This window comes from Glycine soja, chromosome 14 (genome assembly GCF_004193775.1).
Source record: "Glycine soja cultivar W05 chromosome 14, ASM419377v2, whole genome shotgun sequence".
Taxonomy (NCBI): Eukaryota; Viridiplantae; Streptophyta; class Magnoliopsida; order Fabales; family Fabaceae; genus Glycine; species Glycine soja.
In genome coordinates this window covers 2,092,433-2,153,380 of record NC_041015.1, presented here as the reverse complement: position 1 = coordinate 2,153,380, position 60,948 = coordinate 2,092,433, and the positions used below count along the sequence as shown (strand labels likewise).

The following is a 60,948-nucleotide window of genomic DNA, read 5'->3' as shown; positions in this document are numbered from 1 at the left end:
GTATAACTCAAATTATTCCTTAATATTGTTATTTACAGACTAAAAATTTAGATTTTTTTATGAATATTAAATTATATGTTATTTTTTTATTAGTAAATGTTAATTATTATTTTTGTTAGCAAAAAGATTTAAATTCATGATCTTTCTCTTCCTTTAACTTTTTTCTTCATCATCAGATCAATCTTAGAATCCCCTCCTTATAAATTTTATATGATGTGAGAAAATGAAAATATTGTATAATAATGACACATTGGTATAACACTGTCATTTGAAAACTGCAATATGGAATTATTTGTCTGTAAAATTGATGCAGTGATTTATCAGCATTTGCTCAAGTTTCTGGATCTGGAATTTCAGCAAGTTCAAGCCATTTTCCATGTCAAAGTCATTCTGAACACCCAATTACTGGCAATTCACAAACATCAAACATGATAGCAATTTTTGATTTTCATACAGAAATGGTTGATGACCTACTTTCATCTCTTCAAGAGCATGAAGAGCACTCAACAACACCATATGCCCAAGACCTAATTGTGCAGTCCCCAAAGCACTACTACTTTCAACAATTTATAAGACTACCCCAAGGTCTTCAAATAGCAATCAAGAATCTGCAGCAAGCATTATCAGGTAGGACTGTATATGGAATACACCAATCTTGGACTCAATTTCCTCTCATGCATAGATTGCCTCCAATAGAGTATCATGCATTTGGTTCTCAAAGTTTTTCCTCTCCCATCCATAACGTTGTAAGTTTTCTGTCCAATAATCCATGCATGTATTTCTTCAAGTGACTTCAATAAGATTTTATCATAAGCTCTACTTTAATGGTTTAAGCGTTGTATTATTTCATGATTCTGCTCTACTAATACTTACTAGATCTTTATTGTCATTAATATCAGCAAGGTATGTTTCCTTTATTGGGTCATGGAGCTGGACCAAGATCTTTGTCTTTATCATCACATTCTCATCAGCTTTTGGCTCCCTTACCGTATACACTTGTACAGTCTCACATTCTGGCACCTTCTCCACCAACAAATGTTGTGCATTCTCATATTCTGACTTCAGAAAGTCCTACACATAATCTGGTTCTGACTACTACACATTATACAAGTCTTGTACCTTTACCTTCTCAGACCCTATACATCCAAGAAGAACTTGTGCAGCAAGGAGATTTTCAAGATTTGTCATCCGACGGAATACATCGAAATTGGCCAACAAACCACCACTGACAGCAGCTTACTTTCTACGTATTGTCTTTTTTCTACATTTCTTTCGTTTTTATTAGTTGAAGAGCCTAACGATTGAAAATATGTTTAAATACATTTAGTTTGAAAATGTATAATTTAGTTTTTAAGAACTTATTAATTATAAGAATAGTGTCTTTGGTCAATCACAATGCTAGTCCTTTTATAATATTTATGGTTTTCTATTTCTAGACATGATTTTGATTTTTTTTTTTTTAACTTCAATGTGTAAGTTGTGTCTCCTTGGATTCATCTACATGAAAATTAAGAATTAAGTAAGATTGGACAAAAAAGAATCTAAATAAGATGAAAATTCTATGAAAAATGAGTATTATGTGTAATAAAAACCTGAAAAATCTAATATTTATATATATTCTTTTGTCATTACTAATAAGGCTCATTTTTTATACAGTTTTCATTGGTTTTAGTCGTTAATTTTTTTTTAATTGGTTTTAGGCGTCGATTATTTACAGGTTTTGACCCATAATAAGTCCAAATCTATTGACACTAAAAAGGAATTCATGCTTGATGCAATGCGAGAGGATCCAAAACTAATCAGATGTCTCAGACGTTGTATATGAGAAGATCTCAAAATTAGATGCTAGGATAGCGTCTCAAATGTTGAATATGCAGTAAAAATCGTGTGGCTTACCATATATAGCATTCAACTTGAATTCCTTTCTAACGTCTCTAACACAGACCTTCTAGTGAAAATCAACCAATGTTGATTCTTTGAAATAGTTTTACTTAATTTAATTAATTAGTTTTAATTTTAAAATTTGACTTGCATTTTAAAACTACAATCTAGATACAATATATCAAATTGATGAGATTTACTTTTTCTAAGATTATTGTCACCTTATTAAAATTTAATTTTTATATATCATATTAAATATACACAAAGATAATATATCTTGTTTTAAATAATTTATTTTCATAATTCCTTCCTCAATTTTAGTAATCTTATATCTTTAATTTATTTACTATATATTAATAAAATAAAGTGCCTATTTTAATACTAAAGGCGTTTTTAATATTTTTTTTCTTCATACGTGTTAATTTATCATATTTAATAACATGATATTTTCCTTACATGTTTTAATTTTAAAAAAAAAATACTTATGCTTTGGAAATATTTGTGCCATGCACCAATAACTTATTTAGTCTGCTTAGACCACATTTGTAGCTAGCAGGGCAGATGAACAAAACAAGATGGGAACCGCATATGAGCATTTTGGAATGAGCTCAGTTGCTGGAAAACAGTTCACAAACAGTAACATGGTAAGACTGTGGAATACAAGACCAGACTTGGATCATGTCAAGATTCCAAAAGCACGAGAGTCTTCTACAGTTATGCATAACAAAAAAAGTCGCAGAGACTGTGAAACAAAGGCTCCAAGTCATGTTGGGAATGCCAACAAAGGTTATTACAGTTGATAAGGACTGAGTTCATGTTCCATAAGGATATATAAGTTCATTCTATTGTCGATGTGAAAATTTTGGTGAGAGATAATCTGTTAGTATCTTTGTAAGCGTTTTTTTTAGCCTCGAGACCTCCTTAGGTCTTGGTGAAAGCCGGTAGTTTGCATGATTCACCACCTCTTCACCTCCCTCCGTTTTCTCAACCTGTCCTTCAATGCATTATTCGGCAAAGTTCTTTAAATCTCAGAACTCGGCAGACACAGAACAAGACCTCGAGCAGCAAGGAGAATTTCAAGATTTGTCATCTAACAGAGGCCAGTCAGAACTTGATTGCCTTGGAAGGCATTCTTCTTGGTCACGCTTCCTCTTTGTCCCCTCATGAACTCAAAAGCACAAATAATCCAAAGTTCCCAAGTGGAAGAATGGTACAGTGCAAGAACTTGAGCATCAAACTGGTCAAGAAATCACTAGCAGCTTAGTATTTTCTACATATCACTCTTCTCTGTCATTTTTTATAATTAGTTGACAATTGCTTATGCAGCAAAAACTGTTTGCAGTGTTAGTTGCAGGGCTAACAGAATAATTGCAGTGTTACTGGGCCGAACAGAATTACACACTCAGTGTTTTCTTCAAATTCCCCTCTCTTTCCCCCTCCCTTGCTCTTCTTTCTCTACACTAACTTGACTTCTTTTTTGTCACGAGGGAGTGAAATAGAGTATTTTTGTCATTCATATGCGCGTGAGCGTTCAATTGTATATGCATCAGACAGAACTGAACACGCATATCATGTTTGGAACAAAGGGGCATGCAATTCTATATTATTATAATGTGAGAAAGGAGGTGTAGGTGGCTAATATTGCGAAGTAAAGCGTAATAATTATATGCCATTAGATATCTGTTGGAGAAGGCAATTGACATGAGCCAAGTTAGGCAGAGTTAGGCTGAGTAATGCAAAAAACAATAATTTGTGGTTGGTTGGTATTACTTAACTCCATCCTACAAAATAATCATTCTTTTGGGGTCCTATTAAAATTTATTGTCACAATTGAACTACTTAAGCAATTCTATGAAGCAGAAAAGAGCGATTTGCTCTTTGTTACTGCACATTTTCCTCAAAGTGTCTTATGTTTGGTGAAATGGATAGAAAGCAAGAACAAGACAAGGGAAACTCAAACATGTCTGGCATTGATGTAGCTCTAATATCTCCCAAAGTCCCAAAAGCAGTTTCACCAGTTTCTTCTGCAGCAGCAGAAGGGGACACCTTAAGGCGACCACGTGGCCGGCCAGCTGGCTCCAAAAACAAACCTAAGCCACCAATAATTGTCACCAGAGATAGTGCTAATGCACTGAAGGCTCATGCCATGGAAGTAAGCTCAGGCTGTGATGTGAATGAAAGTTTGTTGAACTTTGCAAGGAGAAAGCAACGTGGCCTTTACATACTCAATGGAACAGGCTGTGTAACAAATGTAACATTGCGCCAACCAGGCTCAGCTGGTGCCATTGTGACCCTTCACGGTCGATTCGAGATTCTTTCACTTCTGGGGTCAATCCTTCCCCCACCAGCCCCTCCAGGGATCACAGGCCTCACAATTTACTTGGCAGGTGCTCAAGGGCAAGTTGTGGGAGGTGCTGTGGTTGGTGCTTTGATTGCTTCAGGCCCTCTTGTAATCATGGCTGCATCATTCATGCATGCTACTTTCGATCGCCTTCCATTGGAAGATGATGAACTTGCTGCTGCAATGCAGAATCAGCATTACCAAAATGGACGCACCCACCATCTTGATATTCTGACTTGTATGCAATCCCACAGAACCTGCTCATGAATGGTACAATGCCCCCAGAGATATACTCTTGGGCACCAGGGAGGAACTTCTCAAAAACCTGAAACTTAGCATACTATTGTTAGTTGTCGTCTCACATTCACAAAATGCACTGTCCTGTAGCTGTCAGGGGTCTTCCAAGGTTGACATTGCAAAACAAGATGATATGCTTATTCTGATGTATTAAGAATTATTTAGCAAATTAGTGGTATAATGATTTTCAATACAATAAGATCTACTTTTCAGAGTTAATATTGCATATTGCAGCATTTTGTGTTAGAACTTCAAAGCAAAACATGCATGAAGCACAGAAGTTGAGATTGGTAAGTCTAGCAAGGTTTGAACTACATTCACTAGCAAAAAAGCAAACTTTAGTTATCACTACACTAAACCAGCTAATAGTAAAGGTTGTATAAATATTAATTCTAAAATAGCTTTTTTCTGGAGGCCTAAAGCAAGAGTTTGAGTCACCTTATGCATGGTTTTAGCCTGCAGACAGACCTAGATTCAAATTTATACACGCTTTAATAGACACCACGTTCTCTAATTAAGTTACCAATATGACTGGAATAATTTGGGAAGACATAATATAACAATAATGAAATGGATTTTTGCATATTTGAATTTCATGTCATGGCCCTGTGCCCCAATCTTACTCTTTCTACTTTAGGACTTTTTTCCCCTTATCAAACTAAAAATCCAGTGTATTGACAAACAAATTGGATATTTGGTTCGATTGTGAGATCCTCATATATTGTAATTCTTCTCTGTATTAAAGCTACTTCCTTGTGTACAGATTGATTTTTAAATTCACGAGTTCATCCCTTCGGAGATAATCAATCTTGAAGTGCAAACTGGAGTCATTCAGTAAATAGTAAATCTCTCGAGCTTTAGGATGTAGCCTCCCCCCAGCCAAGAACTCATGAACCTCACCATATAGTTCTATTGAACTGCATCCTGCTCCTTCTCTGCCAATCTTTCTCTCATCAAAATTCTTTGCTCCATTGCCTCTTCAAATTGGTTGGATGCAGCCTGAACATTAGACATAAGTAAATAACCACTGGCATCACTTGGATTTAACTCACAGACTCTTTGTGCAGCTCGTTTCGCAATTTCTACATTCCCATGCTTCCTACAAGATGAAAGCAAAGACCCCCATATAATAAAATCAGCCTTTAGAGGCATACCCTTTATTAGTTGTTCTGCTTCTTCTAGTAGCGCAGCTTGACCTAGCACTTCAACCATGCAAGTGTAGTGTTTTATGGATGGCTCAATCTCATACTTATTCATCATCAGAGAAAAATAGTCCCTTGCTTTTCCTACTGCTCCTATATATTTACAAGCAGTTAAAACACCAATGAAACTTACATGGTCTGGCTTTAAATCTGAGGCTTCAAGCTTAGAGAAGTACTCAATTGCTTTTCTCTCATAACCATTCAGGGCAAGTCCTATTATAATGGAGTTCCAACATGATAATCCTCTTGTGGGTGATGCCTCAAACACTTCAATAGCCTTTACAATAACTCCACACTTGCAGTACATGTCAATAATTGCTGTGAGAACAATGACATTCAACTCAAAATGACCCCTTTTTACATAATCATGAACCCACTCCCCATGTTTAAGTGCTCCTAAATGGGCACAAGCACTTAACAAGCTCACCATTGTAAATTCACTAGGCTCAACCCTTTCTCCCTGCATCTTGCGGAAAAGCTCCAATGCCTCCATCAGCCTCTTATTCCTAACATAACCACTAATCATAGAATTCCAAGTAACTCTGGTTCTTGTAGGCATGTTATCAAACAACCTCCTAGACTTATCAACCTCCCCACACTTAGCAAGCCCCATAATCATAGAATTGCAAGCCACCACATCAAGATCCACAAGTTCATCAAACACTCTCCTAGCCTCACTCAATAACCCACTATTAGCATACATGTAAATGATAGTATTTTGAATAAACTGGTCCTTCTCAAGACCCAACTTAACAACCCTCCCATGAAGCTGAGCTCCATCATAGCCAGCACCCAGTTGAGGCATAAGCTTGAAACAGAAGGGTAAGTCAAGCGTTGGGGCAGAACTGAAGAACACAACATATCAACAAAAAGAGATATTGCAAGATGAGGGGTTGAGCTCCGAGAGAAGCCAAATAGCAATCAAGAATCTGCAGCAAGCATTATCAGTAGGACTGTATATGGAATACACCAATCTGGACTCATTTCCTCTCATGCATAGATTGCCTCCAATAGAGTATCATGCATTTGGTTCTCAAAGTTTTTCCTCTCCCATCCATAACGTTGTAAGTTTTCTGTCCAATAATCCATGCATGTATTTCTTCAAGTGACTTCAATAAGATTTTATCATAAGCTCTACTTTAATGGTTTAAGCGTTGTATTATTTCATGATTCTGCTCTACTAATACTTACTAGATCTTTATTGTCATTAATATCAGCAAGGTATGTTTCCTTTATTGGGTCATGGAGCTGGACCAAGATCTTTGTCTTTATCATCACATTTCTCATCAGCTTTTGGCTCCTTACCGTATACACTTGTACAGTCTCACATTCTGGCACCTTCTCCACCAACAAATGTTGTGCATTCTCATATTCTGACTTCAGAAAGTCCTACACATAATCTGGTTCTGACTACTACACATTATACAAGTCTTGTACCTTTACCTTCTCAGACCCTATACATCCAAGAAGAACTTGTGCAGCAAGGAGATTTTCAAGATTTGTCATCGCGACGGAATACATCGAAATTGGCCAACAAACCACCACTGACAGCAGCTTACTTTCTACGTATTGTCTTTTTTCTACATTTCTTTCGTTTTATTAGTTGAAGAGCCTAACGATTGAAAATATGTTTAAATACATTTTAGTTTGAAAATGTATAATTTAGTTTTTAAGAACTTATTAATTATAAGAATAGTGTCTTTGGTCAATCACAATGCTAGTCCTTTTTATAATATTTATGGTTTTCTATTTCTAGACATGATTTTGATTTTTTTTTTTTAACTTCAATGTGTAGTTGTGTCTCCTTGGATTCATCTACATGAAAATTAAGAATTAAGTAAGATTGGACAAAAAAGAATCTAAATAAGATGAAATTCTATGAAAATGAGTATTATGTGTAATAAAAACCTGAAAAATCTAATATTTATATATATTTCTTTTGTCATTACTAATAAGGCTCATTTTTATACAGTTTCATTGGTTTTAGTCGTTAATTTTTTTTAATTGGTTTTAGGCGTCGATTATTTACAGGTTTTGACCCATAATAAGTCCAAATCTATTGACACTAAAAAGGAATTCATGCTTGATGCAATGCGAGAGGATCCAAAACTAATCAGATGTCTCAGACGTTGTATATGAGAAGATCTCAAAATTAGATGCTAGGATAGGCGTCTCAAATGTGAATATGCAGTAAAAATCGTGTGGCTTACCATATATAGCATTCAACTTGAATTCCTTTCTAACGTCTCTAACACAGACCTTCTAGTGAAAATCAACCAATGTTGATTCTTTGAAATAGTTTTACTTAATTTAATTAATTAGTTTTAATTTTAAATTTGACTTGCATTTTAAAACTACAATCTAGATACAATATATCAAATTGATGGATTTACTTTTTCTAAGATTATTGTCACCTTATTAAAATTAATTTTTATATATCATATTAAATATACACAAAGATAATATATCTTGTTTAAATAATTTATTTTCATAATTCCTTCCTCAATTTAGTAATCTTTACTTTAATTTATTTACTATAATATTAATAAAATAAAGTGCCTATTTTAATACTAAAGGGCGTTTAAATATTTTTTTCTTCATACGTGTTAATTTATCATATTAATAACATGATATTTTCCTTACATGTTTTTAATTTTAAAAAAAAAAACTTATGCTTTGGAAATATTTGTGCCATGCACCAAATAACTTATTTAGTCTGCTTAGACCACATTGTAGCTAGCAGGGCAGATGAACAAAACAAGATGGGAACCGCATATGAGCATTTTGGAATAGCTCAGTTGCTGGAAAACAGTTCACAAACAGTAACATGGTAAGACTGTGGAATACAAGACCAGACTTGGATCATGTCAGATTCCAAAAGCACGAGAGTCTTCTACAGTTATGCATAACAAAAAAAGTCGCAGAGACTGTGAAACAAAGGCTCCAAGTCATGTTGGAATGCAACAAAGGTTATTACAGTTGATAAGGACTGAGTTCATGTTCCATAAGGATATATAAGTTCATTCTATTGTCGATGTGAAAATTTGGTGAGAGATAATCTGTTAGTATCTTTGTAAGCGTTTTTTTTAGCCTCGAGACCTCCTTAGGTCTTGGTGAAAGCCGGTAGTTTGCATGATTCACCACCTCTTCACCTCCCTCCGTTTTCTCAACCTGTCCTTCAATGCATTATTCGGCAAAGTTCTTTAAATCTCAGAACTCGGCAGACACAGAACAAGACCTCGAGCAGCAAGGAGAATTTCAAGATTTGTCATCTAACAGAGGCCAGTCAGAACTTGATTGCCTGGAAGGCATTCTTCTTGGTCACGCTTCTCTTTGTCCCCTCATGAACTCAAAAGCACAAATAATCCAAAGTTCCCAAGTGAAGAATGGTACAGTGCAAGAACTTGAGCATCAAACTGGTCAAGAAATCACTACAGCTTAGTATTTTCTACATATCACTCTTCTCTGTCATTTTTTATAATTAGTTGACAATTGCTTATGCAGCAAAAACTGGTTTGCAGTGTTAGTTGCAGGCTAACAGAATAATTGCAGTGTTACTGGGCCGAACAGAATTACACACTCAGTGTTTTCTTCAAATTCCCTCTCTTTCCCCTCCCTTGCTCTTCTTTCTCTACACTAACTTGACTTCTTTTTTGTCACGAGGGAGTGAAATAGAGTATTTTTGTCATTCATATGCGCGTGAGCGTTCAATTGTATATGCATCAGACAGAACTGAACACGCATATCATGTTGGAACAAAGGGGCATGCAATTCTATATTTATTATAATGTGAGAAAGGAGGTGTAGGTGGCTAATATTGCGAAGTAAAGCGTAATAATTATATGCCATTAGATATCTGTTGGAGAAGGCAATTGACATGAGCCAAGTTAGCAGAGTTAGGCTGAGTAATGCAAAAACAATAATTTGTGGTTGGTTGTATTACTTAACTCCATCCTACAAAATAATCATTCTTTTGGGGTCCTATTAAAATTTATTTGTCACATTGAACTACTTAAGCAATTCTATGAAGCAGAAAAGAGCGATTTGCTCTTTGTTACTGCACATTTTCCTCAAAGTGTCTTATGTTTGGTGAAATGGAAAAGCAAGAACAAGACAAGGGAACTCAAACATGTCTGGCATTGATGTTAGCTCTAATATCTCCCAAAGTCCCAAAGCAGTTTCACCAGTTTCTTCTGCAGCAGCAGAAGGGGACACCTTAAGGCGACCACGTGGCCGGCCAGCTGGCTCCAAAAACAAACCTAAGCCACCAATAATTGTCACCAGAGATAGTGCTAATGCACTGAAGGCTCATGCCATGGAAGTAAGCTCAGGCTGTGATGTGAATGAAAGTTTGTTGAACTTTGCAAGGAGAAAGCAACGTGGCCTTTACACATACTCAATGGAACAGGCTGTGTACAAATGGTAAATAATAATTATAATTTTTTAAAAACTTATATAACTTGTTTATAATTTGAAGAATATTGATTGCATAAATAAAATATAATTTTCTATAATTTAGTTATATTATGGTTTGTCATTCGACACATACTAAATATTTGATAGGATTAAAATTTAGACTTAAATGTAATTATGATTCCTCTATTTTATTTCATCCATAATTTTAATTTTTCTATTTTAAAATTGAAGCATTTGGTTCTTTATTTATAAAAAAAAACTTGATTTTGGTCATTTCATTTTAAAAGAAAGACATTTAATGCTCCTATTTTAGAAAATTTGTAATTCTAGTTAACTTTTCAATTTTTTCTACATTTTATTTCTTTTGTTTTGGTCTAATTTAATCATAAAATTAACATATTCATTTAAGATATCCTCAAGAAATGATTTAATTAATTATAAAATAAAAAATAAAAGAAATAAAATGTAAGAAAAATTAAATTTTAAACCAAAACTATGAATTTTTTAAAATATGGGATCAAAATTTTGAATTTTCTAAAATATAGGGATTAAGTGTTTATATTTTAAAATAGGAGAACTAAAATTATAAATTTTTAAACTAGAAAAATCAAATGTCTCAATTTTAAAATAGAAAAATCAAAATTATGAATTGTGTAAAATAGAAAGATCAAAATTACATTTAAGCCTATAATGACTTAAATGCAATTATGATCCCCTATTTTGTTTATGTAATCAATATTTGAATTATAGAAAATCAATAATATAAGCCTAAAACTTACATAACTTGTTTATCATATTTTTATCATATTTTATCCTTACTCTGTTTTCATGTTTTATCATATCCTAACAATCAAATGAATGATTAACTTAATAAGCTGAAAGTAAATTCAATAATTTATTAGTGGAGATTGTCAAGATTTACAACCGTGATTGTGATGGATTTTATTTATTTATTTTGCTAAAAGTGATTTCGATGGATAGAGATAATAATTTTACTTTTACTTTTTTTAATGCGACGGATAGAGACAACAAAAAAAAGTACTCTAATTTTTCAAAAAAAGGTTGGAATGTGAAATAAATAATGTAAATATAATAACTCAAATAATTAAATAATTAATTTAATATAGTAACTCAAAAGGTAAATTTTTAAAAGGTACACCAATCCAATTTAGTGATTTTAAAAGCAAACTACAACAATTTGGTGAAAAATCCTTTTTATGATTCGCTGTGAATAATGATTTAGGTTTAACTTCAAGTGGTAAGGAATACGATCTTTGGTCAAGTAGAGAAGGCAAGACTGAGAGTGAACAAGCTGGTGTGCTGTGCAGAAAGGATCACCTTACGTGACTAATTCTAATGGTAATCTTATTTTATTGCTTAATATCATCCCTTTCTAGTTAATGTTTCATGTATGTATATTGACGTGGGTTTCATTGTTGCTTTGTCTTTCAATATTGTCATAAATATTTGTAGTTTATGTCAGAACCTGGTGTAGCCACTGACCAGGAAGAGATTGAGTTAGTTTGTCCTTCAGTTACATTAATTTTCCATAGCATCTGGTATGGGGGAACATACGAATAGGTGAATTTTTCAAGCAATCTGGTGGTTCACGTGAATTCAAAGGAATTATGTTTTTTTTATTATTTAATTTTGATCATACAAGTGATCCTTCTTGAACAATTTAATTTAATCTCAAGTAAACCCTTAAAATAGTTTAAAACCGTATAATAATTTAGTCATTAATTACAATTTTAAAAATAATCCATCAAATCGTTCTCAACTTTATAATTAAAAAGTCACTTTCATACATGCATTAGTTGTATAATAATATATAGACTATATCCCTAAAATTTTTATGTGATATGAAAATGAAACTCCAGAGGGATTATGCAAAACATCTTCAACATGCATTATTAATTTGTATAACTCAAATTATTCCTTAATATTGTTATTTACAGACTAAAAATTTAGATTTTTTTATGAATATTAAATTATATGTTATTTTTTTATTAGTAAATGTTAATTATTATTTTTGTTAGCAAAAAGATTTAAATTCATGATCTTTCTCTTCCTTTAACTTTTTTCTTCATCATCAGATCAATCTTAGAATCCCCTCCTTATAAATTTTATATGATGTGAGAAAATGAAAATATTGTATAATAATGACACATTGGTATAACACTGTCATTTGAAAACTGCAATATGGAATTATTTGTCTGTAAAATTGATGCAGTGATTTATCAGCATTTGCTCAAGTTTCTGGATCTGGAATTTCAGCAAGTTCAAGCCATTTTCCATGTCAAAGTCATTCTGAACACCCAATTACTGGCAATTCACAAACATCAAACATGATAGCAATTTTTGATTTTCATACAGAAATGGTTGATGACCTACTTTCATCTCTTCAAGAGCATGAAGAGCACTCAACAACACCATATGCCCAAGACCTAATTGTGCAGTCCCCAAAGCACTACTACTTTCAACAATTTATAAGACTACCCCAAGGTCTTCAAATAGCAATCAAGAATCTGCAGCAAGCATTATCAGGTAGGACTGTATATGGAATACACCAATCTTGGACTCAATTTCCTCTCATGCATAGATTGCCTCCAATAGAGTATCATGCATTTGGTTCTCAAAGTTTTTCCTCTCCCATCCATAACGTTGTAAGTTTTCTGTCCAATAATCCATGCATGTATTTCTTCAAGTGACTTCAATAAGATTTTATCATAAGCTCTACTTTAATGGTTTAAGCGTTGTATTATTTCATGATTCTGCTCTACTAATACTTACTAGATCTTTATTGTCATTAATATCAGCAAGGTATGTTTCCTTTATTGGGTCATGGAGCTGGACCAAGATCTTTGTCTTTATCATCACATTCTCATCAGCTTTTGGCTCCCTTACCGTATACACTTGTACAGTCTCACATTCTGGCACCTTCTCCACCAACAAATGTTGTGCATTCTCATATTCTGACTTCAGAAAGTCCTACACATAATCTGGTTCTGACTACTACACATTATACAAGTCTTGTACCTTTACCTTCTCAGACCCTATACATCCAAGAAGAACTTGTGCAGCAAGGAGATTTTCAAGATTTGTCATCCGACGGAATACATCGAAATTGGCCAACAAACCACCACTGACAGCAGCTTACTTTCTACGTATTGTCTTTTTTCTACATTTCTTTCGTTTTTATTAGTTGAAGAGCCTAACGATTGAAAATATGTTTAAATACATTTAGTTTGAAAATGTATAATTTAGTTTTAAGAACTTATTAATTATAAGAATAGTGTCTTTGGTCAATCACAATGCTAGTCCTTTTATAATATTTATGGTTTTCTATTTCTAGACATGATTTTGATTTTTTTTTTTTTAACTTCAATGTGTAAGTTGTGTCTCCTTGGATTCATCTACATGAAAATTAAGAATTAAGTAAGATTGGACAAAAAAGAATCTAAATAAGATGAAAATTCTATGAAAAATGAGTATTATGTGTAATAAAAACCTGAAAAATCTAATATTTATATATATTCTTTTGTCATTACTAATAAGGCTCATTTTTTATACAGTTTTCATTGGTTTTAGTCGTTAATTTTTTTTTAATTGGTTTTAGGCGTCGATTATTTACAGGTTTTGACCCATAATAAGTCCAAATCTATTGACACTAAAAAGGAATTCATGCTTGATGCAATGCGAGAGGATCCAAAACTAATCAGATGTCTCAGACGTTGTATATGAGAAGATCTCAAAATTAGATGCTAGGATAGCGTCTCAAATGTTGAATATGCAGTAAAAATCGTGTGGCTTACCATATATAGCATTCAACTTGAATTCCTTTCTAACGTCTCTAACACAGACCTTCTAGTGAAAATCAACCAATGTTGATTCTTTGAAATAGTTTTACTTAATTTAATTAATTAGTTTTAATTTTAAAATTTGACTTGCATTTTAAAACTACAATCTAGATACAATATATCAAATTGATGAGATTTACTTTTTCTAAGATTATTGTCACCTTATTAAAATTTAATTTTTATATATCATATTAAATATACACAAAGATAATATATCTTGTTTTAAATAATTTATTTTCATAATTCCTTCCTCAATTTTAGTAATCTTATATCTTTAATTTATTTACTATATATTAATAAAATAAAGTGCCTATTTTAATACTAAAGGCGTTTTTAATATTTTTTTTCTTCATACGTGTTAATTTATCATATTTAATAACATGATATTTTCCTTACATGTTTTAATTTTAAAAAAAAATACTTATGCTTTGGAAATATTTGTGCCATGCACCAATAACTTATTTAGTCTGCTTAGACCACATTTGTAGCTAGCAGGGCAGATGAACAAAACAAGATGGGAACCGCATATGAGCATTTTGGAATGAGCTCAGTTGCTGGAAAACAGTTCACAAACAGTAACATGGTAAGACTGTGGAATACAAGACCAGACTTGGATCATGTCAAGATTCCAAAAGCACGAGAGTCTTCTACAGTTATGCATAACAAAAAAAGTCGCAGAGACTGTGAAACAAAGGCTCCAAGTCATGTTGGGAATGCCAACAAAGGTTATTACAGTTGATAAGGACTGAGTTCATGTTCCATAAGGATATATAAGTTCATTCTATTGTCGATGTGAAAATTTTGGTGAGAGATAATCTGTTAGTATCTTTGTAAGCGTTTTTTTTAGCCTCGAGACCTCCTTAGGTCTTGGTGAAAGCCGGTAGTTTGCATGATTCACCACCTCTTCACCTCCCTCCGTTTTCTCAACCTGTCCTTCAATGCATTATTCGGCAAAGTTCTTTAAATCTCAGAACTCGGCAGACACAGAACAAGACCTCGAGCAGCAAGGAGAATTTCAAGATTTGTCATCTAACAGAGGCCAGTCAGAACTTGATTGCCTTGGAAGGCATTCTTCTTGGTCACGCTTCCTCTTTGTCCCCTCATGAACTCAAAAGCACAAATAATCCAAAGTTCCCAAGTGGAAGAATGGTACAGTGCAAGAACTTGAGCATCAAAACTGGTCAAGAAATCACTAGCAGCTTAGTATTTTCTACATATCACTCTTCTCTGTCATTTTTTATAATTAGTTGACAATTGCTTATGCAGCAAAAACTGTTTGCAGTGTTAGTTGCAGGGCTAACAGAATAATTGCAGTGTTACTGGGCCGAACAGAATTACACACTCAGTGTTTTCTTCAAATTCCCCTCTCTTTCCCCCTCCCTTGCTCTTCTTTCTCTACACTAACTTGACTTCTTTTTTGTCACGAGGGAGTGAAATAGAGTATTTTTGTCATTCATATGCGCGTGAGCGTTCAATTGTATATGCATCAGACAGAACTGAACACGCATATCATGTTTGGAACAAAGGGGCATGCAATTCTATATTATTATAATGTGAGAAAGGAGGTGTAGGTGGCTAATATTGCGAAGTAAAGCGTAATAATTATATGCCATTAGATATCTGTTGGAGAAGGCAATTGACATGAGCCAAGTTAGGCAGAGTTAGGCTGAGTAATGCAAAAAACAATAATTTGTGGTTGGTTGGTATTACTTAACTCCATCCTACAAAATAATCATTCTTTTGGGGTCCTATTAAAATTTATTGTCACAATTGAACTACTTAAGCAATTCTATGAAGCAGAAAAGAGCGATTTGCTCTTTGTTACTGCACATTTTCCTCAAAGTGTCTTATGTTTGGTGAAATGGATAGAAAGCAAGAACAAGACAAGGGAAACTCAAACATGTCTGGCATTGATGTAGCTCTAATATCTCCCAAAGTCCCAAAAGCAGTTTCACCAGTTTCTTCTGCAGCAGCAGAAGGGGACACCTTAAGGCGACCACGTGGCCGGCCAGCTGGCTCCAAAAACAAACCTAAGCCACCAATAATTGTCACCAGAGATAGTGCTAATGCACTGAAGGCTCATGCCATGGAAGTAAGCTCAGGCTGTGATGTGAATGAAAGTTTGTTGAACTTTGCAAGGAGAAAGCAACGTGGCCTTTACATACTCAATGGAACAGGCTGTGTAACAAATGTAACATTGCGCCAACCAGGCTCAGCTGGTGCCATTGTGACCCTTCACGGTCGATTCGAGATTCTTTCACTTCTGGGGTCAATCCTTCCCCCACCAGCCCCTCCAGGGATCACAGGCCTCACAATTTACTTGGCAGGTGCTCAAGGGCAAGTTGTGGGAGGTGCTGTGGTTGGTGCTTTGATTGCTTCAGGCCCTCTTGTAATCATGGCTGCATCATTCATGCATGCTACTTTCGATCGCCTTCCATTGGAAGATGATGAACTTGCTGCTGCAATGCAGAATCAGCATTACCAAAATGGACGCACCCACCATCTTGATATTTCTGACTTGTATGCAATCCCACAGAACCTGCTCATGAATGGTACAATGCCCCCAGAGATATACTCTTGGGCACCAGGGAGGAACTTCTCAAAAACCTGAAACTTAGCATACTATTTGTTAGTTGTCGTCTCACATTCACAAAATGCACTGTCCTGTAGCTGTCAGGGGTCTTCCAAGGTTGACATTGCAAAACAAGATGATATGCTTATTCTGATGTATTAAGAATTATTTTAGCAAATTAGTGGGTATAATGATTTTCAATACAATAAGATCTACTTTTCAGAGTTAATATTGCATATTGCAGCATTTTGTGTTAGAACTTCAAAGCAAAACATGCATGAAGCACAGAAGTTGAGATTGGTAAGTCTAGCAAGGTTTGAACTACATTCACTAGCAAAAAAGCAAACTTTAGTTATCACTACACTAAACCAGCTAATAGTAAAGGTTGTATAAATATTAATTCTAAATAGCTTTTTTCTGGAGGCCTAAAGCAAGAGTTTGAGTCACCTTATGCATGGTTTTAGCCCTGCAGACAGACCTAGATTCAAATTTATACACGCTTTAATAGACACCACGTTCTCTAATTAAGTTACCAATATGACTGGAATAATTTGGGAAGACATAATATAACAATAATGAAATGGATTTTTGCATATTTGAATTTCATGTCATGGCCCTGTGCCCCAATCTTACTCTTTCTACTTTAGGAACTTTTTTCCCCTTATCAAACTAAAAATCCCAGTGTATTGACAAACAAATTGGATATTTGGTTCGATTGTGAGATCCTCATATATTGTAATTCTTCTCTGTATTAAAGCTACTTCCTTGTGTACAGATTGATTTTTAAATTTCACGAGTTCATCCCTTCGGAGATAATCAATCTTGAAGTGCAAAACTGGAGTCATTCAGTAAATAGTAAATCTCTCGAGCTTTAGGATGTAGCCTCCCCCCAGCCAAGAACTCATGAACCTCACCATATAGTTCTATTGAACTGCATCCTGGCTCCTTCTCTGCCAATCTTTCTCTCATCAAAATTCTTTGCTCCATTGCCTCTTCAAATTGGTTGGATGCAGCCTGAACATTAGACATAAGTAAATAACCACTGGCATCACTTGGATTTAACTCACAGACTCTTTGTGCAGCTCGTTTCGCAATTTCTACATTCCCATGCTTCCTACAAGATGAAAGCAAAGACCCCCATATAATAAAATCAGCCTTTAGAGGCATACCCTTTATTAGTTGTTCTGCTTCTTCTAGTAGCGCAGCTTGACCTAGCACTTCAACCATGCAAGTGTAGTGTTTTATGGATGGCTCAATCTCATACTTATTCATCATCAGAGAAAAATAGTCCCTTGCTTTTCCTACTGCTCCTATATATTTACAAGCAGTTAAAACACCAATGAAACTTACATGGTCTGGCTTTAAATCTGAGGCTTCAAGCTTAGAGAAGTACTCAATTGCTTTTCTCTCATAACCATTCAGGGCAAGTCCTATTATAATGGAGTTCCAACATGATAATCCTCTTGTGGGTGATGCCTCAAACACTTCAATAGCCTTTACAATAACTCCACACTTGCAGTACATGTCAATAATTGCTGTGAGAACAATGACATTCAACTCAAAATGACCCCTTTTTACATAATCATGAACCCACTCCCCATGTTTAAGTGCTCCTAAATGGGCACAAGCACTTAACAAGCTCACCATTGTAAATTCACTAGGCTCAACCCTTTCTCCCTGCATCTTGCGGAAAAGCTCCAATGCCTCCATCAGCCTCTTATTCCTAACATAACCACTAATCATAGAATTCCAAGTAACTCTGGTTCTTGTAGGCATGTTATCAAACAACCTCCTAGACTTATCAACCTCCCCACACTTAGCAAGCCCCATAATCATAGAATTGCAAGCCACCACATCAAGATCCACAAGTTCATCAAACACTCTCCTAGCCTCACTCAATAACCCACTATTAGCATACATGTAAATGATAGTATTTTGAATAAACTGGTCCTTCTCAAGACCCAACTTAACAACCCTCCCATGAAGCTGAGCTCCATCATAGCCAGCACCCAGTTGAGCATAAGCCTTGAAAACAGAAGGGTAAGTCAAGCGTTGGGGCAGAACTGAAGAACACAACATATCAACAAAAAGAGATATTGCAAGATGAGGGGTTGAGCTCCGAGAGAAGCCTCTGATGATTGTGTTCCAGCAATAAAGGTTTGGGCTTGGAATGGTGGTGAAGAGCAAGTAGGCATAGTTGATGTCACCAGATGAAGAGGCGCAGAAAGTGAGGACGCGGCTAGCAGCAACGGTGTGGTGAGCAAGGCCGGTTTTGATGATGTGGGCATGGATCTTTTGGAGGTCTTTCATGTTGGTGCATTGGGTTTGGAGCATGGTGAGGCATGGTTGGTCGGAGATGAACTTTGCTATGGAGGGTGATGATGATGATGATGGAGGAAGTGCAGAACAAAGAGTTGACATTGTTATTGTGTGTGGTCGGGACCGAGGAAAGATAGATGATGAGTGGACACTGCACTTCCCTTTTGAGCTGGAAATTCATAACTAACTAGATATAAATCAGCAAACTGTGGGACTACTAAATATCTAAGAAAAAAATGATCCCCTCTTTATCAAATTAGAAAAAAAAATTATAAAATGTTTTTTATTTTATTGGATTCTTTTAAATAATTAAGTAATCAATACATGATTATAAAAATATGAATGTTTTAATATTCAATAGTTTAAAGCAAACAAAAAGGAAAAATATTTAAAATTTGTTTGTGCAAAAAGTCAAATAATTCAAAAGATATTTCAAAATTATTAGATTAGTTGTGTTTTACTTTAAAAGAGGGCCTTCATCTATTTTTTTCTTTAGTTTTATTTTCTAATATTTTTCACCACATTCGCTTTAGTAGTATTTTCATACTCAATGAGTATAGTTTAGTTTGTAGCAAGTTGAGTTTGTGAGAAAAGATTTTGATCCGTTAGAATATATCATTGAAAAAATAGTTTTAAGTGTAATTAAGTTTGAATCAAAGATTAGTTATATAACTGATTTAAAGGATCATGTAAAAGTATTAAGGGGTTTCACCAAAAAGAAAAGGTCCTACTTATGATAATTAACAAAAAAAAAATTGTATTTTTCTAATGTCTGAATTCTATTATCATGCATCTTTTCTTGGAGGTTCTTTTGTAGGTTATTTAGCCTTTTTCAAGTTGTTTTTACCATTAAGCTCCAAATGAATTACATCTGAAAGCATTTAATCTAGTTAGTTAAATTGTGATATTTGTTATGAATGCGGGTTAACACAGTGGTTAACTATCTAGAATGAACTTTTATATTTTTTGAGGGTCCCCCTGACGTCACTTTCACCCCGTTGATGGACATCCTTTCTTAGAGAGATTCCTTAGCATCTTGTAAGTAGTTGAGTAGTTGCAATTGGATGGAACTTTTTGTGGCTCTAACCTGTGTAATAATCCTTTATATAATAACCCTCTATTGACTGTCACAGGCTCCCAATATGTCATTGATATTCTGTTGGGTAGTATTTGAACTGTCTTTCCATTCTATCATTTTCAACACCAAAAAGAAAATTGTGATATTTGTATAAGAAAAATTAACTAAAAAATAATAACCTGAGACTCAATTGCATTTGATCCTCTAATATGTCACCTACTATCTTTCATTTAGCACTTTCTAACATACCAAGTATTTTTAAAATAAAAATGAATTATAAATAAATTTATGTAACCTTTAATCAAAACCTGAAAATACTGTAATAATAATAGGCTATGATTTTCATGATATAACATATAATGAGGATTGGATGGTTATCAATTGTAAATAAATTCTACACTTGATCATTAATATTTTAAATTAAATGACCGTTCAAATCTAAGATTGGTGTCAATCAAATAAAAAAATCAATTATGATTGTTTGTATTTTAAATAATTGAATCATTAATTATTGACAGTAAATTATTTTCCGAAATAACTTTAGTTTTGGGGATAATTTTTTTTTTGCTAATGTATATTATTTTAAGTAATAAAAGATTTTAGATTTCAACTTTATTGTCTATCATTATATTTAAAAAAAAAAACTTTTGTGATCATGCCAATCAAGAAGCACAGTCTACTCAACAGATAACAAATCACATTATTTTACTTTAAAAACAATAGAAAATTGGGAATAATATTATCTCGTATGACATGATCTAAGTAATTTATAGTGGGAATTCAATGACTTTGATACAATTAGTTAGTTCACTTCAATATTTATCAAAAATAAGTTAGTTTAACTCACTTCAACAAAGTTTGACCTTTATGCTGATGAACAAACATGGGACATGGGTTGGGCTGCAATATCATGGCCACCGTTCTTCACAACAAAAACATGGAATCAGTTAAAGTTAAAATTATGAAAAAGCTGATAGGACAATCAAATGGCAGCAATAGGTAATGACACTTTTGCTCCTGCACGTACAAGTCACAGTCAAATAACAATTAACAACCCAACCGTGTCACACCTTGATTGAAAACAAAAATATCATAACTAAAAATAATACTTTTAATTTTCCCTTGATTTAGGAACATAATAACTGCATGTGTAAAAACAGGGCATAAAAAAACGGAGAGAAAATCAGAAACACAATTTTCATATAGAGGATCTTAGGAAGAAGATTGAATATAGGGAGCGTTTCACATGGATGAATTTTTTCATTCGTGAGAATCGATTTTTTTTTAATAAAATAAAATAAAATGTATTTGGTTCATCATTATGAATTTTAGATATTTTTTAGGAGTTAAAGAATTATCATTTTTATCAATTATTTTAATTATTTATTATATTATATAATTGAATAAAAAATGACATGATGATTTTATTATAGTAAAAGAAAAATTAAACTAAAAACAAATAAGTTGACGTATGATGATTTGAACGTTTTTTTATTTTCATTTAAAAAATAGAAAATAAGAGTGAATATATATTTTTTAAAAATTCATAAAATATTTTCTTTGAAAAAATGAAAATATTTTCAAAAATAGGTTCTAAAATAAAAATAATATATCAATATTTTCAATCTTTTCTGAAGAAGTAAGAAATTTAAAGTATTTTGTTGTTGATGCATATTTTTTAAATCTTGAAAATTTGAAAATAAAAATTATTTTCAAAAAATTAAAACATAAAATAAACATTCAAACCAAGTACCACTTCCACCTTCCCATGAAAAAGTTTTTGTAAAAAATTGGTTAAAAAATCATTCTTAAGAAATATCTCCTAGGAATTTTATTTTTTAAAATGCATACCAAATATGAAAAACTAAGAAAACATTTTATAGGAGAATTTTTTTTCATGTTGGACAATCATGTTTACGGAAAACAAGTAAAATCTTTTTTGGTTGATCATAAAAAACATTTACATAAATTTCTTAGAAATCAAAAAGTTATGTCATATTTTTTATTAATTATTTTAATTATTTATCACATTAATAATAGTAACGTAATGTTTTTATTATAGTAAAAAAAATTAATCTTAGAAAAGTATTGTCACATTTCCCATATGAGAAAGTTTTCATGGAAAACATATTAAAATACATTTGGAAAACATTATTTTCCAGGCATCATATTTTTTAAAAAACGAATAGCAAGCATAAAAAATAAGATTACTAACCCAAGATTACTAGAAACACAAAATTTATCCCCTACCAATGTGTCTTAAGTTTCTTTAACCTATGATATCTGAAAAACCAAAATCTTTTATCCTACAAAATGCTACCCACAATGTCTCTTTTTCTCCAATTGCAAAATGTAAATAAGCCACTAGCAACTTGAATTTTACATAATCTTAGACTTCCACAACAAAGTACTAACATAATGCAAGACATTTTGTTTAGATTTAAATCCTGCTAAGAATAAAGGAGAAAAAACAAGAGAAGAAGAAGTCACAGACAACAGTAAGTAAAAGGAGAAGAATAGAAAAGAGAAAGGCAAACTGTACACATCAGCACCATCATTACAATCATCACTTACAAGCCCAAACCGAGTCTATATTCCAAACAATTCTTCCTTTACTTCGTTTTCAACCTTCTTCGTCACCTTTTCCCCTCCTTTTTGCTCCTTCTCTTGCTTGCACCCTCCAACACTCTCCCTCACCACACCCCATTTTTGCTTTCTTAAACCCTCTCCTTTGTCTCTCACAACCTCACATAGTCTTCCACTACCACTATATATACTTTTAGTTGCATGATTAACCCACAAAACAACCATCTTCCCTTTTTTCCTCTCTAGTTCATCATATCTTCCTTTCTCTTTCATTTAATCAAAGGAAGAACTACTATTACTGGGGAACCTCATTGAAAAAGAAGTGAGAGAGGACAAGTAAGTGCCAAAGAAGAAGAAGCTGAATAGTTAGATTAAAGATGGAAAGGAGTGTATTTTACTATGTGATATTTCTCTTAATGTGTCATTTCCTCTGTTCAGGTAATCCCCTTTCTCTAGTTTATTCTATAGTTCTTCTATCTTCCTTTTTATTTTTTTATCTTTTGTTTAGCTCTGATGGTTCTATTCTGATATTGTTTCTTAATTCTCACTGTCTTTGGTTCTCATTTTCCTTCTGTTTTCAAATTTTCAATTGCTTATTCTTTATCTCCTGTTCATATTCTGTGTTTTTCTCTTTAATTTATATTCTTTTGGACCACTTGAATTTGTTTTGAATTCTGAAACCACAAAAAGCTTTTTCCTTCTCTCAAGTTTGGCATCTCAATTGTTTTATTCTCTTCCAGTTTTTTAGTTCAACTAGTACCATTATGGATATACATGTTGGACTGATTGGGAGAAAATCACCTTTTGTTTTTTTAGTTTGATAGTCCATCTTGGCTTCGTTCTGTTGGAATATAGTTTACTAATTGAGCTTTTCACTTTTTTTGTTTATGGATTAATAAGTTTCCTAGATAAAAATATTGTCTCTTGTATTATTCCATTAAATACTTGTTCCAGCAATTATAGAGCCACACCGTAGAAAAGTTTAAACAAGTCCTTTTCTTGCTAATTTTTCTGGGGTTTCACATAGGACAGTTGCATCCAACCTTTCTCCAATTCCACCGTTTCTTGAAAAGATACAAAGGGCTCAACTGCTTTGACTCACATATGCCTCTCTCTACATATAGGATACCCTACCTGTCCTTAAATGACTGCCCTTCTAGTTACACTATTCCAAGTTGTTGCCTTTTGAAATAATGGAGAGGTCTAAGTCTTAAGGGCATAAATATAATAATTAGTTTGAATCAAAATTTCTACAACTATTTCAATGAATAGAAAAACAAATTTTGCTTTCCATACCAGCAGGAATGTTATAGCCTTATAGGCAAAATTTGAATCCAGTTACACTTTTTTTGCATCCCTTTGAAAAAGGAAAAGGCTTGGATTGATTTCAAATCTATATTTTAATTTCTCTCTTCACATGCTTTGGACATATAGTACAGAACAAAGTAATTCAGTTGTCATTTCAAACACAGGTTCAAGTAGGACACAAAAGGAAGTACCTGGACATGTGAATGTACTAGGACATGATCAAGGGAAACAAGAATTCACTGCCTCAATTTCTACAGTCCAAAGGGATATTACCACTCCCATCACCACCATTCCAAACTTAGTTCCAACCACTCCCACCATTTCAACATCTCCATTCCTGAATCCTAATTCCAATCCAGACACAGTCTCTCCAGCCTCCACAATCCCATTTACCACTCCCACCACTGTGAATTCTCCAATCTCCTCAGGTGCAAGCTGGTGCATTGCAAGCCCAACTGCCTCGCAGACTACTCTACAAATTGCATTGGACTATGCTTGTGGCTATGATGGTGCTGATTGCTCAGCAATTCAACCTGGTGGAAGCTGTTACAACCCAAATTCCATCAGGGACCATGCTTCTTATGCCTTCAATAAGTATTATCAAAAGAATCCTGTTCCAAATAGCTGCAATTTTGGTGGAACTGCTGTCATCATTAGCACTAACCCAAGTAAGGCCTTTGCTGTTATAATTCTCCTTCCAACTTTTTCAATAATGTTGTGAGAGACAAATTTTTTCAATTTCACAACAAAAATTAGGCTTGATTACAAATTTTTTCCTTACTTTTTCAATTTCACAACATCTTTCAATATTTTTTCCTTCCAAATTTGAGTCCATTATTTTAGTTGTGGCATTTTGATTTATCTGTTTACTTACTAATATATAATATTTAATAGAAATATTAACATGTCACTATAATACATTATCACATTAATATTTTCATATTGACATAATATTCTATTACTATATTGTTATATTAGTATTTCTATTAAATATTAGATGTTAAGTTGACAGATGAACTAATGCATAATTAAAAATAGAGATCAAATTCACAAATAAACAAAAAAATAAAAGAATAAAATTTGTAAAACTAAAAAAATTAAACTTAGAAAATAGAAGTTGAAGTTTAGTAGATGATGAAAATATAATTATAAAAGGAAAGGAGTCTGCAAACAAGTAGGAGAAGAAGTGTGTGCCAAATTGATACACACAGAGGTGGGGTCCCTTGGGTTGGTAATCAGACACATCCCTGTGCATGATTGTTGGGTTCCTTCCATTTTAAAAAGACTACAAAAGGAAGAAACTTTTATTGCATATTTGAATTGATTATAGACTGTGACTTGGGGTTGGGGATGCAGGAGCTACAAAACTGCCATCTGAGTGATGCAAAAGTCAAACTTTTATTCAACTTTTTTGGAAGCAGCATCTCCAAAGCCCCCTTTATCTATTGTCATAAATAGTATCTATAAGTCGCTATTCATCGCAATTTTTTTCATTAATTGTGCTTATATACCTAGCTTATACGGAGGAAAAACATAATGCTTCGTACAAAATTTATGAACTCATTGGTTAGGATTATTTACGGAAATTAATTATTTCTTAAAGATTTTAACTTAAAAAATTATGAAAAATATTTTTTCAAAAAAATAATTATATATATACGCACTTATTTTAGTTTCTTTTTCTCTTAATTGAATGCCGTGCTTATTTAACCAATTATAAATTTGAAATATCCATTCTCACCTCTCACGTGTCCATTTTTATAACAATTTTTTTTCGAGCATAACAATACCTTTATTACCTTTATCTTGTACAAAACATAGACATTAAAATTTGATGTACATTTTTGTTTTATTTTCCAGCACAGCACGCTATGCTCCTTCAATATTATTTAATTTTTGGTTGTTGAGAACATTTGATGAATGCATTTACGTGTTTTGCAGGCACTGGGGCATGTGAATATCCATCAACTAGGTGACCCTTTCTTGACCATATATATGCTTTCATTTTATTTAATATACATATACTATGCTTTTATTTGTTACTATGTTGCAACAGTTCGAACAGAAAATATCATATTAATTAGCTTGATAATTGGTAACTAAATTTGCAGCACTAGTACATCAGTGTTGAACACAACAAACTCAAGCGGTGCCAACGTTTTTGGTTCAGTGCCAGTGCCCACAGAACCCTCTCCCTCTGCTGCTGCTGCACCTGACACATTAAATGGCTTTGCAGATATTTGTATCGTTCTGTGGATAATTTCAACTTTGCAAAGAAATTATCTCTAAAATGGTTGAGAGTTGGATGTTGCTGCTCTGAGCAAATAATTTTTGCCCCTTTTACAGACTTTTTGGGAGACACAGAAGCCAATAGTTACATGACCATCAACAGCACATAAATGGTAGAAACACATGGTAGAAAGAAAAGGCAATTTAAGATGATGAACATTTGTAGAAATATATACTGTACATACCTCTTCTTATTTAATTTTCTTTGTGTTGCTCACTTTTTATTTTTGTTAGAATTGTTAGAACTTAGAAAAATAAATATATCTTTGAAGTTGCCTTGTGCCCTTATCTGTTTAGTTATATAGACCAGGATCAGTTTTGTTGTCTAAGCTAAGGCTCTACATCTAATCTAATCTTTAACAAACAGAATGGATTACACTAAAAAGATGTAAATTTCTTACAGATATAAGTGATCAACTCAGACAAACATTTTTTCCGTACGTTTTACTTTACACATGAATTAGAAACTTGAAAAGCGAAAAGTAATGATTACCTATATATAAAATATCATGATAGAACAATTTCAACCAATAAAATAATTTTTGTTGCACAACTTTACAATATAATGTATACAGGTTGATTTAAAGTACAATTTCTTAGGTGTTTATTTTTTTTCCAGCGTGTAATTAAGATCAATATGTTGGCATTACAAAAGGATATGTACATTGGAGGGTATCATCTTTTGGTTCTGACCATTGGAATTTGTTCACATGGCATGTAGTCATATGCACAGGGCATAGGTGCCCTACTTATTGTGTTTGTAGGCATAATAATAATTGAAATTTATTTGCGATGAGTTTGGTAAATTCCCCCAACTGGGTTTAGGGTTACCTTTTTCAGTCACTATACAACCAACAACCTTCTTTACCTTCACAAGTAATAACCTGAACTACCTACCTTCTAGAAACATGTCACTCACCCCCTGTTATGTTTGGAGTAAATTAATAAGGTAAATTGTAGACCTACGACATAGCTTACATAAAGTTTTTTTTTGTCTATTAGACTCATACTTTTTTAAAAGTCTATTAAATTAAATAGATCAGGCTTAGGCTTATTAAAAAGTCTTATAAGTCTGATAGGTCGGCCTATATATATACTTATATTATTTTTTGGGTACAATTAATATTATTTTTTAAAAAACTAGCGGATTCCTTTATATTTCTCATTATTTTTATTAGTTTTCCTATTTCTGTTAACAGTTCCTTTTTCTATTCCTATTCCTATTAGGTTTACTTTTTCTTTTAGTACGTTCCTGTGTTCTAGAGCAAATAAAAATCATATCCTATCATATGCTATTACGTTTCTATACAAAAATCATATCCTATCCTATTATGTTTCTATACAAAAATCATATCCTTTTTCTATCAATTTTTTTTTAACTTTGTTATTAAGTTCCTAACCAAACAAAAATCATATCCTATTATATCATATTACGTTCTTGTACAAAAATCATATCTTATTAAGTTCCTATACAAAAATCATATCCTTTTTTCTATCAGGTTATTTTTTTTTTTTTACTTTCTTATTACGTTCCTAACCAAACAAAAATTATATCTTTTTCACTTCAAGCTTTTTGACAGAGGTAATTAACATTCTGTGTTTAGCCTAGAAGGTGTGTTATTTTTATTTTTTTTTTGTAAAAACAACTAGGAGTATTAAAGATTTAATGTGAAGAAGACTTTTAAATAGACTTTTAAATATCAGGCCAGGCTAGACTTTTAAAAAGGTCAGGCCGAGCCAAAATAAAAGCCTTTGATAGGCTATAGGCTAGACTCAGACCTCAATCGTAGACTAGGCTCAGGTCTTTTAAAGTCTCGTCTGACTTATTCTCACCCTTATCTAATAAGCTCAGTAAATATATTGATTAAAAAAAATTAAAAAATTATTTTTATTAGGAAATAAAAAATTATATTATTCATAATATTTTTTTTATGATTTATTCAATAAATAATATATATTTTTATCTTTTAATTTTTTAATCAATATCCTTAAGATATCGGTTAGTAAAACTAATATATAATGACCTTTAAATTCACGTCTTAACTTATTTTAAAAGCAAATTAATCATTATACAACAACAAAAAAGCAAACTGATTTTATATGAATTATTTTTTAAAATAAATTTTGTAAAACTAAGTTTATTTTTTAAAGTAAAGATAAATGTACTTTTTAAATCAAATGGAGAGTAAATACATCTTAACTGATTTTAAAACCTAACTCATTTTAAAAGTGTCTTTTGTATTTGTTTTTGTTGTGTCTCCAACTTTAAAAGTGTCTTCTATTACGGACATTAACTCTTAATTTGTTAGAGTGGTTTTGAATTTTGATAGAATTATTTTTCATGGAATCGATTTTGGGCAGTTAATTGTTAAATGTGATTAATAAGTGTGTCTAAATTAATTTAATCACACGCTTATATTGTGTATTTTTTTTAAGAAAAAAAGCATGAAAATGAATTTTGATACTTTAGAGCAAGCAGTTACTTAATCGACAAATAACAGTAATTTAAAACTACTATTAAAGTCATGTAATTGAAAAAAAATGATAACTACACTGAAGGAGTCACACGCAAAGAAATGACCAGTTAAGAAAATTTACTATAAGAAAAATTAAAATTAGTGGAAAAATTAAATATAATTTTTTAAAAAAACTATCACTAAAATTTTTGTGGTGATTAATGATAAAAAAAATTTCGCCTTTTAATTTGATCACTAATTCTTTGATTTGTTTATAGTAAATTATCATGTATACTATATCCAACTCAAAACATATTACTTATTTTTTCTATACGTGAAAATATTATGAGATTTCTAACTTGTATCTATCATTTTTCTTTATAATTTTCATATTTAATATATATATATATATATATATATATATAATTTTATATTATCAATCAATTAAAAATTATTTCAAGTGTGACATTTAAAGTAAAAATTATAAAAGTCAAACAATTTATCATACATATCAATTTATAATTAAATGATGGTATAATTTTTTAACAATATGAGTGCATCTAGTTAAATTTAAATAGTAATTAATTTTAAAGAAAATAATATCATGGACCCTTTTACTGGTATCTCTTTTGTTTGGTAGTTCTATGCAGTTGCGTATCAAACAGTAAACGGTTCCTTCACAAAAAATTAAAAAACCGTAAACGGTTCGAAACTGTTCAATGGCTTAAACTCGGAGTGGACTTCGTCATTCTCGACTGGGCCTCTCTTTTTTACCAAAAAAAAAAAACTGTGGTTCATGATTCATGATTGTGTCATCTTATGACCAAAAGTTTAATGTATTGTTAAATTTAATTTAACAAAATGATGCTTTTAGCATTTTTTATAGGCATGAAATTTATTAATTTAATTATTAAATCATAAGATATTATTCTACTAATTATATATATATATATATATAAAAAGTTTTTGGTAATTTAGGCTAAAATACAGAAACTTTGAAAATATTGAGATTCATTAAGAGAATGATTCTTTTTAATACCGGACTATATATACTTTTTCATAGATAAGAGCTTAAAGATTGAAGTCCTGACCAATGTTTAAGAAACACAATTACTTGTGAACCGTGTCGTTGAATTGTTGGTAATATATTTTAAATCATTTATCGTACATATATCAAAAGAAAATAATGCGATAGAACATCAGTTTATTTCTGTATTATATATAAATTCATAGACTAAATATTTATTTTAAGAATTTTAATGATTGGATTAATACTAGACTAAAAGTTAAAATTTATAAAAAGGTTATTGAAGATATCATTGTCAAATTTAACATCCAATATCAGTTAGATAATTCTTTTATATAAATCTTACGATGAAGTGACAAAAAATATATGATGGAAACAGTATTGGTTTGGATCAATATTAGTTTTGTTAAATGTCTAAATCTGATGAACCGACATTCCATTTAACAAACTCACATAGTCACATACCCAACAAAAACAAAGAATGTGTTATAAAAATGTTTTACTATTTCTTGTAACATTATACTCATTTACGCTTGTCTAGCCTTATAAGTTTTTTGGAGAGTGATATTAAAAATTGGTAAATAATTTCCCTTTATAATAATTTTATAGAAAAAATGCATAATTATTTTAAATTTCATAGTAAAAAATGCGTCAATAAACAAAGTTTATAACTATCATAAAATATGTGGCTGTTCCATATGGTTTTCTTAAGATCTTTTTGCCCAAGTACAGTCTTGACTTTGACTAAAACATTGATTCAGTTTGGCCCATGGAAGCAACGTTGTCTTCATATTTAAAGTCTTGAGCAAAGGGGTTGTCTTCATATTTAAAGTCTTGAGCAAAGGGGTTGGTAGTCTTTGTTAGTTCGGTTGGTAGTCTTTGTTAGTTTAGTTGGTAGTTTCCCCGACCCTAGTGCAATATTGCATGAATATGCCTAAAGATAAGAATAGGATAACAAAAATATCTTACAAAGGCTAAATTCCAATTTCTTCTATTTTATAAACATTTCTTCATCATATTGCTAAAACCTTTTTTTTTACTCTTTAAATTTAATTTATGTCGTGAAAAAAATATGATGAGTTAATTAATCAATTTGTTTACAGAGAGATATTAACTACTAGCAATTAATTTTGACTATTTGTCAATGTAATTTTATTTTTTTTTGCAATATTTATCATATAGTAATAATAAAGTCCATACAATATCATTTAATGAATATTAGATTTTAGCGTAGTTAAATTAACTAAATCCGTATTAACAAAAAATTAAAAGTCTGTCCACAAAAGTATGCGGTGAAAATTAACGTGTCAACATATTAAACCCCTATCCAAATTTGTCAAATTGCAGCAGACAAGGTTACTTAGATAAATCCTTCCCATGACACATTAATTCCTTGAATCAATAAAATTAATGTGTCTACCTACCTGTCAACATTTTTGTCATGATAACGATAACAGGGAGGGGTGGGAGGAAGAACTCTATCTTAGTTTAATTAAAATAATCACTTAAAGATTAAAAAATATATAATAAATATACACATGTGCTGAGTACTAATTAATTTTATACAATAGACATGACTTGAAGTGCTCCTCTTATTCTTATTATACCTTGCCTTGCATGATTCTCTCTCTCTAATTTGTTGTTATTTATTGTATTTTACTTAGTATATCCGTCATAATAGACACGTTCCTTGATATAAGTACACAGGCTGAACATTTTTTAAGATGTACAATTTCTTTTAATACTACCTTTGTCCCCGTAAAACTCTTCTAACTAATTTACAAGAATTAAAAAAATTGGTTAATTCAATGACATTGAATTTACGAATAATTATATCATCTTTATAAAATTATTCTTAAAATTATCGGAACTAATCATATCATTTTTTTTTCTTTGTTCATTCCATCTAATTAATTAATATAGGTTAAAGAATTATCTTCTCCAATATTCGAAGAAAAAATGTACAGTATTTGTTATTTATTAACTAATTAAAGTTATTTTGATATAAAAAATTAATGAATATAAGAGACAATTAGAAGAAAAAAAACTCTTACAAAGAGTGAAATACAAATTTGGTGTAAGTTATGTAAGCCCAAGATTCCTAGTCAAGTCCTAGTTACTTTAAGGAAGGAAGCAGTGTACGTAAAGTAGATATGCTAGTGCTTGACACTATCATTCAGTTAATATCACAATCATAAATGTCATATCCAATAAGAGCAAAAAAACAAAAGAAGAAGAAGAAGAAAGAAGCACAAAATAAGGCAACCTAAAAATAAGTGGACAAGACAATATGACATTTCATATCTATCAATAGCATTTTCTCCACTTGTCTTCATGCACAATCCCTTCATTCCCTGCCAGCATCATGTACTTATCCCTCCTAGTAAGTGTGGTGCACTCAAATCCCAAAGCACAAGCCAACTTTTGCTGTATATAGTTTGCCACTTCACAGCTTGACCTTCCTCCGGCACATGTTAGTTCCTTGGGAACCTTTCCAAGAACCTCAATATAGTAGCTAGGCCTTGGATTCATGAGAAAGAAAATAGGGTCCAAGCATTTCAAACCGCTTGCTGTGGTCCCATAGAACATGCTCACATGACTATTGACAGCCACAGGAACAATCTCATCAGCCAATTCAGCAAACAGTGAGCTGAACCTTAGTAAATATGGCTCCCTACAAGTTGTTCCTTCAGGACACACCACTAAATCACCTTCTTTGAGGAGCCTTTGCATGGTTTCACCATCTTTTCTTCTGTCCCTTGTTAGTCTCACTGTCCTAATAGGGGCTATTAACTCAGACACTTTGCTTAGGCTGTATGTGACTGCAGTCAAAGGCTTTGCCAAACATGTGCTTAGGAAAACAGGATCAAGGAGAGTCCTGTGGGAGCATACAAATAGGACCCCTTTGTTTTGCTCTGACTTTTCTTCTAGGACATTGCCTTTGACTTGCAGATTTATGCCACTCCAAACCCCTAATGCCATTGCCCATCCATAAGGAAGTAGAATACCCAAAAGGATTCTATAAATGGCTAAAAGAATTCCTAATGGAAACCACATGAACATATATAGAGTTGCTGAGGGAGTAGGCAGGAATGCTAGTCTTCCATCATGGAATATTAGGGGCTTTGGATATTTGTCCCTTGGCAACACTGAACTTGGGTTGCCCTTGCCCTCTTCATTGTTCACCACATATGCTTCCTGTCATTATCATGTAGCTGAAATTAGGCACAATACATTAATAGATCTAATAAAATTATGCCTACTAATTACAATCTAAAATCAAGATTTTAAAAAAATAAAATTATCGTGACTATTTTGACCACAATGTCAACTAAAACTATAACAACATTGGTTATATTTGTTCGTAATTTCCTACAATATTAAAGACCGTGACACAATCGAGACAATGACTGCAGTTTAAAATCTTGATATAAATGCAATAGATTTATGATATGCTGTGCTAACAGAACTTGTCATAAAGGGAAATAAAACTGTTCACCGGAATAATACGTGCAGGTTATATGTTGAACTTTGATTAGTCTTTGTTTTTTCAATTTAAATGGTTTTGTTTTTTTAAGAACATTGAAGTATTGAACACGCAAGAGTTAAACAGTTAGAGAGGTGATTAAACAGTGGAGCTAACTTGAGACTTACCTTGCAAAGGGAGAGAAAAAGATGATCATGAACACTAGAGCTTCCAACCCCAATATCAGGCTTTCTGTCTCCAAAATAATCCTTCAGTGCTCTGTGCTTCACAAGCAAGCCAGAACCAGAAACCAAACCACTAAAGTAGCAACCAACACTGTGCAACTCTGTGCCAACAACAGCACCGACACTCAAATACTCCCTAAGAAACCCTTCCACCATAACTCTAGGCACACTAGTGAAAACAACTTTAGACCCTGCTGAGGCCAGAACCTCATAAGCATGAAGGTTGAGATTCTCCAAATAAAACTTGGGCAAAACAGCCCTTGACATATTTTCCATGGCACTTGTTCTTAGCCCACAAAAGGTGATGAAGGTCATGACCCTAAGACTTAACTCATGGTCTAAAATCCACAACACAGGACAAGACAAGAGCAAGAGGAGTGCCCTTAAAATGCTGCCACCTTCAAAGGCAACAAGCATGAAATAAGGAAAGAAGGAGTGGGACCTCAAAAGGACTCTATGAATGTCACAAGCAACAAGTGTTTGTGAGCCTCTACCCTCCAAATCACATTTGGTAACGCTAGGGAAAGAAGAAGGTTGAAGGGGTGGTTTAGATGACAAATACCCCAAATGGAATCCATAACTCTTCATTTTTCTTGCTGCTCTATAACACGAGTTAGCAAGCAGCTGGTACAAGACCCAGTCTGCAAGTCTCAGAAGCACCATTGGGAACACCATGCTATTTTTTTTTTTTTATTTCAAATTGGTTGATGGTGATGATAAAGAGAAGGAGCAAGGGAGGCAAGAAGTAAATGGAATAAGAGGAGTGGGACTGTGTCTATCTGTGGTGAAGAGCAAAGTGTGCAGAGAATATTTATAGAGTCATTAAAAGGGTGCAGGAGAAAGTTTTCATTGTAGCATTTGGTTAACCACACCGCTGGCAATAACTTCACCTTCCACATTTTTTTTTCTTTTCTTTTGATACCGTTTTTAAGCACTGGCCATAATATATAGTAGCATTTTTTTCTTTCATGCAAGTGCCCTCTACATGTTGCCAGATAATATTAGCTTGGCTACTGCTGACATAAATAGAGTAGGTAGGTTAAAATGTTGGTGACCGCTTAAGAGAGAGTCTTTGTTTGAAATGTTGGCCCAAACACACACTGTGCTACCTATTTTAAATTCCATCCAATACTGTTCAATTTTCTCTTGCCACAGGCCAATACCAGGTTAGATCAACCACATCATCGAAACAATTGACTTTTTAAACCAATTAAGAATCATCCCTAGTCAAATTGTTCCTATCAATAAAAACTGTCGTTGACTACTAGTTCTAGTTCTATTTCTATTTCTATATTCTGAAAGAACATTGATGATAGTAGCGAGTAGTGTCTTGGTTAAGGAATTAAGAATATTTTTTTTTTTATTGAAATATTATATTTTCATTATTTTTTTCTCTTTATGAATTTGTGATGTATATTAAAAAAATATTTTTAATTATTTAATAAGTGTCCGGAGGCACGGGTTAGTAAGATCTAATTCTTTTTAATATATTTTTTTTTATTGTTAATAAAATATATGTGCAATTTTATTTAGTGAAAACCTTGTATATATAAAAATGGGTTGAAAAAATATGTTGAATGGTAGTAACATCTTTTTTCTTTGTATTGGGAAATTTTTATATTAAGGTACAAAATTAATTGAAAAGTTAATGGGCAGTTGAAAACTGACAGCTGAAAACTAAAAAAATAATTTATTAAATAATAAATGTTTAGTAAAACTAATTATTAAAACAACTAAAAAAATATAAAATAACAGAAAAATAATAAAAATGAAAGAAAATATGACTTATAAATATGTGACTTCCATAAATATATTGAATATAAAAATATAAAAAACTACGAGCTATAAAAATTTACATGTTAAAAAAATTATTTCAAATAGTATTTAAAAAATATTAAAAACTAGTAATGAAGTTACTAAAAATAAATTATTTATAAATAGTCAATTAGAAATTAATTAAAAATTTTGGGCAACGCAGACTAAGTATTAACCGTTTGACTCTGTTTTGTTATTTTGTTGTCTACGGCCTTATGCATTGCATTCCCAAGGCTATTTACTGATCGTAGGTGGGACAGTTATAGAGTTTGAGTTTAATTGCTTAACAAATCTGTTGTCTGTGACGTAAATATCGCAAGTCGCATGATTCATTTGAAATAAATTAATACAGTGATATACTACTAATTGTTTAATTGAGATAATTAGGCACCTTGGCAAAATCATACTTTCTGCATAGTCTGATATATCTCACGAGTTACAGTGACTTTTGCATTATTCAAATTAAATACTAGTATATATCTCATTTTATAAGTGTAATTGTTTAATCATTTTATCTGCATGGTACTTCTTTTACAGTTAAACACTAGACGCGTGAGTAGACTTATATGTTTTGACTGAAAAAATGAGTTATTCGTCACTTCAACTTAAATGAAGCCATATTTATGATAGTAATATTGTGATGATTTGTACTTGAGAAGTGAGAAGCCAGCATCTGTTTTTTCCATTTATTGTTTTTGCCATTTCCTACAAGCCAGACAAGGTAGGTAAAGGTTGAGCAAAGTTATTCAAAATGTAATGACATGCCTTTGGTACACAATTATTGAAAACCTTATGGAACTTATTTCTTTGCTGCTGCGTTCGTGTGACGGTTAGAACACCAATTCATGTCACCTTCATTTTGGGGTTTGGTGAACCCCTAATCATTTGATATGGCTGTTCAATGCACATAGTTTGCATGGAATCGTTAAGAAGATTCACGTATCTTAATGAGTAATTGTTGCCCAAGTTAAGTTGTCGGATCATCTCATACACACATAAATATATAGTTATAATATATTTATTTGGATAAGGCCACTACGCATGCTACTCCTAATTAACTAATATTTTTCATTAATAAAAAAAATGGAGATGAGAAGAGAAAAAATAGAAACACACTACTACAAAAACTGGATAAAACCGTCTTTGTATCCTTAACGGTAGCATGTGCCAAGCACATGAGTGGGCCAACAACAATACAAAGACGGTGCTCTGGTGAGACCGTCTTTGTTTTTGTTAGAACTTTCACGTGGTAGCCTCGTAATTTGAGGATGTAAATTCCAAAGACGGTCTTATCCAGATACCCGTCTTTGGATTTTTTATGGTTTCACGTGTAGGTCATGTGATTGGAGGCATTAAAATACAAAGACGGTCGTCACCCGACACCCGTCTTTGTATTGTTGGTGGTTCACGTGTAGGCCACGTGATTGGAGACGTTAAAATACAAAGACGGTCTTAACCCAAAACCCGTCTTTGTATTGTTAAAGTAGAAACATGTCATCATCTTCGTCATTTAGATACAAAGGCGGTCTTAGCCCAAGACCCGTTTTTGTATTGTTGGTGGTTACATGTGGAGACCACGTGATTTAATGCGTTAACATACAAAGACGGGTTTACTCGAAGAATCGTCGTTGTATGTTTTGTTCGTAGTTGTCATTCAACAACGGTCGTTGTTAGGACCCTTCGTTGTATCCAAAATTGTATCACGTTTTCGGCACGTGCTTATTACTTTCCCTTTCTTTGGCGCGGGGTAAGACTTCTTTAGTTGAAATTTCGTCTGAAATACTCTTAGTTTGGCGCCCTAGCATTGTCTCCGACAAACACCATCTCCTGTCCGTCGCGTGTTGTTTTGTTTGCAGCCGCCGCCGACAAAGGTAAAGCCGCATTTTGGTCTTCTTTGTGTATCCCTTCATTTGCATGTGTTATATTCGTTCATTCATTTGACGATTCTGCTTCCTTGTCGTCTCAGGTCGTTAGTTGTTGTTGGTGGTCTACATCGTGGTGTACATTGTAGTGTTTAACGTTTGTAAGCTAGTTCCATAAGGTAAGATACATTGTGTGTTTTGTGAGAGAAACTGTGATTTTTGTTTAGGTTGTTATGTAATCTGAAGTTGTTAAATGTAATTTTTTTTTTTTTTTTTGTGTTTCAGTGGTCGTTGATGAAGTTGACTTGCGGGCGTTGACTGAACGACCTTTGGGAACAACCTCCTTGCGGGCAGTGACTAAACGGACAGATTATCACTTTCATTGAGCATCGTTTTGTCTAAGTTAGTACACTGAACTTGATGAAACCCGTCATGTTGAATTTGAGCTTGACATTTATTGTCTTTATCCTTAGTTGTCTCTGTAATTGAATAAACTGGAGGATAAATTTATTGTCTTAGGACACAACCGTCGTAGAACACGGTTGTGTCTACGACGGTGCTGTCCACACGGTCGTCGTAGTCTTTCTTAATTTCTAAGACGGGATTGTCCAGCAATCCATCTTAGAATTGTAGAATTGCATAACCGTCATTGAAATTGATCGAATTTACTACGTCGTTGCAGACGACGACGGTCTTCAACCGACGTAGAAAACCGTTTTTAATCGACGTTGAATTCTGCTTTTGTAGTAGTGACATGATTATTGTGATTATGGAAATAAAGATTAAAAAAATTGTATTATATATTCTTTATATGAATAACATAACAAGATCGAGAAAAAAATTATACTTATATAATAAATTGTACGATAATTTGTCCAATCAAAAGAGAGAAAAAAAAGAGAGAAATTTGAAATGTAACAAATGAGTCAGATACAACAAGTGATGTTATACAAATTTTGCAAGTGTATTACATTTCTAAAAAAAATATAACATTTAAGTAAAAGAAATACTTGAAGCATGTACGTGCCTAAATAAATATGTAAAAAAAAAGCATAAATAGAGAAAGGGCCATAAATAATGGGGAAGGAAAAGAGTCGCAAGAGGAATAAAAAAAATTGATAAAATAATTTTTTTAATATAAATATACTTTTTTTTTCCTTTTATACTATCTATAATTTTAAGAGTTTTACATTAGTTTGTCCAAGAATAATTCTAAATTCTTCAAACAATGAGACATTGCAAAGCGCATGTCAAGTAACAATCCCATTGGTATTGCTTGCATAATTTTTCAAGCAATTGGAATGAACACAATTGGCACAAAATACGTCACTTTTCTCATGTAAGTAAATAAAGCTAAAGAATATGCACCAGATATTGAAAGTAAGTTGGGTGAGCTTGCAATCAAGCTCTTCAAAAAAAAAAAAAAACTTACTCAAGTTTGCAGGAAGTTCATAAAAAGTCTTATTAATTTATTTCATATTTGGTTGCTTTTTTACTTTCATTGTAATTTCTAAAATATTATTTTTTATTTTTTATTTTATTTTTTCTTTCATTTTTTATATATTATATGTTCTTTATTTTTAACTAAATGATTAAACACAATGATTAATGTGTTGATAGTTTTGCTTGGTCATTATCTTTGCATCATATTAGTTAAATTTATTAAAAATTATTAAATTATTAAATAAGATGTGAAAAAAATATAATTTTTAATAATTTTTAATTAATAAATGATAATGTGTTAAAAATGTGTCAAAGAATATATTATTATCTTTTCTTTAAATGAAAAAAATACAAACATAAGGACATTCAGATTTACCTGTTGAATGAATTGAATATAGATACATTATTTTTATAAATTACTTACATACGAACATTCTAAAAATAATTTAATTATAAATTTGCCCGATTAAGTTAATTGAATCATGGCCTTCAATTATTGTTTTTTTCTTGGCAAGAGGAACTAAATGTGGAGGTTTTTGCACTTCTACTATTGTTTCCTACACTTATTACCATTGTAGTCCATTATTTTGTATGTTTAGTATGAGTTTTCCATAATGTAGTGGAAAGTACAAGAAATAATAATGGGAGTGCAGTAAGCAACAGAGGCTTAGGCCCATTAGCGTCTCAGTTCCCGCCACATTTATCTTGATCTTCCCGCCATCTCGTTCACACACCAATCACTTCGCTCTCGATTTCTCCGTTTCCCACTTGGCGAACACAATTCTCCGATTGATTCAGTTCATAATTTCGGTCGCAAAGCAAATGATCCCACATCAAGAACCCGATTTCAATCTCAATCACCTCAAACTATATTACGGTTCGTTACTTTCACTTCCCGTTTCGTCTTTTTCTTTTAATCTCTGTACCAAATTAGCATGATTTCCATTGTTTCGTAATGGGTTTTAACCTTTTCAACGTTTTCTCTTCTCTTCTTTTCGTTTTCTCCAGGAAAGCTGTTTCCTTTTGTTGATTTAGTCAGATGGGTGTCTTATGGCAACGGTAATAATATCGCCTAATCCATGCTTCCAATGGGTGTTGAATGGCGATGCATTCGTAATTTTAATTTTAAGGATTAAATATATTTTTAGTCCCTGCTAATAGGATGTTATTTGTTTTTTAGTCCCTCTGAAAAAATCGTGTCATTTTAGTCCCTGCGATGGGTGTTAGGGGTGGTGTACTGGTGTCTTTGTTCTTCACAAAAAATCGTCTCTTTTTTTGTCCTTGGTTTATGTAAATAGGAACCACACACTGATGCATTTTCGTAAATGATGACTAAAAGCATATTTGACTCTAATTTTAATTTTAATTTGTTTTTATGGGGGGATTATTTGTAGATGGGAAGCACCCTGGTTGTGATCAATCCTACATTGGGCGAAGAGAGTTTTCCTTCACTCTGGAGAATGATATATATCTGCGCTTCCAATCTTTCCACAATGCCCACGAGCTCGAAAACTCCATCAAAGAAAAGTGCCCTGTTAAGATAGATATTGGACCAGTCTACACTGTTGATGTAAAATGTCCCCTTTTATCCAAATCCTCTCTACTTTGTTTTCATTATTATGCTTCAAGTCTTTTATAACTCATGCAGCAATAATGCCAGCGTTTCTGTTCTTTACTAATCTGTTCCTTGTATTTGGTTCAGCCTGCAAAAAGGAATGCCTATGCACAGAGTGGTGATAATAATGTCTTTGCCCCAGTTGAGAGGGAGTTGATTTTTGATATAGTAAGATTTTTTCTTCAGCCTTGGAGTGAAGCCTTTAGCTATTGTGGCCTTCTTAACATTTGACACCCTTTTGTATTTTGAGTTTCTATAGGATATGTCAGATTATGATGATGTTAGATACTGCTGTTCGGGTGCGCTGATGTTTGTTTGGTTTGCTGGCCGTTGATGACTACAGCGATCAAAGTGATTGATACTGCCTTAAGAGGTAGTATTTTGCATCTTATATGATATTGGAGAAGTGGTGCAATTTTGTCATTTATATTGTTCATTACATTGAAAAAACAATTATTGAAATAATAAGATAGCAGTACATCTCATATAACATATAAAGACCATGGAGTTGATGTAAGTCACCTGGCAGAATCCTCCTAAAATAACATAAGTTTGCCTCACAACAAGTATGATTCTCCCAATTCATAACATAGCAGGGGAAAGTGACTTTACTGGATTTGGTCATCTCTCACCATGATAGGTTTATTTTTGCTGAAGCAGAAAGAGACATGATTTCTACTTTAAAATTTATGATAATAGTTGTAGTCTAGGCTGTATCTTGTACGTTTCATTATTTCAACATAATTTCCTGAACATTGTTATTGCTGGGAAATATAAGGCTTCAACAATGCCTAATATACCTGTTAGAGGAGGCTCAATGCTTAAGTTAGCCTTCACTCTGTGATATGTGGTATGGTATTGCTTGATTTTAATTACACCTATTACTGTATTGCATGCTTTGAGGTTCATCAAGCATCTCTTCTGCATTTGTTTTCATCCCATTTCTGATCTTTCATTGTGCTTAATCTTTATTCAATGACTGAGTTTTTTTGTCCTAATTCTTTTTTGAGATGCTCTTCATATATGAAAATGGTCAAAATACTATGGGAGGGAGGGATATAGAATATCCAACATGCATTCTTATTATATTTAGTGGCTTCGTATATGGCAAGATTGAGCCTATCTAGTGGTGATTGCACAAAACAAATGGGTGTTATTTGTTTGGGGGGGGGGGGGTGGTATCTGCATTTTTTGTAACTGTTGTGTTGACTTTTGTTTTGGGGCTTCTGTTTCAGATGACTTTGGTTTCAAACACATTCTCTGGGTATATAGTGGGCGCAGAGGTGTTCATTGTTGGGTCTGTGATGGAAAGGCAAGAAGGTGAGGCACTAAACAGTAAACAATCAAAAGTTATCCTTTATCTACTTGTGGCTGTACAGTCATAAATTCAAATAGGTTGCCTTCACTTATACAGGTTGACAAATGAACAAAGAGGTGCTATTGCTGACTATTTTCGTGTCTACAAGGTATAGTATACTGATGACAAGTGGGTTTGTCAATACATGTATAAACTTTTTGTTGATTTCATATGCTGTCCAGGGCAATGAAAATAGTCACAAGAAGGTTTCTTTGATGGGTGCTGCTCTTCATCCTTTCTTGGCGTAAGTCTTAATATGAATCATTAACTTTCTGAATCAGATCTCTTATTTCATATAAAAAACTTCGTACCCCATTGCCCAGAGGCTCTTCGCTATGCGAAGGTATGGGGGAGGGATGTTGTACGCAGCCTTACCTTATTTCATATGCTAAGCAATATTTTATTTTTCCAGGACATCATACACTAATGTTCTCAAGGACTATTTTGAGAAAAATCTGCTTACAGGTCAAAATTTACTTGCTACCGAGGAGAGATATGAGAAGATCCTTGGCATGATTCCTGATGAATGTACCTTGTTTTCTGTCCTCCCTTCATATGAACCTTGTTCTTTCATTCCCTGCTATTATCTTATGCAACACATGGGTTACTTTTGCAGCCATTGCTTCTGAACTTAGGGGAAGATGGCAAGATAGTAGGCGGTCTTCTAGTGCAAAAGAAGACATCAATGTTGTTCGATGGGAACAGTGCAAACAGTTGCTGCAATCTGGAAAACATAAGGTATTCAAGCTTCCTTTTAGGAAATGTAGAATATCAAGGTCACAATTCAAGCCTCTATTGTTCATATAAGATGATTGTAAATTGTATGATTCATTACAGAAAATGATGCAGGATTTGCTGAAACATGTATCATTTGATATTGCTATTTATTATTAATGTTTTCCTAATCCTTTTTGTAGGCACAAGGGCTGCGTCGGTGCATTGAAGAGATTGTGTTCTGCTTTACCTATCCCAGGCTAGATATGGAGGTTCATCTTTTAACTGGCCTTTTTCTCATATCCACTGTTATCTTTCATGCTATTACCATTTCTGCAGTCATTATACTGCCCATCAATGTCTCTATAGAAGACCAATAACACCTTTTGACTTATTAAGACTGTTCATGTTTTAGGTTTCTAAACACATGAATCATTTGCTTAAAGCACCATTCTGTGTACATCCTAAAACAGGTTAGTATATAATTGTGCACAATTATTATTGATATATTTTTTATGAGGCTCGAGAATTCACTGGTGACATTATAATCATATGGTTTTATGGTTTTATGATTTTATCTTTATCTTTTAATTATAAAACTATCTCCCAGTTAAATTTGATTGATAGATTCATTAGCTCATTTGACTGTTTAGCATTACATGGTATTATTCTTTGTTCTAGGCCGAGTTTGTGTCCCCATTGATCCAAAACGGTGTGAGGAGTTTGATCCTACTACAGTACCCACCCTTTCACAGGTAAATTCATTCTGCAATGATAGTTTTCTGATATGCATTCCAGGGAGAGAAAAACTTTCCAAAACGGTGCTTAGTTCAATGGGTATGTTTGTATTTACTACTTCGGATCTGGAACTTGCATAAAGACACATGCTCCCTTCTCCAACACATTTTCATGTGTGAAAAGGAAAACACATAAGGATGCTGCTTTCTGAGAATTTCTGAACATGTCTTGTGTTTATGTGAATCTTGACATTGTGAGTTGTATGTAACATTGCAGCTGATAGAAGAGCTTAATTATGAAGGTTCAAGAGCTGATGTTGATGGTGGTATGTTAATTTTATACTCAATCCAATTTTCCTGTTTTACAAAATCTTCACATTGTCATCACCACGTGTCTTGGACTATGGGGATCCTGTTTATGTACATTGATATGTTCCTTCAATTCTAATTGTGACTTGGATTCCATTACAAAGGAAAGAGATTTTTAATGCCTTGTTTGATAGCAGAATTCAATAGAACTACGCTTGGAAATGCAATTACGCTTTTCAGATTGTCATTCTTACAGCCTTTACTAAAAGCCTGCAAGGTATGGATCATTTCATAAATGTGGGTGAAATTTAGTTATTTTCCCTTAAACATCATTTTATTGCATTAAAAAACCTATGCAATGTAAAAACCTTGATACTGGTATTATGAATCATTTGGAAAAATCTATTCCATGTGAAAGAAGTAATGTGAGAATGCTAGGAATGACTCTTTCTGTTTCTCATTTATACGTGTATTTTTTTTCTTTATTACAATTCAAATTCTTTAAAACATTGGTGTCGATCTTAATAATATGATACCTTATTACAGATTCAGCATTCAAGTATTACCTTACCTATCATAACTATTTTAAATAATGAATATTGCAGGAGGAGATAGAAAATTCCTATTACTTAAAATTGCAGCAGTCAAAGAATTCCCTTGCTTGGTAGTGCCACCTATTCTTGATTTGTCAAATAGAGCTGTCTTGGGGTCACATTAGTTGACACAATCAAATGATGAAATGTTGGTTGTACTGTTGAATCTTTTTTTTTTTTTTTTTTTGTATTTTCTTGCAACCACAATCTTTCTTTCTACTTCTGGTGAGAGAAAGGAAGTTGATTTGAATCTTTCCATCCACTGTATAAATTTTGGATGAAACAGGTAGGTGTTCCGTGGTATCTACAAAGGTATTTCTGCCAATGCGTAGGAATAGTCAGGGATCAATTTCCATTAAATTCAGCTGTAATTTTAATGTAAAGGACTACAAGTTTATTCATTATATAGTTTTCCGGGTATTTGAAAATTTGAAGGACTGAAAATAGTACTATTATCACAGCACAGCCCTTACAGTAACCCTAAAATTATTTTTTTTCATACTTTGTCTAGAGTTTTGTTTTATAGAAATTTAGGTACGTGACCATTCTAGGTCTTATCGTGGTTGCCATTAACAACCGATGTAATTACTAAATTCCCACTATACTTAAACTAGTCCACTAGATCGTTTGACATTGGGTGGCAACTAAGGAAAAATGTGTTTCTTGTTGTGCTGTTGCTAACACGTAAGATGGTAAAGTCTCTCACTAGACAAAAGATTATATAGTAGAATTTGTTATTATGTGGCTGTGAAGCAAGGTATGTGAAGATACAGGAATAACAAACACAACAAGACATTTTAGGAAGTCCAAAATCCAAATGGAGAGCAGTCCCATCAGTTGGTCCCACATCTTCGCTGGTGTTCATATGGCAACCGTATATTCTCGTTGCCCCTCGATGGAACCCTTCATCCCAACTCAATTTCTTAAGTATGCTCAGGATCATTTTATTAGAAATATTGAAGATTATTTATAAACTTTTTTTCACTTCAATTTCTAAGGGATATGTAATCCACGAAGCTGTGTACTTATATACGACTCCTACATGTATTCCTTCCACTAAACTATACTTGGTTGTATTTAGACCCCAAAACATAGGGAAAGGTCAATTATGTAAATATGCAGCCCTGTGCTCAGACAACAACTTACAGATCCGTACACTACGCCTAAGGGTTAATTTTTTTTCGGCTGTTTATGATTATTATGTCAACCTCAATCATTCCTGCGAAAATGTTTTTTTTTTTTTTTAATAAAGATGGGCTTGAATTCTGAGTCAGTCACAAACAAGTAATTCCAACTAAGTTGGTATCGTTAATTAGGATGGAGAGAAAATACATGTCAAAAAAATATCATTAAAAAAAAAAAAAGAGATATATAAAAAGTCATGGGAGACAACAATCAAACCCCATGAAAACTCAACTTATCTATCAAAAGAATTTATAGTTAAAAAGACCTATCTTATTTATGTTGTATTTTCATGCCACAAAAGGAAGAAGGCAATCCCACTAATAGAAAAAATTAACTATAGTTGCATGAGAGGTAAGAAAATTTGTGTAAATATCGTCTTCTATGTAAATATGACCTATTTGAAAGTTCATGCTCAAAATTAAGGTTTTTTTATTCCAAAAAAAATAAAAATTAGGTTTCTGTTTTTTTCTCCTCAAACGTAATTATCATAAAATATATTAAATAAATAAATAACAATGATCTAAGATGTCATGTGTGTTTTGTGTTATATTATGGACGCGAATTAAGAAAAAAACTACATGAAATGTTTAATACAATTAACTTTTTTATTTTAATTTTTTTATAAATACTTATTTTTAAGTTAAATTAAAAATTAAGCCCCTACACCTGACATCATTTTTTGTTTTTATTTCTACAAGAAAACATTTCTCATTTTATTATTTACACGAATAAATGGTCCTTCTCATGTTACAACGATATTAGATTTTGTCCTTATATTTACTATTTTTCATTTTAGACACTATGTGAATGAATTTACACTTCATTTTGAATATTTTTTTTACCTTTTCTTTGTTAACATTTTGGTTCATATACTTAACACACTTTTTCCATTTAATCTTTATCGGAAAAATACTCTAACACTATTATAACTAGGGAAACCGTGTCTCTAAATTTTTTAAATGAAATAAAAAAAGAGTTAAATACAGATAATAAAAAACGTGACAAAATAAAAAAAACTAACAATATAGAAGTAGTGAGGAGAGTTACTGTAGATTAGAAAAAAAGATGAAAGTTTAAGAAATGGTTTAAAACTATCTAATGAAATGTGGACCGAAAGATATTTCATTTATTATTATTGTTATTAGTATATTGTATAGATAATGTTAAGAAACGTTTGTAAATTTTTTAGAATTAATAGTGTATATATTGACCGTTCAAAGAATTTTTACACCATCAATTAATTATAAGCTATCATATACGATAATTTAATAGGTTGTTGCCTTTTAATTATTATCTTATGAATAATATAAAAGACGATTTCTAACTGATTAATAGTATAAGATTTATTTTTTATATTGGTAATACATTAAAAATTAAACTCTTATTTTTATGTGAGAATTAAAATGTAAAGTTTCATGTAAAGACTAAACTGAAAAATAATATTAAGTGTGTAAGTACTAAACTTTTAATATAACCAATATTTTTATTAGACGCTTTACATTTTTTAACATTTAATTTTAAAACACTAAATCATAATATAGTTATGTTTGTTTTGTTGGCTTCTTACTTGACAAGGTGGGGTTTGAATGTGCTATGAAATTAGCATATTATATACCTCTCTCTCTATATATATTATGATATTTGTTAACATGAAAATATCTAAATTCAAGCACAAATTTATAACAACAAAAAGCAAAGTTGTAACACCGTAGTCCATATGAATGTAGAACACAAATTGAATTAACCTGTTACTAAACTAAATCAATTATTTATGTATATTTCGTTTAACATAAATTCATTGATTACTTATTCAATTGACTTCATCACTCATAAGTCATAACGAATATTGCAACGATGTCACATATACGAACGAATGCCAAAAAAATTTATATTTTATCATGATTGGGCCACATCACTTTACAACATCACAATCTTTATGCATCATGATTGAGCCAAGATATATAACAGGCCAGGTGAGTCCCCCCTTATGGCTAATTCAAGAATCTTTTTTGTCATATATTGACTATTGGTTATATATACTATTGAAGAAAAAGGAAGAAATTTTACATATTTATAAAATAAAAATAGATCAGGCTCGAAAATCTACATTTGGAAAAGCACACAAGAATAATTTATAAATGAAATCTTAATTAGCACCACTAAAAAAACACTTGATTATTTAAAATCAAATTCAACAATACAGTTATATTATCAAATAAAAATAAGAAGGTTAAATATAAGTGAAAAAAAGATCTATAGACCTGAGTTTACTTATGTAGTTGCTCATGATTCATTGATATAAATTTCTCCCATCTATCCTCCTTAGTTGCAAAATAATTAGTGACCGATTTAGATGAATAAGATGACGATGGTGAATTCCTTGTATCCAAAATATACCTAATAATAGATTAAGGTGGTGTGTCTTGTGAGTGAAATGATAATTGCTCATGACTCATTACCATAAATCACTGATGTTTATACCTAACCCAACACATAATTATTTTTTCCGTTAATTATTTATGTATTTACTAGAATAATTTACCGAATTAAAATTTTGATGAAAGTCATCGTTTGTTGTCTATAAGAAATGCAACTTCAATTTATTATACTATTTTACTGTTGTTGCTACGTCACATAAACTCCAACCATACGTTGAACCCTGAATTAGTGATTATTTTATTTGTTTTTTCAAGGCAATAATGATTGCATTAATTTAAACTAGAATTGAAGGACAAGAGGGACACGAATGAAATGGAGATATATAGAGGGGGTTGCTGATTCGCCAACAATACGTTTCAGGACAGATAAAATGTCCATATTGGAGGTTATGGACAACCTTTCATGCATCTAAACACCGACCTTAGTATATTCTTATGATGACTTTTTTTTAGTAAATTACTACATTATTTTGGTATAGCGTTGTCCTCTTGTTTTTTAAAATTACTTTTTTTAATATAAGTTTATGATATTTTAATTTTTTTTATAAATCTTTAAACTTAACTATTTACTATTATTTTGCTTCCAAAACATTTGTTAATATTATCATTTAAGTTACAATTTTTTTTTTAATTTTTGATTATAATGTGATCGACGAACTGCATATTTAAGAACTTATTTAAATTTTCCTTACTTTCAAAGAGATTAATATAATAATATCATACACTTTTAAGAACTAAAATGATAGTTTATTGGACTCTTTTGTTAGATATCCTATTTTTCAATTAAAAAAACATCATTTTTTTACGGCTAAAAGAAACCATCAATGACAACCATCAAACTAGGTTTTTCTATAGTATCTCACAATAAACATGCATATGTTTCACATTTTATATATCACTTCTATATTATAAGGTTGAGAGATCATATGATTATTTTGTCTTTATTTTTTTTATAAGAATTTAATTAAAATATAGTAATAGTATATTTTCTTATTTATTATCTAGTCAGTGTCATATATGATAATATTATTTTTATAATAATTATTTTAAAAATTATATTTAAGATAATTTTTAATTAATAGTGTTATTCTTTTGTACAGGCAACTTATTAAAACTAAACTCCTTTTATAATAAATAATTATTTATATTCTACTTAGTGTTTATAGTTATTAAAATAAAAAAAAATTATTCGTGGAGGTCTAGGAAATCCGAATTAGTGATGTTGAATTACCTAATATAATGACCTTAACTAAATCCATAAATAAAACAAATATATATACTTTTAACCATTTCATTTTTTGTGGCTAAATGTGACTATCATCCATAAGTTGGAATAGAATTATACAAAAAAATATATATACACTTTGAAAAACTATATTATATTAAAAATTTAAATTAGGAAAATGCAAGCAGACACGAAAACTGGTTAAGAAAATAAAATAGAAAACTTTATTAAAATTATACAAAAAAAAATCCTTTCTGTTTCAGATAATTCTTGATTTTAGTAAATAAAAAAGAACAAATAGTAACCAATAATCTTAAAATATTATTAAAAAATGTGTTGTTAATACACCCTTAACATAATTTTGAATATATTCTTCCGCGTTGGTTCATGAGTCCAGATAGCGTGAACGCGAAACACGCGTTGCACGTGCTACGTTGCGTAAGCATGCTCATGCTGTTCCCCACTTTAATATTGCTAAAATTTACAGCAAATTAAAGTATGTACGTAGATATTCAATTAAAATTGAGCAAATCAATAATGTATTCCACATTTCCGCTACTAAATGCTACTCCGTATCACATCAAGGAGCAAACTATTTAATGTTTTATTTTTTATAACTCTCAATGCTATAACTAAAATTATGTTTGCTTGGAGTATAATTTTCGTGGAAAATGCTAAAAAATTGTCAATGAAATGGTTATAGGTCTTTTAACATAATTATTGTAGATAATTGTTGTAACAGATAGTAAACTTATTATATATCATAATTTATGATTAAATGATAATATAATTTTTTTATATATAAATCATTTACTCTTTAAAATTTTCAATCAAAAATAAAAATCGGAGTGAGATGATGCAGACCATGCATATTGGAACTCCTACACGCACGTCCCCAACTTCTGAGTCACCAATTCTTAAAATGGACGATGCCCACAAGGCCACAACGTTCATGACATTAATGAGGATCGATATGGCATCTCACCATTTTGATAATTTTTTTTTTGTATTTTTTTACTTTTTTATGGTACATTTTTTATAGGTACAGTATATTATTTTACATATTATTAATATTTTTTTAGTACTATCATTTAAATATATAATTTTGAACTTTTTTTTTTCATTTCTATGATATATGATTGCTAATAGGTTCATCACAGATCAATATCATTCTTTTGCGTTTGTATTATTAATGTCTTATTAGAAGAAAAGGACATATTTATAAAATGGTATATTTTCATTTCAAAGATATCATTGTGTTTGTACTATTAATGTTTTATTACAAGAAAAAGACGTGTTTAAATGGTATATTATCATTTCAAATATTTCTTTTTCAACATGAAGTCATATTTTACACAGAAATTCATCATATATTTTACACTTTGAATAATGGCCGTTCAGAAAATTGAATAGCGACAAATTTTAGTATATGTTAAATCCTTGGTCAATTTTGAAACGTTAATTGAAAGCATAATACACAATTTTTCGCTTCCATTTACGGCATCTAAACAAACTACATTTTTCAGAATAATGCTCAGTTCTATAAAACGATAAAATGCATACACACTAATGCAACTGTTTTGTGGGAAATAACTTTTCATCTTCAACTATTTTTCTATGGTTTGTACTGTTAAAATTTGGTGATTGAGCAGCTTAAAAAGCACTTCGTAATCCAATTTCCAACAAGCAGTATGCCACTATGTTATACACACACACACAAAAACAAAAAAAAAACTACGTTGAAATTAACTTTAGCTACAGATTAAAGAGAGCAGACGACAGACAAAATAGAACTAATTTTATATATTAATCTCGACCACTTGGTTGTTGAGTAGATTTTTTATTTTTTTTTATCTGATTGAGTAGATAATCTCGTATATCATTGTTTTGATTTTTGAAAACGATTCACTCTGTCTCTGTTGAATGTATTGATAAGTCCTGTGGTTAATTAGGATGCTTGGTATTGTTGTGTAAGTAGAGTAAGTGTAAAGGAAAAGAAAGGTCGAAGTCTGAGTATTAGTATTACGAAATGTGTATTTGTCATGCAATTTCTGCAAATATAATGCAGCTTAGGTTTAGGATCATACGGGGAACAGAAAAAAGGGGTGACAATAATTGATGTACTTGTATAAAACAAACATCTTCTTGATTTGATTTATTCATTATGTTTTTATGCTCAATGAATCTCTAGGGATATGTGTAAACAAAGTCACATTCTTCCTATGTGACGTGATTTTTTTTAAGAAGCCTTTAAAGTGTACTTTTAATCTGCATTATTATTCGGCCACCCTGTGAACTGCACTGACTTTAATTAATAACAGTGAATTTTAACTAATGCAGTAAAATAAAAATAAAAACACGTATTATATTAGATTATTTTTACATCATCTAGTATCGTATAAAATTATTTGTTCTAAAGAAAAAGAGTAAAGAACTCTTTTATTCCTCAATATATAAATAATTCGCAATCTAATATATGAAAAATAAAAAATTCTGATTTAATTCTTTAATGTCTAAAATGTGCGATAATACCTTTTGTCATATGTTAATATCAAATTGATTTATGAAATTTAGAATTTAACTTCAAATTGATTATTTAACATTATAATTTAATATTAAAATAATCTTATAAAACTTAATAACTAATATGAAACTGTTCTAATTTTTGTATATTTAAGAACTAATTCAATATTTTTCATGTTTTAAAGACTAAATTACCAATAATTTATGAATCCGGAGATCAAAATGGTCATTAACTTTAAAAAGTATTCCCTACCTTTTGTTATAAAGACACCTTGGATTAGCTTAAAAGAAGTAATAATAAGTCAATATGATACTAATAAATAAAAGCAAATAAAAATAAAAATAAACATCAATATAAAAGATAAGGTATTATTATATTTTATATCTTTTGGCATGCTTTATTATATGTAATATGTTTAGTAATTGAAGATCTTGATTTTCTTTAGTAAATATTACAAATTAAAATTGGTTTATTTTTACTTGTGAAATTGTAATATATAATTGATCATGAAAAAATATTGGTCTTGATAGAAAAAAAAACATGAGACAAAGTTTACGCTTAATTTTTGTTTATAGAAATAACGAACACTAGAAGTGAAAATTGTTATCTTTAGAATTCAATAGACAATTGTTTGGTTTTGTGGTGAACTTTCAAAAAGCGTGTAAAATATGTCTTGTTATTGTTACTAACAATACTAACACCAATAATATTTACTCTTAATTCCTTAACAAAATGTCTTGTTTCATTTCAAAGACAATAAAAAAAAACATTCATATTTCTCGTGAGCATCGAAAGAACACTTTTTTTCCAAAACGATTGATAATCAAGAAGTCCAAAGCATTTCATATTATTTAGAAATTTAGTTGTTTACTAATTAGATTGAATATCAATATCTTTATCAACTTAATTTCCATATTGAATCAGAATTGAGATATACTTTCTCATCACCAGGAAATAATGATATATATGACATACTTGTTAATTGAACTTAATACTCTCAATATAGGAGTCAAATATTGCTTTAACCTAAAAGTAATCAATATTAGCGGTGTTTTTATCAAATTTGGATTAGTAAACTTTACTAAATCCTCAATTGAACTTTCTCACTTCTGAACCAACAAACTTTCGGAAATGTTAATATCAGCTTCACCATCCTCGTAGTTCCTAATTTTTCATCACCCAAAACTAGAATCCAATTAGCAAACTCTTTAACCTTTGTTTTATATTCAAAGTTACAACCACTATAAAATCACGTATTTTGTACTGAGTTAAACACTTTGTAATATATTTCCATAATTTAGAAGAGTTAATAATTGTCAATAGAATTTTCACTTTGTTTACATTTGGAATACCTAGCAAGATATATTTAAAAATTATAATCATCAAAAATCATATAATTATATTCTTTTAATTTCAGCTAATTTATTGAATATTTTAAGATGAATAAATTTAATTCTAACCTAGTATAAGTACATAGTCTTAAGTTTAGGATCATAATATAAGCAAGCAAGTGGACAAGTTATAATTTAGTTTTAACTATAGTTTTGGTTTTCTAATTTGGATTATTTATTTTCTCATTCTTTTGGATTATTTACAATTTTAGTTTCCTAAAGTTTTAAAAGCTAATTAGGCCTCTTATTTTTAAAATTGAACACAAAATTTATTTATTGATTTTCTTCTAAAAAAGAACCATATTAATTTTCTTTATAATTTTTTAACCAATTTTTTTTGGGTTCATAATGAACTTGATACATAAAATAAAAGACTCCGGATTAATTGACACTAAATATCTCACTTATACCACTTAATACTTTTATGTAAAATACAAAATTAAATAATCTCATTATTAGATTAATTTTTATAATTTTTTTATAAAATATATTAAATTTATAAAAAAATCATGTTAATTAATTCATCGTAATAATTAAAACAAGTGACAATAAATATTATAGAATTTTTTTAAAAAAATGCTATATTGAAAATTTTAAATTAAAAAAAATATATGGTAAGTATGTTGAAAGTTGAAACCTGACACGTGTTTGGCACATTCCCTGTGCCATGTAAGTTGGAGAGGGGACAGACAGGTAATTCCACAACAGTATCTGCCACCTTACTTCGTCACCTGTCTTTCGGAACCTGAAATCACGAAACCACCCTCCACACTTTCTCAAAATACCAAATACGCCCCTTCGGTATAATAAGAATCCCATATCCGTATCTCACAAGCGAATGCGAAGGAGAGAGAGAGAAGAGCCACCCTTTCTTACAATAAACAACAACTCATTCTTTCAAGGCTTCAACAAGAGAAACTTTCATAGTTTTTCACTCCTTCTCCCAGTGTCGGTGTGCTCTTCTTCTGGGGCATTCGTTTTTTGCTTCTTCAGCTCCAACTTCACACGCGCTTTTGGTGGAAGAAGCTTCACTGGGATCACTATGGTGGGTGTGTGAGAGAGGGATTACGGATTAGTGAGTTTTTGTCACTAAGTTAGAGCTATGTCGTTTCATGATTGATGGGTGGTAGCAGTTTGGTGTTGGGATTAAAGGTGGGGCTTTATTTGGATTCTGTGTTTGTTGAAGGAGCTGGGGTAGGTGGGGCGAATGTGCTTGAGTTTTTTTTTTAAACCAAAATTGAAACTTACCTTTCTATGAGTTTCTTCTGTTTCGTATTGGTGGCTTAATTTGGAGTAGCTGTTGCCTCAGAATGCAGCAAGATCAGAGAAAAAAGGTGAATTTGTTGTTTGTTCTCCTCATTTCCAAGCATTACTCTAATTAATTGCTATACAAAAATAATTACTTTTTCAAGCTTTTCTCTGTGCTGAATGAATAAGGAAGGTGCCCTTTTTTGGTACTAAGCTGAGTTTAACCGAATGAATTATAAAAATAAAATCTTGTCTTGTTTAGTGTTGGTGGGTTACTACTTGCTACCGAGAATTTTAGATTACATAAGTCACAGTGTGGGAGTGAGGTTCTGCTAAGTTGTTGGTTCCATGGGGCTGTGTTATGATGTTAGTTAGCTCTCTCCTAATGTTTAATCCATCACATGACACCATTTATTTCCCCCACGTGACATTTGGTTGACAAGATCTTTATTATTTTCACCATTTTTTTGGGGGGGTCTAATGTGTTGATGAAATTTGCATGATGCTTCTTTGAACTGGTTAGATGGCATTCCTAGGGTTGATCTTCCATCCCAATCAACCCACCCTTTTGCTTTTCTTTGTTTCTACGTATTCTGAAATGTGTCTTGCACGCTTTAGGTGCGTTGTACGAGATTGACTCTCCGAAATAAACGTTGGTGAATGACAAGAAATGATGATTTGGCAAAGAAAAAAAAAATCGTCTTAAAATGAATATTGGTTTGCCATAAGAATTGTGATGTGTTGAGTGGTTTTAAGTGCTGTATTTCCCCCTTCTTTTGGCTTTGTTAAGCTGGGGAGTGAAACGTTGTATGGTGACAATGTGTTTCTTTATGTTTATTTTTGTTATTTTTCTTGTGTTAGTCCAATCTATGCAGACATGATCAGATTACTGCAAATCTAATTTCTACTCTCTTTCTTTGAGTCTATGATTCTTCAATACTGAGTTTCATAATGTAAATTCTATTGCACACACAAATTTTGTGTTATGTGTATTAAGCTTATGATGGGTCATGGATTCCGAGATATAAATTAATTTCCCTTGTAACACAGCAAAGAAAGATTATTTATTATTTTAATTTCTATTTATCAATTATGAAAATTTGTTTCCCAATTGGTGCTTTAGCTTGATTTATTAACATTTCTAGATTATCAAATTTGGGCTTGCCTGATTTTCCTTTGCGGATTACTTTAATATCTTTGTTACAGGGCTCAATGGAGATGGAATTTTTCTCCGATTATGGCGATGTCAGCAGGTACAAAATTCAAGAGGTCATTGGAAAAGGAAGCTATGGTGTTGTTTGTTCAGCTATTGACACTCATACTGGCGAAAAAGTAGCAATTAAAAAGATTCATGATATCTTTGAGCATGTATCTGATGCTGCGCGTATTCTGCGTGAGATAAAGTTGCTTAGACTTCTTCGACATCCTGATATTGTTGAAATTAAGCATGTTATGCTGCCTCCTTCTAGGAGGGACTTTAAAGATATTTATGTTGTTTTTGAGCTCATGGAGTCTGATCTGCATCAAGTCATTAAAGCCAATGATGACCTAACAAAAGAGCACTATCAATTTTTTCTTTACCAGTTACTTCGAGCATTGAAGTATATTCACACTGGTATTCTTCAATATTTGATAGTTACTTGTTCATGAATATCTTCTTTTAATGTGCATTGTGTTGTTAGTGACTATAGCTTGTTTTCTCTCTACAATGAAATGTAATTGAAATTGTGTCATTCCTTAGCTTTTTTCTTACAAAGATGTCAGGATCATCTATATTTTTTTCTCTAACTATTGCTGTTGTTGACTTTTTTTTGCACCTCATTCCTGGATCTCCTTAAACTTGTATAGTACTTTTATGGTTTTGCCAAAATGTTTTTCTTATTCATTTGTCCTTTTTATATTTTACTTTGTCTATTTATCAACATAAGGTTGCTGGCATCAATGTCAATATTGCTCACCAATTACATTTCAACACATTGCAGCAAATGTCTATCATCGAGACTTGAAGCCAAAGAATATACTAGCCAATGCAAACTGTAAACTTAAAATATGTGATTTTGGGTTAGCTAGAGTTGCTTTCAATGACACACCAACAACTGTGTTTTGGACGGTATTCCATCCCAACATTTTCTCTGTTTGTTTTGTACCTTTTCAACAGCTTTGCTAGATTTTTTGCTCCCTCATATAAAAGATATTGGTAACATAGGGGCTGATGTTTTCTTGCTTACTTAAATACATTTCTATAGGATTATGTTGCTACAAGGTGGTATAGAGCACCAGAACTCTGTGGATCATTTTACTCAAGGGTATGGCTTTTTCAAGATTTTCAGATATCATATAAGTGGTAGAGAACCTAATTATGCATAGTCTTGACTCACACCATACCTAATTCATGCTCATTAGTTTTGTGTGTAGAAATTGCATATCAACCCATGATACATGCTTTCTGTTATCTTCTTTCTCATCAATAACTAAAAGTAAGACCCAAGACCAATCTGTTATTTATTCTTAATCCACTGGTTTTCTGTTTCTATTAGTTTTATTTTGTGTCTGCTGATGAGCTAACGGTAAGGTACTGACTGCAGTATACTCCAGCAATTGACATTTGGAGTATAGGTTGCATCTTTGCTGAAGTATTAATAGGAAAGCCTCTTTTCCCTGGGAAAAACGTTGTCCATCAGTTGGATCTGATGACAGATTTGCTTGGCACTCCCTCGCTGGATACTATATCCAAGGTAGTTTCTTTTTTTCTCTTTAGAGGGAAAACTGCTTGTATTTTCTTAACTAAGTTTCACTAACATCATTGTTTGGCTGGTTTACAATTTTGAATCTGTGTTGGATGCAGGTACGCAATGATAAGGCACGGAGATACCTAACTAGTATGAGGAAAAAGCAGCCTATACCATTTGCACAAAAATTTCCTAATGCAGACCCTTTAGCACTACGACTACTGGAAAGGTTGCTCGCCTTTGATCCAAAAGATCGGCCTACTGCTGAAGAGGTTTTTATATTGTTCTCTATTTCTTACGTGTGTGTGTGTGTGTTGAAAAATCATTCTACTCAGATAATTAACTGCTTCTTGAGCTTATGCTTTTTCTTTGGAGTTTGGAGAATACAACAACAACAACGCCTGATCCCACTAGGTGGGGTCGGCTAGTTTGGAGAATAGAAATGTATAATTGATGTGCAACAATATGTGACTTCCTTGCTTTAGAATTCTGAAGGATTTGACATTTTCAGGCATTAGCTGATCCTTACTTCAAGGGACTTTCAAAGATTGAGAGGGAACCTTCCTGCCAGCCTATTACAAAAATGGAGTTTGAATTCGAAAGGAGAAGAGTCACAAAGGAAGAAATTGGAGAGTTAATTTTCCGTGAGATTCTAGAGTACCATCCTCAATTATTGAAAGACTACATAAATGGAACAGAGAGAACTAATTTTCTTTATCCAAGGTTTTTATTTTTGGTTTATTGATTTATACTTCAACTGTTTATCTTCTTTTCCTTAATATTTTTAATTCATATGTTCTACTCTATTATTCTCTCCTTACCCTTTATTGGTGCATATTCTTCACAGTGCTGTTGATCAGTTCAAACAGCAGTTTTCTCATCTCGAGGAAAATGGTGGTAAAAGTTATCCAATTATGCCACTTGAAAGAAAGCATGCATCACTTCCAAGGTAATTCACTAATGTAGTAGTATCTCATTGGTTTCACTTGTCATTGGTTGTAATCATAGGTTGTTAACAATAGGTTACTTTGATTGTATTATATTTAAGATATCTCTTCATTAGATATAACCAGTTTTTTAAAACAATAACCGGTTATGTCAAATCATAACAGGTTGTACAAATTTGGTTTTGGTTATGGTTATGATAACAACTTGTAGTCTGGTTATTTAGTAGTTATGGTTATGGTTACTTGAATAACCAAATCATGAACAGCGTTAGACATAACTCAATCCCACAAAACTCACTTGTAAGGTGAGGATTATCCAAACTTTATAACCTCCATTTACATCATATCTCTAGTTGATACTAAATACACCCCTTCAAAGCTGCAATTAAGGCAGGTCAAGGATGACCGCAATTAAGATGACTTTCCAACAGTTTTTACATAGCGTAATACAGTATCAAAGTGGTGTTTACACCTTGTAGTTAAATGTTGAGATCTTACATTGACTAGAGACATGGATTAGTAGTGAAGTCTAAGGGTTGTATATACCCTTCACTTCAAACCCGCTGTTGATATTTATTTGAGCCATGTTTTATATTGCTGCTAATTACTTTCTATGTGCCCTTTTTCTTAATTCATTTCCCCACTATCCTATTTATCTGCTCTTTGAATGTCTCAGCATGGCATGAGATGAAATCGACCAAAATAATCCACATCTTCTCCTGGCTGCATTTGCTGTTACAACTGTTTCATTCATAGGGAGCCTAATCAGATTACATCACACTGAACTTTTGTTTGTTTGCTTTCCTCTTTTTTGGAATCATTGACAGGTCAACAATGGTACATTCAAATATGGTACCCTCGAAAGAGCAATCAAACATTGCTTCCTGCATAAACCGGCAGACAACTGGGGAATTTAATAATAATTCCAGGGATACAGAAAGTCCTGCGCCAAGGTCTATTCCGGGTCTGCAAAAATTTTCACAAGGTATGTGATTGTTATCAATTATCATCATGCCTTTGTTTAGTTTGTATGCATTATTAGTAATCAATAAGCTAACATTCTTGTATTCAGCAAAACCTGGAAAAGTTGTTGGGCCAGTGATTCCATACGAATATGCAAGTGTTGTCAAGGGTACATATGATCCAAGGACATTTATGAGAGGTTCTGTTCTTCCTTCTCAACCTATCCTCCCTACGAATCATTATCAACGATCAACCTCTGGAAAACAAGAAAGGTCAGCAACAGAAGCTGACAAGGGTGTATCTTTACAATCAAAACTTGCTCAGCAATGTGGTGTGAATGCCAAAATAGCACCAGACACAGCTATCAATATTGACACCAACCCTTTTTTCATGACACGAGCAGGAGTGAACAAGATAGAGCAGGATGACCGAATAGCCATTGAGACAAAGTTGCTGCAGTCAAAGGCTCATCAATATGGTGGGATTAGTACCACTGCTCATAGAAAGGTTGGACCTGTTCAGTATGGCATGACAAGGTTGTTCTAGAAGAATGTTGTCTTGTGAATAGTTTGGCCAGGTGGAGCAATCCTTGTGGAGAATAAGAAAAGGTTCTTCATAGTGGAGAAGTAGCAGTCTCTGGTGGTGCTTTGTGTAAGACGATGATGATGACATGAGTTAGTGCTTCCCCAGAAAGAGCCAGCTTTCTCTGGGCAAACCTTGTAAACATTGGTTTCAGTTATCAATAAACTGTACAACCGAATTTGAGTCCTATCTTGTAATTCAATCCACACATTCCTTTGCTCAAGATAATTTTTTTTTTTTAAAAAATTTTCCTGCAATAACTATTTTCCAAGTAGAAATAAATAAATCAGACTGGTACGTGTACTACTGTACGAGTAAAAATGTGGATAATGTAAAGTGTTTTTATGCGGGTTATACACACCGGATACAAAGGAGTTTCATTGTTTAACCATAGTGTTTTTAACCACCTTTGGCCATTATAAAAACAGATTCCTCACGAGTTTCTTTAACAACTGGATTCCATTTAAAATTTTATCAAATGGTTCAAATGCTACCAAATTTTCCTCACCTAGGCACAGTAACAATTTATCCTTGAAAGTAGGTTTGGTGCTTGCATAATTTCCTTCTATTTAGGTTTTTTATTTTGAAAGAAGAAAAATACCTCATTGTTTTATTGGAATCAAACCCCAAACAAATAGTTTGAGCATTGGACCGAATACGACATCACAGTATTCATATGATTTTAAAAATTTGAACGGACATGTGCCCACCTTCACCCCTCATGGAGCCACATTGGCCTTCCATGTGGAGGAAGTTACTGTAGCTACCTTTTGGAAGCTCTATCTAATAGCTAGCTATACTGGATAAGATTAACTTTTATGTGGAGGCTAGCTTTTAGAATGTACAACCACTTGTAAGTTGTAACTCTTGTTTTTTCCTACTTCTTACTTTAGAATAGTTAAAATGCTAATGGTGGAAAGTGTGATGCAAAGAGACTTGTTTAGGTTGTTACTAACCTATCAGAAAACCTGGTGGAACACTCTTATAATGTTGCATTGCAATTTGCAGCCCGTATAATAGAATTGAAGAAAAAAAAAGAAAAAAAAGAGCCACAAGATTGGCTCTAAAATGTACTGTAACATTGTTTGTTGATTTACATTGATCATTAATTTAAGGTCATACATTAAAAACATTAAAAAGAATGACCTAGAAAATGAGGTAAATCCGAAATTGAGACAATGCATTTGAATGATCTGGTCGCTTGTTTATTGTTTGGCATTTACTGCATATGCAAGCTGCAGACAACGCGGGGCTCACCAATAAAAGTCTGAGTCAGTTCATGTGCTGATCATTAAGTTATTAACAGGTTGAGAAAAATCGTCATTCCTCCCTCTCTACAAGACCAACTGTGAATATTCCTCACCAGCTGCATGCATTTAGTTTTCCTTTTCCTTTTTCTAAACCTAATTGCTGATATTGTTGCAATAAGTTTTGCTCCAGTGATTTTTTTTTTTTCCATTTATTTTTCCTTTCCTTGTTTGAACCTTTGTGGTGCCATCATGCCTGCCTAGTTCATTTATATTCATAGAATTTTCTCTAATTAAAGATGATTAATTCAATGTTTGGTTATCATCATTCACTATATGATTAAATAAGTTAAATGGTATCAACACGGGTTAGGCCTATAGAGATGGAATAGAGTCTTGTAATATGACTAATCAAAGTTTAAGTTTTCATGTTTAGTATCTGACCAACGGTTCTTTAAATAAGATTGTTTCTAACAAAAATACACGTGATTAGAAAAAAGTCAAGTTAGTTAATATTCATGATTATAAATGTTAAACATTTATTATGTGTATTCTTTTGTGTTTTATATATCAATGTCCTCCGTGACCTACTAGGAGGGGAAATAATGGAAAAATGTCATTAGGTATCCCTAGAGGCCTACCATGTGAGAGCTTCATTTGATTGCACAGTAAGATGATTTT

At 32.1% G+C, this 60,948-nt stretch overlaps 6 protein-coding genes and 2 pseudogenes across 6 annotated transcripts; 5 read left to right on the top strand and 3 right to left on the bottom strand.

Moving 5' to 3' along the window:
* The first annotated feature begins 3,681 nt into the window (after window positions 1-3,681).
* Window positions 3,682-4,551, top strand: LOC114385216 (annotated as a pseudogene).
* Window positions 4,552-5,428: 877 nt separating this feature from the next.
* Window positions 5,429-7,227, bottom strand: LOC114385215 (pentatricopeptide repeat-containing protein At2g42920, chloroplastic-like). Its single transcript, XM_028345234.1, has 2 exons — window positions 7,148-7,227; window positions 5,429-6,566 (listed from the first exon to the last, which is right to left on the bottom strand). The coding sequence occupies exons 1-2, from the start codon at window positions 7,225-7,227 to the stop codon at window positions 5,429-5,431; spliced, it is 1,218 nt and encodes a 405-aa protein (XP_028201035.1).
* Window positions 7,228-15,737: 8,510 nt separating this feature from the next.
* Window positions 15,738-16,771, top strand: LOC114384984 (AT-hook motif nuclear-localized protein 16-like). Its single transcript, XM_028344869.1, has one exon. It carries the CDS (start codon window positions 15,847-15,849, stop codon window positions 16,606-16,608), a length of 762 nt encoding a protein of 253 aa, XP_028200670.1. The 5' UTR covers window positions 15,738-15,846; the 3' UTR covers window positions 16,609-16,771.
* A 336-nt stretch (window positions 16,772-17,107) lies between these two features.
* On the bottom strand, window positions 17,108-19,066 carry LOC114384983 (pentatricopeptide repeat-containing protein At2g42920, chloroplastic-like). The gene has a single exon (XM_028344868.1). It carries the CDS (start codon window positions 18,988-18,990, stop codon window positions 17,386-17,388), a length of 1,605 nt encoding a protein of 534 aa, XP_028200669.1. The 5' UTR covers window positions 18,991-19,066; the 3' UTR covers window positions 17,108-17,385.
* Window positions 19,067-22,492: 3,426 nt separating this feature from the next.
* LOC114384439 (PLASMODESMATA CALLOSE-BINDING PROTEIN 5-like) lies at window positions 22,493-26,428 on the top strand. Its single transcript, XM_028344110.1, has 4 exons — window positions 22,493-22,990; window positions 24,025-24,528; window positions 25,802-25,832; window positions 25,972-26,428. Exons 1-4 carry the CDS (start codon window positions 22,930-22,932, stop codon window positions 26,147-26,149), a joined length of 774 nt encoding a protein of 257 aa, XP_028199911.1. The 5' UTR covers window positions 22,493-22,929; the 3' UTR covers window positions 26,150-26,428.
* Window positions 26,429-31,771: 5,343 nt separating this feature from the next.
* On the bottom strand, window positions 31,772-34,310 carry LOC114383660 (glycerol-3-phosphate acyltransferase 1-like). The gene is made up of 2 exons (XM_028343383.1): window positions 33,287-34,310; window positions 31,772-32,830 (listed from the first exon to the last, which is right to left on the bottom strand). Exons 1-2 carry the CDS (start codon window positions 34,016-34,018, stop codon window positions 31,940-31,942), a joined length of 1,623 nt encoding a protein of 540 aa, XP_028199184.1. The 5' UTR covers window positions 34,019-34,310; the 3' UTR covers window positions 31,772-31,939.
* A 4,865-nt stretch (window positions 34,311-39,175) lies between these two features.
* LOC114384253 lies at window positions 39,176-44,216 on the top strand (annotated as a pseudogene).
* A 9,161-nt stretch (window positions 44,217-53,377) lies between these two features.
* LOC114384703 (mitogen-activated protein kinase 20-like) lies at window positions 53,378-59,374 on the top strand. The gene is made up of 10 exons (XM_028344440.1): window positions 53,378-53,885; window positions 55,006-55,414; window positions 55,782-55,909; window positions 56,046-56,105; window positions 56,385-56,534; window positions 56,645-56,800; window positions 57,040-57,251; window positions 57,376-57,477; window positions 58,303-58,460; window positions 58,548-59,374. Exons 1-10 carry the CDS (start codon window positions 53,862-53,864, stop codon window positions 58,982-58,984), a joined length of 1,836 nt encoding a protein of 611 aa, XP_028200241.1. The 5' UTR covers window positions 53,378-53,861; the 3' UTR covers window positions 58,985-59,374.
* The last annotated feature ends 1,574 nt before the right edge of the window (window positions 59,375-60,948 follow it).

Bases quoted from the DNA above. Each gene is read 5' to 3' on its own strand.
- LOC114385215 (XM_028345234.1), bottom strand. From the start codon at position 7,227: ATGACAAATCTTGAAAATCTCCTTGCTGCACAAGTTCTTCTTGGATGT. The intron at 6,567-7,147 runs GTATAATGTGTA...TGTGTTCTTCAG, and splicing joins AAGGTAAAGGTACAAGACTT to TTCTGCCCCAACGCTTGACT.
- LOC114384984 (XM_028344869.1), top strand. From the start codon at position 15,847: ATGTTTGGTGAAATGGATAGAAAGCAAGAACAAGACAAGGGAAACTCA.
- LOC114384983 (XM_028344868.1), bottom strand. From the start codon at position 18,990: ATGTCAACTCTTTGTTCTGCACTTCCTCCATCATCATCATCATCACCC.
- LOC114384439 (XM_028344110.1), top strand. From the start codon at position 22,930: ATGGAAAGGAGTGTATTTTACTATGTGATATTTCTCTTAATGTGTCAT. The intron at 22,991-24,024 runs GTAATCCCCTTT...TTTCAAACACAG, and splicing joins GTGTCATTTCCTCTGTTCAG to GTTCAAGTAGGACACAAAAG. The intron at 24,529-25,801 runs GTAAGGCCTTTG...CGTGTTTTGCAG, and splicing joins CATCATTAGCACTAACCCAA to GCACTGGGGCATGTGAATAT.
- LOC114383660 (XM_028343383.1), bottom strand. From the start codon at position 34,018: ATGGTGTTCCCAATGGTGCTTCTGAGACTTGCAGACTGGGTCTTGTAC. The intron at 32,831-33,286 runs GTAAGTCTCAAG...TGATAATGACAG, and splicing joins TTTTTCTCTCCCTTTGCAAG to GAAGCATATGTGGTGAACAA.
- LOC114384703 (XM_028344440.1), top strand. From the start codon at position 53,862: ATGCAGCAAGATCAGAGAAAAAAG. The intron at 57,252-57,375 runs GTTTTTATTTTT...TATTCTTCACAG, and splicing joins ACTAATTTTCTTTATCCAAG to TGCTGTTGATCAGTTCAAAC. The intron at 57,478-58,302 runs GTAATTCACTAA...AATCATTGACAG, and splicing joins AAGCATGCATCACTTCCAAG to GTCAACAATGGTACATTCAA.